Source organism: Amblyomma americanum, chromosome 7, assembly GCF_052857255.1.
Source record: "Amblyomma americanum isolate KBUSLIRL-KWMA chromosome 7, ASM5285725v1, whole genome shotgun sequence".
NCBI classification, from domain to species: domain Eukaryota; kingdom Metazoa; phylum Arthropoda; class Arachnida; order Ixodida; family Ixodidae; genus Amblyomma; species Amblyomma americanum.
The window spans coordinates 142,719,362-142,791,064 of record NC_135503.1 but is presented as its reverse complement, the minus strand read 5'-3'; the positions used below and the strand labels follow the sequence as shown (position 1 = coordinate 142,791,064).

At 46.8% G+C, this 71,703-nt stretch overlaps 2 protein-coding genes and 1 long non-coding RNA gene across 3 annotated transcripts; 2 read left to right on the top strand and 1 right to left on the bottom strand.

The window, feature by feature from the left end:
• Window positions 1–14,891: 14,891 nt before the first annotated feature.
• On the top strand, window positions 14,892–18,082 carry LOC144096648 (uncharacterized). Its single transcript, XR_013306794.1, has 2 exons — window positions 14,892–14,927; window positions 15,372–18,082. It is a non-coding gene; the product is annotated as an uncharacterized LOC144096648 (long non-coding RNA).
• Der-1 (derlin 1) lies at window positions 17,576–53,938 on the bottom strand. The gene is made up of 8 exons (XM_077629476.1): window positions 53,646–53,938; window positions 51,390–51,489; window positions 48,139–48,203; window positions 45,977–46,003; window positions 43,013–43,108; window positions 29,908–29,960; window positions 25,618–25,728; window positions 17,576–18,654 (listed from the first exon to the last, which is right to left on the bottom strand). The coding sequence occupies exons 1-8, from the start codon at window positions 53,796–53,798 to the stop codon at window positions 18,513–18,515; spliced, it is 747 nt and encodes a 248-aa protein (XP_077485602.1). The 5' UTR covers window positions 53,799–53,938; the 3' UTR covers window positions 17,576–18,512.
• A 370-nt stretch (window positions 53,939–54,308) lies between these two features.
• On the top strand, window positions 54,309–59,920 carry mRpL21 (mitochondrial ribosomal protein L21). Its single transcript, XM_077629475.1, has 2 exons — window positions 54,309–54,758; window positions 55,245–59,920. The coding sequence occupies exons 1-2, from the start codon at window positions 54,327–54,329 to the stop codon at window positions 55,509–55,511; spliced, it is 699 nt and encodes a 232-aa protein (XP_077485601.1). The 5' UTR covers window positions 54,309–54,326; the 3' UTR covers window positions 55,512–59,920.
• The last annotated feature ends 11,783 nt before the right edge of the window (window positions 59,921–71,703 follow it).

Sequence of the window (71,703 nt, the reverse complement as noted above, 5' to 3'; positions counted from 1 at the left end):
AAAAAAATTCCACACCAACGCCGCCAACCGGCCTTGATTTGACAATGAAATTTTGTAGAAGCATTTTTTGTTTGCACTGCAGCTAGTTTTTTTCAGCCTGATTGAGCTGAAATCGCACTTCCGGGGAAGAGCTTAAAACTTTTGAATTCAACAGCCTTACTAGGCATAATTTCTACATGTTTTACTCTACACTCTCAACATCCAACAGACTCGGGCTGATAATGAAAATGTTGACTGCGGTACCACGGTTTCTGTTGGAGCGGAGGCCACCCGCACGGCATGGCCAGTGCCGCCTTACAGGGTGTTTACTACAGGGTGCTTACTATACAGGGTGTTTCACCTAAGGTTTTACACAATTTTTAAAAATAGGCTTTTTGAGTTAGAAGAGCGCTTTTTTCAGCATTGCATTGTCAGCGGTGTAGTACGTACATCACGGCGATGGAGAAGGTGTGCGGCACACCCGCGTTTCGTGTTCACCTCGTAGACTGCAGAAACTACGTCTTCCCCGGGAATCTTCAACTAAGAAGTAGCACTTTAAAACGGGAAAGCATAACGGGCGCACAGACACAAAACGTTAGCCTGGAGAACAGTTCGGGCCATCACCCTCGCCCTCAGACAGTACGTTTTGCCCCCCCCCCCCCACCTCCACTCATCATGTCTTCCCTCCCTCGCCCTCACCTCACCATGTCTTTCCCTCCTCACCCTCGTCCTCAAGAATTTTCATGCGCCCATCCTCTCTCACCCTCACCTCACCGAGTGAAATCCTCTTGAAGTGAGGTTGGGGACGCTCTCATGAGGGCACGGCCTCGTGATGATGCCTATCTCTGCGCACGACCGGACTGAGGCGGCGATGGCAGCACACTGCGCCCTTCAGCCGGGCGCTGCCGCTGGTCAGCCGGGGCGGAACAAAGAGGCGTTCGCAATGCGAACCAAATTTCATCACTCCTATAACTACCGCCGACATTCAAAACCCGCATGCTGCCAAAGTTCAGCCATACGAGCGATGGGTTAGCTGTACTCAAAGTGAACAGTGATTGATGTGATTTCGGACTACGGACAAAACGCGCTTAGAGAATTTGAGAACAAGGAGCAGTTTTTCCACCGGTGCGCCTGCTCTTCAAGAAGTGCAAACATCCGATTAATGCGCAGAGCCACATAAAAGTTTATGCGCCTTATTTGCATGTTTCAACGGCCGGAATAAAACGTGAAGATTCAAAGGCTTGCCATGATCTCATCATCATCATCAGCCTGACTACCCCCCCCCCCCCCCCCCAGCTGGGCAGAGGCCTCTCCCATATGTCTCTCCAATTAACCCTGTCCTTTGCCAGCTGCTGCCACCCTATGCCTGCAAACTTTTTAATCTCATCCGCCCACCTAACCTTCTGCCGCCTTCTGCTAAGCTTACTTTCTCTTGGAATCCACTCCGTTACCCTCAAGGAACAGCGGTTATCTTGCCTTCGATTTACATGCCCTGTCCAAGCTCATTTCTTCCTCTTGATTTCGACTAGGATGTCATTAACCTGCGTTTGTTCCCTCACCTACTCTGTCCGTTTCCTGTCTCTTAACGTTACATCTATCATTTTTTCTTTAACCTGACTCGTAGAACACTTCAATGAAATAAATGTTTTATCTCTCTCACCTTCTGTCTTCATCTACACCGTCTTTAATCCACGACCGCAGCTCTCAGCTAATTGCCAGAACGTATAGATGCGTCTTCTTTATGTGATGCTGGGTTAGACGTTTTAGAAACCTTTCTGAAGAAATGTCTTAATGTAGACGTCTTGGAGAAGTTTCTGAAAAACCTTCTCGTTGCCGATGTCTTTTTCGAACTAGCGCAACGTTTCGAACTAGCGCAAGACATGTGAAGCCATTTCGAGCAGTTTTTGGACGTTTCAGACGTTTTGTGTTTCGTGGGGTGCATCAGTGCGTTAAGTGTTTTGATGAAGAGACTAAACTGCGCTGCCGAATATGTCTGAAAGAATAACTCTTCGGAACAGGTCTGCTGTCACTTGCAGTGTCTCCAGTGCTAAAGTATGAACTTGGAATTTGTACGTACGATCCTCTAAGTCACTCCGTGTCGTTTTTAGAACAAATTTTATGCAGCTGTAGCAGTTCTCTCATGTGAAATTCTACTGCCTGCTCCTGGTTACCAAAGGTTTCCTTCGAAATCGCTATGGCCTGTTTGTAGTTGTTTGAAGAAAACTGTAGGCCTTCAACCATAGCAGCTGCTTTCTCTGCGAGTGGCACCATCGAATTGATTTTTCGTGCGTTATTCACATTTGGTATTGTGTGGACCGCGGGCTCATACTGACTCCAAGACCTTTGTCACGGAAGCTTGTCTCCAGCAGATTTCATCTCCAATTTTGGAAGCTATACCCATCAATTTTCCATCTGCATTGCGCTTTTCGTCACGGTTAGGCCTGTTTGTGATAACTTTATATGGCGCTCATCTGATGCCTCAATGTTCGTGGCTAGCTCTGACTGTGTGCCCCAAGAAAAACTGGACAAATGCGGATGGTTAGTAAGTCACCGGTCTTGACTTTTTAGCCGATGTTCTCGGCCGACTAAGCTCGGCCCAGCATCGGGCAACGGTTGACCAACTGCTGTGTCGGCCAGTGCTTGGCGAAAGGCAGCTGACCACTAGCAATAGTTGGCCGCTGACACGTAGGCAAGCAAAAAATGGCCGACAAGGTCACCTCTGGCCACCAACCAGTTGTTATATTTTGAGACATTTGTGCGAAATTAGGGTGCCGCCGCTTGTATAAACGCTACATGTTATATCTTTAGCGTACGTATAGACCGTTTACAGCGCGCAGTTCTTCCGTTTGAGACCAGATGGCGCCACAGACGCGCTCGGAACACGGCGCCATTACGGACCTCGTAAGTCGCCGGAGTGTACGCCTCGATGCAGTAATGGAAATATCGCGGGTGGCTGCCGAAGTGTTCTTTCTGCGAAGATGGGGAAAGGCAGAGGAAATACGTGCTTTATTGTGGATTGCAAGAATTGCGACAGAGAGTTAAAGGTGCAGGATGCGATCGTTTGCGAGCCTCACGGAACCGAACTGCACAAGGAAGTACTGCCCCTGTTCGCGCCCGTTTGCCATGCATCATTTCCGAACGGGCGAACGCGACAAACACGTCCGCCAGTGCTAGATGGCCAATATAGAAAGAAAGGTTACGATCTTGGAAAATCTGCGAGGGTAAGTGCGCAACATTGCTTCATGATCAAAGTGTTCCGCCACCGAAACCGTCACTTCGTGCTTTCAGTTGCTGTGCAGTTGCGCCTACGTGTGTAGTGAGGCCCCATTGCTCGTAAGTTAAGGTGTTCGGCAATTGTAGTAACAGCAGCGCCGGAGGCCAGATCAGGTACGGAAAAGAAGGACGACTTATGCTCCTACATGCCGCTACTGTAGATCGTGCGCTGCACAGCCGTACGAACGGACAACGCTTACCGTCCGTGTATTGTATGCCGTCTTGGTGCTACTCTTGAACTTCGCTCCAAGTAGAGCGCTTTTCGTGGACCAGATTCGGAATACAGCATTTGCGTTACGGCTGCTGGGCTGGATGATTGCCACTTCCTCGCGGTCCATGCGAGACAGCCACTAAAAGTTACCCCCAGGCCAGCGCTCAGAGAGAAGCTGATTACTTACCACCAACGAGACCTCGAGCATTTTCATGTCCGCATATCGAGAGTGGAGCGTACCGCAATTTCATATGTGAGACTGACATAATTATGAACTTCGTGTAGTGTGAATGCGTTGCTGTGCGCGTTATAACAATTATATCGCGGAATCCTTCGAAACGATTGCGCGCCAGATTGTGAAGGCTGCTTGATGAATGGTACTGCTATACATGGTAGTTAACATTTGTGTGTCTATTTATTTTTGTCACCTTTGTGTGCTTAACAAACCAATAGAAAATATTTTCGGTTTCCTAAGCACCGTTAACAGGCTGCAAACAAATGCGTACGATGTGCATGCGAGCGTTTTAGAGCGGTGTCTGCGTGCATGTACAGAATACTACAACGACCTGCGCTGCCGCAGAAGCATTAAACCTTGCCGTTTAAGATAATAACAATAAAAAAAACATTCAGCAAAGCCTTCTGCGGACGCAAAGACAAGTATCAGGAAATCCATGCATCGGCTGGCTATGAAACCGGACACCGTTTTCAAGGCCACAAGAGATCAAATTAGAGTTCTCACGTGTCCTTCGAATCTTTGGCCAAACCATACTGTCTCCTTCCCACTATTTTACAACCGTATCAGCCGAAACACAGCCTGTTGGAACCGAACCATCAGACGCGGCAGCCGTCGCGACGAGGCGCGCTCGGAGCAGTCAGGAGGCGTGCAATGGCGGCGTGCTCACGTGACCAAAGATGGCAGCCCCCATGATACGGCGCTGTAAAGCGTCTATAACAGCCGGCAGAACTTTCTTTAAAGATACGAAAAAAGCACCTTCATAACACACGCCACACGGTCTTGGGGCTGAGAAAATCGTCTCATTACGTTTGCATAACGTTCGCGACAAAGATGGCACAGTGGACCAAAGCTTTCTCTAATAGAATATACCTGCAACGTGGTTCGCTCACTTCAGTTCTCGTTTCTATCCTCACAGAATCACAAGTGAAAAGAATATTGCTTATAATGCTCAACAGCCACTGGTGTCAACAGGAGGGTCTCAGACTTGGTGTATATAAGCTCGCGAAAATTCATTTTGTGGATGTATGCTCAGCATGTTAGTATTGCCTGACGTCTTCTGGCTTGCATAGCGCTTTTATAGCTTGATCTGCGTGTCGCATCTGCTTGTAATTAGACATTGGTTTCGTGACCGCGATACTATTGCTATTCATACTTCCTGTAAATATGTTGGCATTGGGCCAATCAACTAGTCCGTTGTGAATAGCTACAGACGTTTCTTTTTCGTCTAAATTACAGAAAATGCAAATTAGTCTTTCCTATTATTTTTCACATATTTTGTGGCAGATGCCATTCTAGTGTACTCATTACAGTAGGATGCAACTTAAAAAAACAGCAGTTGCTAACATTGGGCTATGGTCCGCGGCGTACTGTATTACTCCGCTGGCCCATCGTAATAGTAAACGAAATCAACTTTTTAACGTTTGACAGTATTAAATAAGCCATGTATCAAAATTCTAGCTCCTAAAATTTTTTGCTTGTGATTAGTTTTTGTTTGGGCAACAAGAAAAATTTTAACAATGGTCTACTTTTTTTGTCGTGGAAGAAATCTGTGAGGCGGTCGTGAATGTGGGCGGAGCTTCACTGCAGACTTAAGTTGTAGCCGACTATAGTAGTACAAAAGGTAATTCATCCTTAGGCCGGCATAGGGTTCAACATGGCCCGTCGTCGGCAAGCAGGAATCGGTTTGTGCAAGGCCAATGTCAATCCCCGACCATGGCCCGAGTTCGTCTGCCGAGCTCGGACTACGGACGGCCTGCTTGGCTGCCGGACAATTAAGGGCCATCGACGGACCACGAAAACTTTTTCCTTTGGGACAGCCTGCATCTTAATGTCATATCATATTCAATGACTCTGGAACTCCCCCAGCAAACAACGTACCTCCCCAGGAGCGCCCAGAAAGGATGGAATGTTCCTGTCCCAGTACAACATTTTTGGAACATTTCCAGGCCGTAGAGGCAGGACATAGAAACACAAGCAAAAGGGAAGTGCTCCCACTAATGTCCTAGAAACGTTTTTTCGAGGGTGTTAAGCAAAAACAAAAACAAAACATAGCATCTTGGTCCCAGAAAGGTAACTGGGAGAACGTTTTTGGGACCAATGCTTTTCAACAAAAAATACGAATTGACTCCTCGCTCCCTTTTCTCTCTCCCTCGCGCCAAAAGCTACGGGGAGAGAAGGTTTTGTGCTTGCACTCGCCGCTTTGACAGATCAGACCGTTTTGTTCGAACAGCCGAAGGAAGCGCAGTCCACCCCGTATCTCTCTGGTGACCGTCGGCTCCATGCTGCAGGCAGGCGGGCGACGGCGGTCTGCCTTTTCATCGCGTCGCCGGGAGCGGCGGTCAACAACGTGCCCCCCTTCAATAGTGTTTCCAACTTCAGCACGGTGCGGCGGTCCCTGCAGGCATCTCCAACTACCAGCAGTCCTCGTTGCGCCGCTGGCTAGCAGAGGCGCAGTAATGGGCCTCCCGTCGCTCGCCCGGCTTCCTCGCTGGACGGAAGCCATCTTGCGCACACGTATTCGCGCAGCCCCTAGCCGCTCGCGCGCAAGCCCCAGCGCGCACCAGCTCTTGCTCTCATCACTGGGCTGTCGTAAACTTCGTAGCTGCGGATTCATGGCAGCTTTCCCGCGCACTTCGGCGTGCCCACATAATTACTTTTGGAACTGGTGCAGCGGCGCGCGGCGCTTCGCAAGTCTTTTTCACAGCTTCACGGCCCTACACCATAATGGCGCTCTTACAGGCGTCGTTCACGGCAGCGGATTTCAAGGCAATAGGCGATTCCTAGCGCGCACTCTGCATCCCTCAGCGCCTCCGACGACTGTGGCGTGTTGTTGGTGGCAGCGTGGCCGTCCACTGCGGTCATTGGCGGGGGAGATCTTCGGAAGCCCATCGGACTCTTGTTGCGAGTGTCCATGGATTAACCTGCTCTACCTACATTGCCGTCCTGTCGGTGTGGTATAGTTTGTGTTGTTCGCGTCGCTGACTCCCAACCCACCCCCACCGGATTACTTGTACCTTGATCACCTTGATCTCTACTCCCACGCCGTATTGTGCCGCACGCGTGGTCTGCTGTACCATGGGTGCGGCAAGCCAGGCCTGGCCGGATGGAAAGGGGGGACGTCTTGAGGTAGGAGCCCGGGCTCCTACCTCAAGACGTCCCCCTTTCCATCCGGCTCCAAGCAGTCTTATCTCCACACTTAGTGACAAGAAAATAAAACGGGGGTGTAACGAGGATGTAACGCGTATGTTTGAGCGTTCGCTGTGCCGGGAGAAGGCGCAGGACAGAAGGCTGCGTTGAACGCATATATATAGTTGCAGCATTTTATTTCGTCCCCGGGTTTCTGTTGGCAACGTCGTCAAGGTATGTGGTTTATGTTCATTTTTTTGTTTTCGCCTCGTAGAATTAATTTTTTTTTCCTGTTTTGATAACACGCTCAAGATTACTCCGAGGCTCGTGCGAGAGGCAAAGCGAGAGGGAGGTTTCACCCTGCAGAATATCCGTAACCTGAAACCGCATATCTGTATCGTACGCCCATATCGTCTTTTCTATTGGCACTCAAGTTGCTCTTCACATGCGTTTGCTTTTGAGTGTGCATATATGCTTTTGTACCCTTTAGAATGTTTGCTTAAGGTGCATCAACTTTCAGCCTGTATTATGTTTTTATTGCTCCATTTTTTTTCAGATTTCTCAGAGCTAGAGAAAATTTTGGCCATTATTATTTGCTGGTGTCGTAGTGCTCCGTATATTGTGTGTTAAATGGTGCATACATATGCGCCTCCTGTTTGTATTCATTTAAATGCAAAGAGCACATCTAATAAACTGAAATTACATCTGTATTGCGCTGTTATTTCCTGTTATATGGGCGGGATCGGGCGACTTTTTGAATTAATATTTCTTTTGTGGTGTAAAATTCTAGCACATTTCATGTTCTTGTGGCGGGAGCAGCGTAGCATGAAACAAGGAGGAAAGAGGCGGGAATCAACGCTGACTAACAACCAGATTTTTTAATCCACGTTCGATCGAATATATACATCTCGCTCGTGCAATAAGGAAAGGACAGAAGCATGACAAACGCATAAGATGTACACATGGTAAAAGATTAGGACAACGCACGCAGATAATCAATTTCGCTGTCACGAAACGCTATCGAAAGTATGCTGACGCATATACGTCGCTCTTTCGCCGGATGTTGGAGGCTTCTTCAATCTCCCTGGTCCGTTGATTAAAATACGACTGGATGACCATTGTGTTGATAAGCTGCGGAGCGAATTCATGCTCTCTGCAATGTTTTGCTAATTCACTGCTGATGGCGCCCTTTAGAGATATTTTGTGCTCTCGAAGCCCTTCATTCAAACAGCGCCCTGTTTGACCAATGTAGGTGCGTCCGCATGACAGAGGTATTTCCTAAACCCCGCTTTTCACACATTTCACATGTTTTTTTTTTTCGGTGCTTTTTCTTGCATTGATTTTTCTTTGCTTGCTGTTGACTTTGGCGCACAGGCTTCTTAATTTGTTGGGTGCTGACATGAGCACTTTTACACCAGCTCTAGCACCTACCTTTTTGAGACTGTGGGAAGTTCCATTAATGTAAGGAATGACCGCGTACGGCTTGCTTTCTTCTGATGTGGTTGTGACATATTTTCTGCCTCTAAGTGCTTGCAGAATCCCTTCCGCGACACTGGATAGCAGTCTCGTCGGGTAAACTGCTGCTTTCAGCCGACTGTTCTGGTCGTCAAAACTTCCTCGAACTTCATGATGACAGGATCTCGTAAATGCGGCTCTCATTGGTACTTTTACTAAGGACTAGAAATAACAAGTGAACTCCCAGAAAACAACGTTATGCGATTTCTTGACTTGACGCTGGCCTTTCTAGGCGTTCACATATGCTGGCGGTACGGACACGAAGCTAGAAGGGACTGCTCCCCTACACATCTACGCAGTCTAATATCATCAAGCGGGGTATAGAAAACAACAATGAGTGCCGCATTGACAAGATCCTGTCATCATGAGGTTCAGTGCAGTTTTGACACCCAGAACCGTCGGCTGAAAGCAGCAGGTTGCCCGACGAGACTGCTATCCAGTGTCGCAGAAGGGATTCTGCAAGCACCTAGAGGCAGAAAATATGTCACAACCACATCAGAATAAAGGAAGCCGTCCGCGGTCATTCCTTGCATTAATGTCATTTCCCACAGTCTCAAAAGGGTAAGAGCAAGAGCTGGTGTAAAAGTGCTCCTGTCAGCACCCAACAATTTAAGGAGCCTGTGCGCCAAAGTGAACAGCGAGCAAAGAAAAAAATCAATTCAAGAAAAAACACCTAAAAACATGTGAAATGTGTGAAAAGCGGGGTTTATAAAATACCTGTCATGCGGACGCACATACATTGGTCAAACAGGGCGCTGTTTGAATAAACGGCTTCAAGAGCACAAAAGATCCCTAAAGGGCGCCATCAGCAGTGAATTAGCAAAACATTGCAGAGAGCATGAATGCGCTTCGCAGCTTATCAACACAATGGTCATCCCGTCGTATTTTGATCAACGGACCAGGTAGATTGAAGAAGCCTTCAACATCCGACCAAAGAGCGACATATGCGTCTGCATACCTTCAATAGCGCTTTGTGACAGAGAAATTGATTATCTGCGTGCGATGTCTTAATATTTCACCACGTATACATTTTATGCGTTTTTCATGCTTCTTTTTTTCCTTCTTATACGAGCGAGATGTATATATCCGACGAACGTGCATTAAAAATCTGGTTGTTATTCAGCGTCGTGTCCCGCATCTGTCTTTGTCTCGTGCTGCGCTGCTCCCGTCACAAGATCATGCACCAACCAGCCCAAGTTTTCACCTTGTTAAAGTACATTTCACGTAAACAGGTAAGTCTGAATAGCCTAGCCAGCAAGCGTTCACGCGAGTTGACAGATGTATTACACCACCTATAACGCAAGCATGTGCCTGAAATTTGGCACATATGTGCGCTTAGACGCCTGAAGTCTGCATGAAAAAGAAGAAATAATTTTATTGAGCCAGAGCCGAGAAATCTAGCATCAACCTTTTGGGGCTGTCCCTGGGACGCACAACTTTTTGGACACGACTAGTTGTGGGGACGTTTTTAGGACGTCTTCGGGAAAAATGAGAACCTCCTGGGGACATTCCAAATGTCCTGATGGGTTATTTCTGGGAGATTTTGAGGAGGTTTTGTGTTGGGTCCACAACAGCTGTTTCTTCTGTTAAAAACTGCTCCACTTGCACATAACCTTTAAGGGTCTCCCGTAATCCAGTTATCTGCGCAAGCGTGACTGTGTCTCTTTATCGGCACGGCTACTGATCTGATCTTACATTGTTCTCACTAGCTGTGTAATGTGTGTAAAAAAAGTGTTAATGTGTAATTTGCGTGCGTAACGCGTTCGGCTTCCGAACTTATAGTCCTTGGCCATGCTGGTTCCGGAACGGTTTGCTGATCGCTTACTGTTCAGCAGCTCTGTTTCCCGTCCGGCATGTACTGTGGTCAGCTGCCGTGTCTCCGCCAGGTTGTTCAGCTGCTCCGCCGCACTCTTCACTGCTGCTTTGACACACTTCTTGCATGTGGCCTGGCTATGTGCATCCTGGTCACCTCCTCAGAAAATGGCCGAGGAAGCTGCCATCGGCCTGGCGACTGCCCACGTTATATTCTTATACATAGCGCTATACTCTTACAGAAACCCAGGTGGTCGAAATTTCCGGACCCCTTCACTACGGCGTTCCTCATAGCCTGAGCGGCTTTGGGACGTTAAGCCCCCACAAACCATAAACCTGATTCAAAAACTTCACTGCTGAATTTCAAATGTGGATGAGTCCATGCTCCAGCTATCTGCATATACCAACCTCGTCAGGTACCAACCCGCCCCGCGGAGCTGCTGTGGGTGCCTACGCTCTTGGAGAACTCCGGCAACAAGGCAGTCAGCAGTACTTTAGCCCGAGGTCCGATACACTGGGCACAGGCGGACCCCGCGTCGGAGTTCTCCCGAGAGCGCATGCACATGCTCAGTGAGCTCACTCAGGCCTACCGAGCCAACAGAGAGCTCCACCACCCACCTCACCGCTACCTTGACAATTACCACTAAACCCTGAGGCGCCGCCTCCAGACACGAATCCTCCCATCTCCTTATATTAGGTCCCGCTATCACCAACCCCTCCTGCACCTTCTGAAACCACCCCACTGCCACATCATATTGCAATGACCGGCGGATCCTCCCCATGGGGCCTGGAGCACCTCGCCACCTGGAAGGACTGGGAGGCCCTGCTACGCTGCGAGGGCCCGGTCTAGCAGAAGACCGCCATGGACTGGACTGCTGACGTCACGAACCACAGAAACATTAACATTTGGATGTAGTGGAGCCGTGCAGGGGCCTGCTTGCTCCGAACTCCTCTGTTTGAATAAAAAGTTTCTACTGCTACTACTACTACTACTATCCTGATCACAGCACCATTTTTTAAGACGAAGAAAGCCGACTGCTTGCACTGTACGCTTTAATGGCGGAAAAAAAAATTGCTCGTGGGCACCTAGATTTCTTCATCTTTTTCTCCTCTGCCTACTCCTCGAAATATTTTACACCACTGTCATGACGATACGATGCTCCAGTTGGCTTTCCTCCTGCCTCTATGGGACGGAATGGCGCAGACATCTGCTCTGGCTGCACAAGGTTGTATACAAGAAGCTTCCTACCCACCTGGTAGAAGTTCGACACCGATCATAAAGCAGAAAAAGAAAATCCTCGCACGATGACTGATTTTCGGCAATGCGTGCTTAAAGCGCATGCGACCTGGGCAAAACATTAAGGGTCTGCACCGCAAAATCTGCTGCGCTTCAATTACACATTACAGAGTATCATAGTTGAGTTGAGTTTAATGGCGCATAAGCGACAAGGCTATGATGCGCCAAGCTCAAGGTATAAGAAATTGTTTTCTGTAGCTTTTTACAAAGGTATAAAAATATGGCGGTGTAGAATGCCTGAAAGGTTATACCCTTCTGCACAGTATTGAGAGCAAAACAAGATATTAAAGGTTTCAAAGGAGGCTGGGTACCCTCATCAGCCGTCCTTGGCTGGGCAAGGACTGGAGGCCGCCAACCAATTAAAATAAAAAACCTCATCCCTTTTCTCTAGAAAGCGAAAGTGGCTAAGGTGCATCAGGCAAAGTACTGGGTCATGTTTTACATATCTTTAAGAACACCAGCTTCTGTTAAAAATCTAAAAATTAAGTGTAGCTAGTTATTTACTTCGCTGTCCCAAGAAGACTGCCAAATTTTCCTTGCCTTACATTGTAGTAATTTCATGAAATCTTTATAGGGCACATGTGCATTCTTTATTAGCTTGCCACAAGCTTGAGCAGCACACAAATCTGCTCTTTCATTGCCCTTTATGTCGACGTGACCTGGTACCTAACAGAGTCTCACGCTTTGTCCTTTTGCCATGGCTGTTGTAATGTTGTGTATAAGGTCGCCAAGCAGCGGAGTTATTGCATTTCTGGAATGAATGGCTGTAAGAACACTTAGCGAGTCTGAGTAAATAATACTGTTGGCGAGATTCTCATTTACTATTTTTTCTATGGCTACACAGATAGCGTAACATTCCGCAGTGAAGATTGAAGCACACTGTGGAAGTGTTACTATTTTATTCCAATTCCCGTGTACCGCGGCATTTCCAACGTAAGCGTGTGTTTGAACCGTCTGTATAAAAAGCAGCGTAATTACTGTATTTTTGTTTAAGCGTGAGGAATTCTTGTATATGTTCTTGCGAAATTTGTTTTTTACGGAAGTCTGTCAGAGTGAGATCGCAGATCTCCGGAAAGTTGTACCATGGCAGAAGTGGACCTCGTCTTCGAGAAATACTTAGCAATATGTCTAGTACGCCAAGGTTCTGACATATGTCTTCGAATCGTAGGAGCAGTGGACGGGTATATAGCTTGCGGTTTATTGTTAAAGAGTACTCTGGATGGGCACTCTGTAGCGATGGGGTAACAAATATGTTTGTGCAGTGAACGAATTTTTAGAATGTACGAGCATGCATGAGCATGGCTCTTCTGTCTGTAAGTGACGGCTCGTTGCTTTCAACATAAAAACTGCTTATAGGTGACGTCCTGTAAGCACCAGTTGAAAGGCGTAAACCTGAATTGTGCACTGGCTCAAGTCGTTTCAAATACGATGGCCTTGCTGAACCATATACTATACTGCCATAGCCTAAGCAGGATCGTACCACAGAGCGGTAGATTTTTAGGAGGCTTGCCCTGTCAGAACCCCAGTGTTTATGTGAAAGGACTTTGAGTATATTCAGTGATCGGGAAGTTTTCTTTTTTAATGCATTAATATGAGGCAGGAGAGCGAGTTTTTTGTCAAATGTTATACCTAAAAATTTGTGCTCATTTTTTACGGGCAACTCGGTGTCTTTCAGATGTAGGGTCGGATCTGCCTGTAATCCTCGTTTTAATGAGAACAGAATTGCGACTGATTTTTGTGGGGAAAACCGGAAACTATTTTTGTCCGCCCATGCTGCTAGTTTATTTATTGTCAGTTGTATTTGTCTTTCACATGTTGATACATTGGAGTATGTACAAGCTATTTGAAAGTCGTCTACATGTACCGAGTGCATAACGGACCTTGGGATTATTTTCGTAATAGAGTTCATTTTCAAAACGAAGAGAGTTGAGCTTAAAATGCCCCCCTGAGGTACTCCGTTTTCCTGAATGAAATTTCTCGAAAGGGTTGTACCCACGCGGACATGAAATGAACGATTAGATAAGAAGTCTTTTAGGCAGCTGAACATTCTTCTTCGGATGCCAAGCTCGGCAAGGTCTTGAAGAGTCCCGAACCGCCAGGCCGTCTCGTATGCCCTTTCTAAATCGAAAAATACAGCGAGACAGTGTTGCTTATGAATGAAAGATTCTCGAACAGTATTTTCAAGACGGACTAGGTGATCTGTTGTGCAGCATCCCTTTTTAAAACCACCCTGATGGGCATAAAGAAGTTCACAGGATTCAAGAAAAAACGTTAATCTTATATTAAGGACACTTTCAAAGGATTTTGAGAGGCAACTAGTCAGGGCTATGGGTCTGTAACTACTAGGGGAGGTTGGGGATTTTTCAGGTTTAAGGAACGGTACAATAATAGCTTTTTTCCAGGCTTCGGGTATTTTCCCTGATACCCATACTTTGTTAAAGAATCTTAAAAGTGCCTCTAAAGCAGGCTTGGAAAGATGGGCAAGCATTTCATAGTGTATTTGGTCGGGTCGTGGAGCAGTTTTCTTACCGGCAGACAGTACAGTGTTGATTTCTTGGAGTGTAATAAGAGTATTATATTTTTCATTAGTACCTCCACTTGTTGGGAGCCTTTGTTTTCCGGCTATATTTCTGTATTTAAGAAATAACTGCGTATAGTTTGCTGAACCGGAAACTACAGCGAAGTGCTCCCCCAGCATGTCTGCCTGTTCCTCTAAACTCGTTTGTGTGCCGGGTGTTCTGAGAAGAGGAATTGTGAAAGGTGAGTAGCGGCCATTTCATTTTCGAACTTGCTCCCACATTTTTTTTTATGTGGCTGAGCTGTTTATAGAAGAGACATAAGTTTGCCATGATGTTTTCTCGGCCTTGCGCCGGATACGCCTCGCATGTGCTCTCGCCTTTTTGAAAAAAATAAGGTTCTCATGAGTTGGGTATCTGCGAAAGTCTCCCCGGGCTTTATTCTGTAGTTTTTTTGCCTCCTTGCATTTCGTGTGTACCAAATTTTGTGGTCCTGACGCACCACTCTTGTGGATTTAGGAATTGGTATACATATGCAGCAGAAAGAATGCATGTTGTGAACATTTCATTTATCTCATCTATGCTATGGTTTTCTAAAATTATATCCTGTAAACTCGCTTTTTCTTGAAACAATGCCCAATCAGCTAAATGTAGTTTCCAACGCTGCGGTTTTGTCGGAATAACTGTTGGCGAGGATGACAGACCTATTATAACAGGGAGATGATCGCTTCCATATGGATTGTCTAAAACATTCCAGTTAAAATCGCTAAAAACAGGCTGTGAACTAAAAGACAAATCTAAAACACTCATTCTTCCTGGTGATGGGGAACAGTATGTGGGTTTACCCGAGTTCAGCAAACAGACATTAGTGGATAGAATAAAATCCTCGATGAGCTGCCCTCTAGCGTCCGTTTTCTCGCTTCCCCCAAAACCAGAATGTGCATTGAAGTCGCCAACTACCAGGTATGGCTCTGGTAGCTGCTTTAAAAGACCCTCTAAGTCAAGGAGTGTTAATTTCAGAGCACACTGTAATCGTTTTATGCGCAAGCAGAGTGGCTGCTACAGCCTCGTCTTGTTTTTAGTTTAAGCTCACTAGCCGGGGCACCGTTTTTCACTATATTTGCCACACCTCCTGACAGCCTGCTCGCCTGTTCTCGGTCGCGGCGGAAAACAGCATAATTCTTAAGAAAATTATTGTTTTGAGGCCCTAAATTTGTCTCTTGTGAACATAACGCAACAGGAGCGTGTGCTCCTAGGATATTTTTACGTCACTGTAGTTATTCATAAGTCCTCTACAGTTGCATTGCATTATGAAAGCCATCGTAATTTTGTTTTCCTATGTAGTTAAAACTAGATTGTTATTTATGGCCCCTTGATTCGGGGCCTGTCTTTTTTTGACCGATCCAGAGAGCTACGCCGACCACCCGACGTGGATGGCACGGCGCTGGACGGCCGTGCAGAGGACACGTGGACGTTAGAGTTGGACCTCGACCTGTGGGAGGAAGTCTTGGGGGCCTTGGGGGCCGCGGACACGGGGGTCTGCGAGGCCTCTTTTTGGGTTGGAGGGGTAGTGTTACCTACTCCACTTGGGGCGCGGATGGCCCCACCACAGGCTCACTGCGAGTGGCCTGGGCAGGTGCCGAAGCCTGTTGTGGTGCGCCGCGCCCACGCACCACATCAGCAGTTTGTTTTTGCTGTGAAGGAGAACGTGCTTGTTTGTGTGCATCGCCTTCTTGCTTCTTTGAACGAAATGTTTTAAGTAGTTTTGAGTGTGATTATTGCTTTTTCTTCCAGGACGGACACGCCCTGAAGTATGCAGCATGGTTTCCCTCACAGTTTGCGCAGCGTGGGGCGCCGTCACAGTCATCAGAAGAGTGATCTTTTGAAGCACATTTTGCGCAAGTTTTACGACCGCGGCAACTCACTGAGCCGTGGCTGAACCTTTGACAGTTAAAGCATCGTCGATGGTTAGGAATGTAGGGTCTCAGATTTATCTTTAGATAACCCAATTCAATTGAGTCTGGGAGAGTACTAAGTGCGAATGTCGAGACTATGTGCTTTGTTGGGATTTCTTTGCCTTCTTTTCTTATTTTTATCCTGTGGACATCAACGACGTTTTGTTCAGCAAGCCCTTCTTTGATTTCTTGTTCAGTGAGGTGAAGAAAATCATTCTCTGAAATTACACCCCGGACTGTATTGAGGGATCGGTGGGCAGATATAGATACAGGGATGTCACCCATGGACACAATTTTGGAAAGTTTTGAGTGTTGGATGCTATCTCGGAGTTCCAGTAAGAGGTCTCCACTGGCCATTTTCGTAACCTTGTAGCCAAAGCCCAAGGCACCCGTCAAACTTTTTTCTACAATGAATGGGGAGATTATTCTAGCAGATTTGTCACTTTTTTCACTATGAATCACATGAAACTTAGGAAAACTATTTCTTTTTTGTCATGAAATTTTGAGTTACCTCAGTCCACCCTCTCATGTGAAGGCGATCAGTTGCTGAGAGGTTCGCCATAGGACAAGCGTGTTTTTCGGCTACGGTGCCAGCCACCCACCATGGAGCCCAACATGGGGACGGGACAGGAACTTGCAAACAAGTCCTACCCACGCCAGCTGTACACCCCTACTATAACCCAATATGACACAACTCGGGGTAGTTGGTCACACAAGGTTAACCCTCGCCACCAGGAAGAAGGAAAAAGTAATTAAGAGAGAAGACAGGAGAGTTGTGAGGAAGAAGATAGGAAAGTGAAAGGTAGAGGGGAGGATAGGAAAAGGCGACTGCCGATTTCCCCTGGTCGGGTCTGGCCGGAGGTGCCGTCTACAGGAAGCTGGGGCCAAAGTGGTGTGTTGCCTCCACCGAGGGGCCTTAAAGGTCCAAACGCTCGGCATCGGCTCAACCACCAGGATCCCCTTTTCCCCGGACAGGACAATGCCACGCACGGCGAGGCGCTGGTGCTTGGGTCCGTGGTGATGCACGGTTCACCATCATCCCCCTGCGAATGCTCAGGAACCCACGGTGTAGCCACTCACCCACGCCTGCAGGCTGCAGACGCCCCCCTGCGGGGCACAGAGTACCATAATCCTCCAGTTTTTTCTTCTTGTCTTCAGACAAATCAGTCTTCTTTACGACTCTCAGCGTGCCTCGTAGCACAAACACCGAAGGGCATCATACAACAACAAAAGAAACAACATTTTAAAAGCGAAAATATCAAGCATTGAGGCAAGAAAAACCATACAACTGAAATAGCAGCCTGTACAACAAGGTTCAGGTGCATGCTGCATTTACCTGAATTTTGCACAAGAGTTGCATTGCTTTTGAAAGTGAAGAAAAGGAAAAATTATCAGATACTATTAACTCTATAGCAATATGATGGGTAGGTTTTTATTTCTGTTACACATGAAAGAGCTTGCATTACATTCAAGTTAATAAAGAAAGCTGCATCTGCAAGACACTCGATATGCATAGTTTTTATTTGAAACAATGCAAACTTGACCAAGCCTAGCAGTTGACAGCAACTCTGTCATGTCTTCCTACCAGAAATGAATTCACATCAAGTAGACTTCATAATGTTAGCATCTGCACTACACAGTTGAGGCACCATCCAATGCCAAGAAATAAAAATCATTTTATTTCAATCCAAATTCCAACAGATGCTTGCTTGCACTCTCAGATCAATTCACGCAAACAAATGAGTAGCTCATTGCCAGGCAAAGAATACACAGGTGCTGCTGCTCGCAGAGGTGCCTATTATCCACTAGGGAAGAAAACTGCACAGTGAAGTCAAATTTAGACAAGAGATTTTCAATGAGCAAACTGCTTGTGGGTTAGTCTGCAAAAAAATATCAAAAGCGAAGTCAGCTCTTGAAAAAACATCATTGCGCAGTTACATTGCTACACATTAAACTTATGCAACACAACCGCTGGTGCCGCTGTACACGGTCCACAGCATAACCTACAAGCACGCTCCACAAAGTTCACTAAAATGCATACCAACTCCGCATAAATGGCTTATGTAGTTACCCCTCTCATTAAAGGTCTGAGAGCTTAAAACAGACCAAAGAACAAGTAAAAAATTTTGCAATGGCACAGGATCTAACCAAGAAAAAAAAGTGTTTTTAACGAAATTATAAAACAAAAGCACCATCTGTCAAATTTAGAGAGTGAGTGTCCACAAGTACAAAACAACACCAACAGTGAAATGAAAAACAGAGCAGGCTGGGTAACACCCTTGCAAATGTCTCTGAAAATATCGGCCAAGGTCCTCACAAAAAGTATGCGCTTCTTTGTCTCATTGCTTTCATCTTGCATTATCCTTTGCTAAAGCTAATTTTCTCACCAGGCGATGCCCAGCACAAAGAAGGAAAGGGGGTAAGGGGAGGGGGACACATGACGACAGGGAAGGAATGATGTGATGCCGTGCACTCGGCTTCTTTCTGTCCAGCGGCCATGCCTGTGCGACCCCTGCGCCCCCTTGGAAAGTGGTGGTGCCTGCTGTTCATGGCGCCAGAAACAAAGTGGCTGGAGGGTGCGGTCATCCAGACCCTAGTTCCCAAGCACACGACCCCTGCCCCAGTTGTGCCACCCGCCGCCAGCGTCATTGTTGCCAGCATCCGCTGGTCTCCTTGGCGCCGGTGCCTGGCCGAAGCCGCTCACACCACCAACGCGATCGGGAAAGTACCGATACCTGCGCAACAACACAGAAGAGGAATGTTTTTCACAGTGGTCGGAATCCACTCTTGGTTTTAAGGAGACAGCCCTAGTGTGGCTGGTCAGCTGCAAGCTCTCGGTACCTCACTGTCTCCGTTAGTTTCTGAACAAATGCACTAAGCAGTACAAAAGAGGAAAAAAAAATCCCATAGGTTCAAAAAGCACCAAACAAGCAGAATGCTGTTGCCACCACAGAAGACGCCAATGCATGCCTGAGATGAGTGCTGCTGCACTTGTCCGTTGCAAAGAGTACCGAAGGTGCACCGGGAGGAACCACCAGGGACATTATGACATAACAACCATGTCGAGAAGGGTGGTGGTAGTGAAGGGCAATGTCATGATAGAGTGCGTGGCCTCACTAGGGGGGTGATGTCCGCACCAGGTACAGAGCTCAAGGGGCTGCAGCTGCTGCACAGGTGGGGAGGGGAGGAAGGGAAAGCAGTGCCTTTCTTCAATAATTCAACTGTTGTCTAAGAGTGCACTTTCAGTTGAAATCCCTTGATGGGGATACCTCGAAGCAGCACGCATTGACCTGGATGAGGCCAAAGACAGGTCAGCATTGGACTTCACCTTTTCACTAGACGAGCAAATATTCTTCAGGATACCTCTACCTGTGGCGCCATGAGTGGGGCAGGGGTTCTAATTTAAAACCTATCAAAAATTACTAGCCATCTAAATATGTTAGTGTGGGCAGAGAAAAATAATGTTGCCCAGCCTGCACCGCCTAAGGCAGAACGGGCTTACTAGCCATCTACAATGAGAATGTCTAGGTTCTCGGGTCTTGCAGTATTATCTATTAAAAGCAAACTGGCGAAAAGAATTGGTGTTGAAGAAACGATGAGCAACTTTGCAGCCCTCATCGTCAGAAAAAAAAAAATGTTATTTTCTTTTTCTTTGCTCCAAACAAACTATGAGTGAGTGAAGTCATTCACCAAGTGCCAAAGAGATGTCTACCTGCATATGAAAACAAAATTTCCGGAAAAAAATTGAACTTACTAATAATACCCTTGACAACACACCAATTCTATTTCACCTTCCATGGTTGCCCTAACAGAGGAGATTTCTTGGCGCTACAGGACTCTTCTTACCACTTCCTCGATTGCATTATGTGTCAGGAGATTGTTGCCCACGCAGTTTGCTACCTATCTGAGCACTCAAGGTCAGAGGATAAGAGCAGTTAGTTGAAGACACCATTAAGCTCAATGAAGCCGTGTTCCCAGATACAGTGGAACCCCAATTATACGACTTTCTCGGGACCGCGAAAAAGCGTCTCAAAATCCGAACGTAAATTATGTCTATAAAAATACTACTTTTTTCGCGCGACGAATTTACGAGGAACTTCAATGTAAACTACTAAAATACTCTGCAGGGCTTGGAAACCGAAATTACCAAAAAAGTAAATGCGATAAGAATTAATGCTGCAGTACAGGTACCAATCATGCTTTATTCAAACAGACCTTTCCGGCACTCCACTGCCGATTCCCGCCAGCCGGCGTGAACTTTAAAAAAAGTCGGTTAGTTTCTTTTGGACTTTATTTGATCCGCGAACTTGCAAAAGCTTTCACTCGAGTTGTGCAACGTCCAAAAGGAGGTCCTGTGTGGCGTCGCATGAACAGATGAAGTTCCGGATGCAGTCTATGTGCCGTAGCACCTCGGCGAACGTGGTAGGCACAGGCACGGCATCTGTGGCGTCGTCGTTATCCTCGTCCGATGTCGCAGTGGTGTCAGCACTAGGTACAGCTTCCGCGATTGCATCATCCAGCGGCACCTCTCCGCAGATTGCAACGTTGTCGTCGGCCTCCACGTACTCGGCGAAGGTCATGGCAAGGTTTAAACCCTCGAAATCGTCGTCGGCAAAGCCTGCATCGGCCTCAAGTGGCATCGAGGTCGTTGCGTCCCCAGCAGAGGAGGCAGTCTCTCGCTTAAAGCCACAGTGCTTGAACAAGTTGGCGATTGTGCTTTGCGACACTGTGTTCCATGAACTGGTAATAAAATGCATGGCGTCGAGCACAATGATCTTTTTTTCCGACTCGCTGCGCTCCATAGCCGCCAGCCGACGCTGCACTAACCGCTTCCGGTACCCTTCCCTCACGCACTTAATGATGCCGGCATCCAGCGGCTGCAGCCGGCTTGTGCAGTTGGGCGGAAAAAAAACAACCTTTACGTTCCTCAGGCTGGACGTATCGGGTGGGTGGCACAGTGCGTTGTCCATGAAAAGCAATATTTTCCTTGCCTTGGAACCCATATTGCAACCCAACTGCTGCAAAAAATTGCTGAAGAGCAAAGACATCATCCATGCCTTTTTGTTAAAGTTGTAGCTGCACGTTAGCATTTTCAAGTTCTTAAAGCACCATGGCTTTGCAAATCTTCTGACAACAAGCACGGGCAGCCTCTCGGAACCGTCCTCGTTAGCACAGAATAGTGCTGTCACCGGCTCTTTACTGCGCTTGCCACCATGACAGCTGTCACCTTTCAATGCAAGGGTTTGCTCAGGCTGCATATGGTAAAAAATACTGCTCTCATCGGCGTTGAAAACGTCGCAGGGCTTGTATACAGCAATCATCTCCGGCAGCGACTTAATCCACTCGTTCACCGTCGAAACGTCCACGGAAGTGCTTTCTCCGCAGGAGTGGCTGTAAACAATCCTGTTTCGTTTTTTAAAGCGATCCAGCCACCCGTTCGATGCCTGAAAGTCGTCGATGCCCAGACGCAATGCCACAAAGTTCGCCTTTTCTTTTATAATGGCGCCGTCCACGTTGACCGCAGAGCTCCGTGCCTGATGCAGCCACCTGATGAGAACTTTTTCTAGCTTCTCATGCTGTCCTTCTTTTGCCGCTTTCCACTTGAGCACGAACTTGTTGGCATTTTGCAATATCACTGCTTTGTTTGCCACGATCCTCTTAAGCGAAGATTCGGGCATCATAATGTCCCGTGCAATGCTGGCTTTCGTGGCACCATGCCGCTTTTCCGCTTCCTCGATAATATGGAGCTTATCACCGAGCGACAGAACTGTCCGCATTCGGGACATCGTGCGTCGCGTTGCTCCACACAACTCAAAACCTTGCTGAACGCTGGTCGCTAGGATTACGGTGAAGATCACGTGCGATGAACCTAGGCCTATCCACGCTACCTTGTCGGCGATCTGCTGCTGGGAAACTGGAAAGAAAGAAACGCTTCTCCAACACGACGAGAGGTGACGCCGCCGAGAAGAGAGAGAGCGAAAGGGAGAAAGTGATTGTGGAGAAGAAAACGCGCTATTTCAGCATACCGGGCGTCACGGAAGGCAGCTGGTGGGGGAGAGAGAAACGAACGATGAGATGAGGCAGGAAAGAAAGCTGCGCCCGCCAGAGCAAACCGGTCGAGCGAGGTCAAGCGCTCCGCATGCGGAGAGACGGCGTGACGAAAGAGATCCGCAACTCCTTTCTTTCGTCCGCCGCTCCGTCCCGCGCTTCGCGAGAGTCGTCGTGTAACGTGGGTACGCCGTAAAATTGCGTCGGATAACCAGGGTTTTTAATGCATTGCTTCTATGGAGACTTCGCCGGGACTGTGTTAATCCGTCGTAAAACCCGGGTCGTCGCAAAACCGGGGACGTATAACCGGGGTTCCACTGTAGCTTGTATTTGCGAGACTTGAAGGTTTGTGCACTGTCGTACTTAAAAGGATCGACATCTGAGCTAGTTGGTAATGCATCACGAAAAAGTTTACCGCCCTCACGACGAGTGACAAGGTAGACAAGACAACACAGGCACTTACTCGCAACTGGTCGTTTATTACAAAAACGCGGAATATAAAGAGAAAGATACAAAATACCAACAACAAAATGAGCATTCACACAGGCGTATAGAATGTAATCAAGCAGATGCATCTAGATATAAAAACTCTCGCTCATGCAAGACTACCATAGGATCAGCCGCACACAATTGCTCCTTCGTGCGGATATGATATGCCTCAGCAATTCCTCTAATCAACTGGTCTGGATGGCGAAACAAGATGGGGGTTTTATCAAGCAAAGGCTGAGCAAAAAGCGAGCAGTATTTGTGCTTGGGTAGCAATGCTGCGCGCAGTGGCATGCGGGACAATAAGAAGCAATGCACTGTGAAGCATGGTAACCACTATGTTACATGTGTAAAAGGGGTGGCGTACCACATTCCTTTCTCTTGTGGTCAGACCTATATATTGGCCAAACGGGCCGTTGCCTAAATGTGCGACTGCAAGAGCACTTTTTGTCCCTAAAAAAAGCCGCCCTTGTCCAATCTTTCTAAGCACTCCTCTAAATGTACAGCCTGCAAGCCTTTGCTTGATAAAACCACCATCTTGTTACGCCATCCAGACCAGTTGACTAGAGGAATTGCTGAGGCATATCATATCCGTAAGAATGAGCAATTGTGTGTGGCTGATCCTATGGTGGTCTTGCATCTAGACGCACCTGCTTGATTACCTCCTATGCGCCTGCGTGGATAGTTGTTTTGTTGTTGGTGTTTTCTATCTTTCTCTTTATATTCTGCGTTTTAGTAATAAACGCCCAGTTGCGAGTAAGCACCTGTGTTGTCTTGTCTACGTTGTCGTTCGTTGTGACTGTCGTACTTGTCATAACGCATTTGCCAACAACTTCACACAGCTATTTGTTTTGCTTGCTCCTGCGATGCCTTTGTTACTGAGGCCAAGCTCCTCCAGTCATCGCCTTCTGTGACATGCATTTTAGTAATAAAACACCTCTGTTATCTCAAAAGGCTGTTATCGTAATCATTCCACATGAAATTTGCACACAGAATTTCTTTATATACAGTTGGGAACCCTAGTTCGAAATTCCTTGCATTTTTTTCTAGCCTACAATTAATTGTGCTTGCCATCCCGTCACTTCTGGTGCTTTAATTGGACTTAACTATGAATGTGTTCATGTCAAAAAGCATTTTGACATAATGGGATAAACGACTAAGTGGACGCACTGGACGTTCTTGAAGAGTTTGTTTTGCATTGTTGAATGATGTTGGCTGGTCATTCTTTAAATTTCATTTAGGTTTCTTCCAGTATGTACCTGAACTGCCTTGAATGGCTGCTTTTTTCTTCTTTCTTCTTTTAAAGGCAATAAATTCAGTTTTCTGTGTGTTCGAGTGGGCCCTGTGCCATTTGCCACTTTAGTTGTCCTGCATCATTCCTGCCTACCAGTACACGTTTTTTCCCATGAGGGAAAGTGATTGCATCACTTGATTATTGCTTCCTTTCCAGTTATCCCTGCAGATATTAATTAAATTTTTCTGAACATCTTGAAACAGTCCTAGGGCAGTTGTAGTTTTAAATGTTTCAAAACTTTTCCTACTCTTATCAGTGCAAACCTTTTAAATGCTAACTCGATATTTTTGGTTCTTTAATATTTATTTGTTGCGGTAATTTTCACAATGTCAATCACCAAATTCATCCATGTCTCCAAATCAGTGTTGTGTTTATCTCTTCATTCGTGCACCTTTGTTCCAAAAGAAAATTTTACGAGGTTTCGCTAGTCTGGCTCATCTACTAATATGAACATGCAAATACATTCACTAAGCGGGTTTTCAATGCATAGTGCCATACTGTGGAAGAGAGGGAAAGGGGGGGGGGGGTGTTGATGCACTGGCCGCCGCAACAGGTGCAGCTGACCCTAGTGACACTGCTGGTCAATCTACAGCATCTCTAAAACATTCTTACTTGGTCCAGCATCGCCACATATGATCCAGACTTAATTCTCACTGATTTAAGCAAGTGCCTCCTTACCGAAACGTAGCATAAAAGAAAACTGGCTGCCAAATGCCTGCGAAATATGGGCTTGAAGAAGCAAGCGGCTAATTAAGCAGAGAAAAAATTTTTTTCAGATTTTCTTTGCACAATGCAACACTCAGTATGTTCATATGATCAGTCCGTCTCAAGGCAGACAGTACACATTAAAACTACTTATAAATCCCGTTCTCACATTAGTACATCACTACTAGACCCTAGAACTTAAGGCATTTGACTATAAGTGCCTAAATTGAGAATATCAGTCCTTTCCTGCCTTTTTGCTGTTTTTTTTAAAGCAACTACAGTATGGCCTTTAAATGCTTTAAATGCTACACTTTTTGCAGATAAATGCCACAAAATGGCTAACTTAATACCTTGGGACAAATAGGCTTTTTTTTTTTTAGGAAACACGTACTGTCTTCTGCTGCAGAATGGTACAAAAATGCATCGCCCTACCTCAGCAGGGGAGGGACAAGCGATTCATGCGTCAGAAGGTGCTGAGCAGACAAGCGACTCAGCAGCAACCAACTCCTGTTTCCACCGACACAGCAAAACCCAATGCCAAATTCGCATTGCAACACATGAACTGCACGTGCACAGTACAGGAGGGAAATATCGCGAGTGCACCAAAAATAACTCCGATCTGCACTCGTGGTGCATGCCCCTGTAACTATCCCCTGGGACACAGCGATTCAGCCTTTTCTCTTCTGCTTTTGAAGCCGGCACCACGGTACTACGTAGGAGAATGGTCTTTCACATGCACTGCTGGATGAATGGCACACAGTCGCTACGCAGAACACAAAACTGAACATTATACAACTTGCCACGGAGGTACAGATGAGATATGCACTAAGAAAAAGCAACTGCATGCTTGCTTGCATCTACCTTTAACCGAGCAAACAGCTTATTCGCTACGATGTTCAGCACAGAGCAGAAAAATGCATGGTCTCATAACCTCCAACCGATGAATGAGCCATGACCTTGAGACGTGTGGTAGTTGCTTTTGTTACTGCGCTGCTGCAGCTGCATCTTTAGCAGGCAGTATATGTAGAAAAGGGAAAGTGTGCAGACGCTCCAGGATAAAGCACTTCAAAGCAGACAAACGTACTCCACTAAGCCATCCCTCCCAGCTCACAAACAATCGTCCGGAACATGAAAAATCAAGCAACGTTTGGGCGAGAGCACTCACAGAATGGAGGGCACCTGGAGGAGGTTGCGGCCACCAAACTCCTGTGGGTACTTGAACATGAGGAAGAAGTAGAGGTGGCCCACCAGGATGCCAATCAGCTCATACAGGCCCCTGTGTGGTGGTAGGAAAGATAGACGGGTAACACTGTGGAAAACTGCACCCTGATACTGTATGCACTCTTATAATTACCACTCCCTCCAACTTAGAGACTCGTAATATATAATACACGCATACACAGGCACATACACAGTCAAACCTGGATATACTGAGTTATTGCTTATATCGAACAGTAGAAACATCCCCTTGAAAATGTCATGCAAGAGTATGGCACTATCGTTCCCCTTCATCAAGCCCCATTCAGTGGAACATTCACCACACTGAACGGCATGTGATGCCTATGCAAGTGGCGTCTCCTAATGATGCCTCCCATATAGCCTGCTTCACTAGCTTAGCTGCTGAAGGCAAAGCGAAAATCACCTCTCTCTTAATTTTAATGCGATATTCCGTTTATGGTGGACCGGTAACAGGATTAGGTCTATAATAATCGGCAGTGGCTTGTTTCAAAGCACCGTCCACTGAGACTTCAATGCGTAGCAGCTAGGCCAAGCGACACCCTGCGAGTGGCACATTACTGCAGGAAGTGTGCTGCTCGCGTGAGTGCGCCATATTCTTGCTTCTAGTTTACAGACAGGCTTGCCTGGTACCACGTGAAGCAGTACGCTTTGTACGTGATGCCCATGCACGGTTTCGTGTCAGTGTTCTTCATGCAGCTCATAAACCTATTTAGCCATCTAACTGCTCTAAGCAGGTATGATAGTTAACAAACTGTGCTCAGGAAGTAGGTACCTCATCCTGGTCTGCAGAGGCATGTAAGGAAATGAAGCAATACCTCAAATCGCACAAAAGCACTCTTTATATGACCACACCACCTACTCATCACACCCCTGGCTTCCTTACCCTACTCTGTTAACAAATTCTCAGTGTCACTCATACTCAACAGCCAGCTGGCTAAGCTTTGCATGCAAAGAATACCGACTTTTTTTGGTTGAAACCCGATTTCGAAAACAGAGTTCGGTGTACTTTTATAGTTTTTTATGTTTAATCTGAAAAGTCCAACTCCCATTTATAACTCATAGCTAGACTAAAGTTGGCCCACCTAGGTCTGGCTGGAAGGCCTCAAACGGTTGCGATGCTGGACAACTTTTTTTGGCATGAGGGGACTAAAGGTCTCGCGCTGGGCAAAACTGTTGAAAAGACCAAAATCTCAAGAAAATACTGTTAAGCAACTGCAACTTTGTGAATCCTGTTACCAATGAACAAACATTTACCACAGCCATACTCACACATCTCAGTGCTACAGTTAGACACACTGCACGAGGGTGGAAAACTAGCAGATTGTGTTCTACACATTATGCTGGCTGAATGTTAACGATGCAAGCATAACTGAATTATCTGAAAGTGATAATGAACAATGCACACCAACACCACCTACAGCAGAGTGGATTTTGCAGTAAGTATGATAAGGGCATTTTACTCAATCTAAAGGCGAAAAAAAAGAAAATGACTCTGATGCAAGGGGCACCTAATACACCCGGAATGACACTATATGTTCAGAGGAGACTACGGAGTTTCCTGAACACTGATATTAACCCTTTGCGGTCCTTATTCGGGTCCCGCCAAACAACACGACTCGGCCGTAGCGGTCCGCTGTCAAGCACCGCCTGACAAGCTTTTCCATAGTTGAATTCCGCGCCTTTTTTTCTGTTTTCCTTTCGCTATGCGGGCTGCACCTTTTGTTTAAAGTAGAGGGCAGCAGACAAGTGCTCTGCAGCTTTGGCATGTGCAAGCGTTCTGTGGTTCTGTTTACACGCTAGTGGCAGCACTGGATGGCCGCATTCTCGCCAAGTGCTTTATACGCCAAAAACTGCCGAGCTTTCAGTGAAAGTGGCGATTTCTGTGAAGAAGACAAGTATGCGCCTCCATCAGATGATGAAGACAGCGATTCTAAAGAACCAAGTGGCAGCAGCAATGATGACGACTGCTCCGGAGACTGTGGCTGTGGTGAGACACGAGCACGAAATGGTGGAGGAAGCTGTTTTTCTGGCTTCTGGAAGTTTCCATTGTAAACAGCTTCATTTTGATGACAATGCAGCAGCTCAGGCAGAGTCTAAAGGAGCAGCAATACCTTAAATACCACCGGAACCTCATTGGTCAGTGATTTGAGGACCTGAACTAAAAAGCGGTGCCCATCTGCATGTTTGGACGGCGATGAAAGGCTCGATGGCAGGCCTCACTTCATTTACATATAAATTCTCCGGCTGAAACAGCACAGACTGCATGGTTGGCAGTGACTGAAAAACCAAAGGGGGGGTAGGAAGCAAACAGTATTTTCCTGCCAAACATGCCGTCAAAATCCTGGACCGCAGCCGAGAGAATGATTTAAGTGGTTCCACATGGTGCCGAAATACTGTTGAGAGGCTTGGGCATGCACGGTAACGTCCAAAATAAACATTCGCTGAAGTGTTTCTGCACGGTTGTCACTTTTTTGCGCAGCGCAGGAAACGGGCAAAATAGGTTTGGACAGGAATGGCCGCAAAGCGGCTATAAGTTTTGGACCACAAAGGGTTAAAGAAAAATTTTGCACAAACACCGTAAAGCCCATGTTGATTTGAGCACACAGTTTTGGCGTGCTGGAAGAACAACGCATGAGCAAGGGGAACGTGCATTGGTGTCACAAGGGTGAAATTGCTTCTAAAAAGGAATAAGAAATGACAAGTTACGCGCCAGTCTGCGTCCAAAAGCAGCACAGAATGGGTTTGATGACCGGCGAGTGCGAGGGCAGGCAGCTGCCATTGCGGCGAGCGAGGAGCAAAGCTCAGAAACTGAAACTACGCAGCCAGTTTTTTTTAGTCTAGCGACAGAAGCCCTCCCATGGTTGTCAAGCCTGCCGCTACGCCCACTTAAGAGGTACATGAGTTACAATGCATCATGCAACAGATGAGACTTTTACATGATCTCTTGCCCTGTTGTGGCACCTTGACTTGCCCTTTCGGGAGCCTCATGCAAAATTCCACAAGTGGGCATTCCCACATATCACAGCTGACCAAAACAAGATGGCGGAGCTCACTCTAGGAGAACTGTGAAAGAGATAAGAGAGCAAATGCCATGGGTGTGGGCATTAAGTGTGTAATACCATATGGAAGGATAAAAAAAACTTTCTCGTGGTTCAAAGCGGGTGGTCAACCATCGTGTTCTCATCACGCTCGCTATATGTGGGAAAGCCCACTTGCGGAATTTTGCGCAAAGTCCACACCTGCAGCGTCCGAATGTGAACCCTAAAAGCGATAAACGACGGAAAAGAAAGCGAACAGGACCTTTGTATTGTTTTCCTGGCACTTTAAACTCAATTGACGGATAATTTGCCCAAACACTGTGGTTTTGCCACGATCAAATTTATGAAAGTTGGCGCAGTGCACGATTGCTGGCAAATACGCATTCGAGAATTTTCTAATGTTTGTAAATTCTCAAACATCAATTTCTCGAATACGAATATGAACTGAATATCAAACTTATTCGATCCATATTCGAAATTTCAAATATTCACATACTCTACAAAATGCACTGCTCGGATGGACTGCATGCACTCCTTCTCTCTTCGACTGTCAGCTGCTTGTACTGCAAGTCCTTGTGCGCATGTACACACTCCTTAGAGCTTTGCTGGGCTGCTAACTTCATGGATTTGACCCTGGCTGCGACCCTTGCATGCACCAATGATGAAGTACAAAGTGCTGGCCAATGAGCTGCACAAGAGGGATGCGCCACCACGTCCTCAGGACATCAAAACCAGCATGACCGAAATTGAGGAAATTTACAATGGCGTGGCAACCCCGTCAGGGCCAAACAGGTCCAGCTGTAACATGAGTTCATCAATAAGCATCAACTGCAGCTCCGATGATTAGAGTGGGAGTGACTCCAAAATACTGTGCAGACTTTAACGTTTCGCAATCGCCTTTGTAGTTTCACTGAAGTATTTTATGTGGTTTGACAGGCTTTGAGTTCGTGAGTTTTATTGTGTTTCTGCTTCTCCCACTTTCCAAAAGTGGCCCTCAACAAGTAGGCACTAATGAATGCAGTCAATGCTTGCAGCTGAGAAGCCGCTGCCAAATAGGATACTAGTCAGACACTTCATGCCAATCATATCGCACTATAGAAGCACAAAAGAGTTTTATGGAAAAGAAAAAATATAAACACAACCGCTTTTGAGAAAAAAGGCATGAGTGCCAGTCTCACCCGCCACTTATGATCATGTTGAATGCGAGCAGGACCCAGGGAAGGTAGATGGCCTGCAAAGGGGCAAGGCAAAAAGAGAGCAAATTCGTCAGTGAATACAAAAAAAAAAAAAGCACTCCCTTCTAAACACCAAATTGGCATCATGCTTTTAATGCTCATGACAGGGTTGTCCTTGGACATGGAATACAGTCTATCAGGCTTCTCTTTCTCTATGCCCAGTGTTATGCAGTAAGCTTGTCGGCAAACATACACCGATATCATTTTTGCACATACTTTTGGCACAAGCAGAGGTATCGATAGGCCTGTTCGATTCGCCTGCACTTCGTGAACAGGTTCTCGCGGTGCTGCACTTCACCATTCGTTTCAAAAAAGTGCAGATGTTGTGCAGGTCTAGATCAGGAAAGTGCAGAAAAACTGTGCACCTCCTCAATGGTCGGTGCCGAAATGGTGCAGCTGTAGCCGCCATGGAAGCAGATGACGGCTTGCGCAACGATGGCTTGCGCTTTGCGATAAACGGCGGATACTCAAATTATTCCACTCGTCGATGATAACAGTGCCTCACACGGGCCCGCAGACTCTCAGGGAACGTGAGTGGCAACCCGAGAAGGCGGCGACGGAGGTGGGGACGGCGGCCCTCACTGGCACCTTGCATCTCTCGACCATCGTGGTCTCGACGGACCCATTAACTGGAGTCTTTCCTTTCTACTAGGAGTGTGCGAATATTCGAAATTTCGAATACGAATCGAATATGTTTCATATTCGTATTCGAGAAATGATATTCGTGAATTTCCGAATATTCGAGAATTCCCGAATACTCGGCAGCGACCGTATACCGCGCCAAATTTCGTAAATCTGATTGTTGCAAAAGTGCATTATATGGGCAAATTATCTGAGTACAGAGTTTAAAGTTCCAGGAAAACAATATAAAGGCCCTGTTCCCTTTCTTCTCCGTCGTTTATCGCGTCGACCGATCGCATTCAGGTGCCGCTAAGCTTGACCTTGTGCGCAGTTCCGCAAGTGGGCTTTCCCACATACCACACGTGCTGTGAACATGGGGGGCGACCCGCTTCTAACAATCCGCCTTTTTCACGACGCGACTGCGCATGCGCCCATCCCCTGGCGGCTGTGTCGCGAAACATATTGGAAGGGTTGCGCGCTACTCGGGACCGGCCGTGCAAGTGTAAACAAACCGGCTTCCTATGCGGGGTGTGTTGCTGCAGCCGTCGGGCGTTCAGTGCGACGCATTTGGCAATGCCTACGACATGTGTTGCATACAGCTGCATTGCCCAATATGTAAAGGGAAGCAAACTCGGATTTTTTGGCTTTCCGAACGCTTCCTGGGACCGCCTTCGACGCGAAGCGTGGATAAAAGCCGTTCGCCGGCTCGACGATCGTGCACGCCGTCATTGGGCACCGTCTAGACTGTGCAGGAATCACTTTGTGACAGGTGCGGACTAGGTACTGTGGTTAAATGCGTGTGCAGTCCATCACGAAATGTTTTATTGATGGGCAGGAAGGCCTCGAATGTCACCGCGGCACCCAGACTTCGTTCCGACGCTTTTTGCTTTCTCAAGCAAGAAGGCCAAATGGGCAAGTGCTGTGAGCCGCTTTCAACGCGCAGTGGAGCGGACAACGAAAAAGAAGCTACGAGAGCATTAACCCATGGTGCTACAATTTTGTCGTTATCTCCTAAGGAAATTTCCTTGTTTATGCCACTACAACTTAGCCAATACCCCCATGTGGGTACGCGCCACGTATTAAGAGGCAGAAGAAGCAGGTGCGTTATGCGTGTGTTCGCATCATATCCATGATGAAAAGCTCTGCGTGGTTTCGTCGGAATGGCTCAATGTGCGCTTCTCGCGTACGTCCTTATGGACGCACATGCTTGTTTAACCTATGCAGCTGTGTGCTGTGGGAAAATAAAGTGAAATGCTAGCAGAGCTGCCATGTTGTGAGTACGCTTGTGCTTTTAATCGCTCGTGTAGCTATTCGAAAGCGCTTGAGGACAACGATTGCTTGTGAAAACTTGGTTTGGTTTGGTTTGGTTTAGTGGGGTTTAACGTTCCAAAACGACTCAGGCTATGAGGGACATCGTAGTGAAGGGCTCCGGAAATTTCGACCACCTGGGGTTACCACCTGGGTGCACTGACATCCCACAGTACACGGGCCTCTAGAATTTCGCCTCCATCGAAATTCTACCGGCGCGACCGGGATCGAACCCGCGTCTTTCGGGCCAGCAGCCGAGCGCCATAACCACTCAGCCACCGCGGCGGGATTGTGAAAACTGTTGTCCCCAGTCGTTTTCTCTGCTACGGCGTGCACGATGTAGTATCCACCTTTCATGGATGGCAGGCATATACAGCGGAAAATGTCATTCTCACTGATCGGGGATATTTCATTGAACATTATGTTCCGAATGTAGCCTTCATCTCTGAAGCGGCGGCCCTTGCTCAGCTGGCGATCGCATCGCATGCCGCATGATCAGAGATACTGAAGAATTTGCTCTTCGGTGGGCTCAGCAGCCTGCCTCGGACTTCGCACACAGCCACCAGTCAATCCTAGAAATCCTCCAGGCACCAGGTGCTGCCCAGGACACACCATCGTTGACAGATTCGTACAAAACGTGCTCCACAGCGGCGCTCACTCCGGCAAGGTTGGGCGCACAGTACCCTTCCAACGAGTTTCCAGCGCTGTACGCGAGGTGGCAGCACAGGAACATGAAAAAGGCGAATTGGAACGCGAAAGTGCGTTAATTTTTTTATCCTTCTGTAAGATGTTATCTAATTAATGCCCACACCCATGGCATTCGTTCTGTCACCTTAACTCTTTGAGCGTGACCACTGCCTTTTTGTTTTGGTCAACTACGCTATGCGGGAAAGCCTACTTGCAGAACTTCGCGTGAGGCTCCCGAAGGGGCGAGTAGAGGCGTCACAACCTGGCAAGCGATCCTGTAAAAATCCCACGTATTGCATGGTGCACTGTAACCCATGCACCTCTTAAGTGGGCGTAACGGCAGGCGTGACAACGTTCGGAGGCCCCCTGTCACTAGGTCAAAAAAGTAACCTGGCCGTATAGTTTGGTTTCTGAGCTTGGCCACTTGCCCGTTGCAATGGCAACTGTCGGCCCGCGCATTCGCCAGTAGTCCAGTCTCTGCACCGTGCTGCTTTCAGACGCTGACTGACACGTTGCTCGCCATTTCTTTTCGTTTCTTTAGAAACAGCCTCGCCATCCCGACGTCAATGCGCGTTCCCATCTCGCTTACGTTCGCGATGTCTTCCAGCCCGCCGAAACTCTGTGCTCGTCACGGGATTACACGTGTTTGCATGATAGAGCCGCCTCATAATCACATCACATCACATCACTTTATTTTCCTTAAAGACCCCTTGCGGGGTGTTACATAAGGGGTGGGTTTTTATGAAGTACAGGTGTTCAATGCAGTCATGAATGTTCCAGGGCAGGTGATGGCAGCGATATCGTGGGGAAGGCCGTTCCAGTCAGCTGCTACTCGGCAAAAAAATGAATTAGAGAAAACAGTGGTACGGGCACGTGGGCGCAAAACTTGAAGAGGGTGACTGATGCGATGGGATCTGCGCGGCGGGGGTGCGCAGATGTAGGGTTCTTGTCTGAGTGGCGAATAAAAAAACTTGTAAAATAAGACGAGACTGGCAGTGCGACGGCGAGCAGAAAGATTAGATAGACCTGATTGCAATTTTAGAGATGATATGCTAACGTCGTATGAATACGAGGAATGAATGAATCTGGTGGCCCTGTTCTGCACAGCTTCGAGGGCGTTTGTTAGATATGCTTGGTGAGGGTTCCAGATGGCCGATGCAAATTCCAGTTTAGTTCTGATGAGTGAAATGTATGCTTGTAGTCTTACATGTTGAGGGGCATCCCGCAGGTGACGTTTCAAGAAGCCAAGTGTTTTATTAGCTGATGATATCAGGTTAATCACATGCAGACGCCAGGATAAATCATTAGAAATGGTGATACCTAAGTATTTGTACGACTACCGCATACTACCGCATTTTTGCTATTTTTTTTTCCGGGGCCGCGGGGCGTTTTGTAAATCGACCTTCAAATAACCTGGGCATTTCTATCGGTTTTTTGAACTCCGAATTAATGAGGTTTTACTAGCCATCATGTTATTTTTGTTTCTAGTACTGTCATGTTATGGATTGCATTTTGCCTGACCACATTACAGGTTGGATACTGTTATGCAGTTCAATTAAGTAGTATACGGTTTTGCGCACGTTTTTTTTTATACGGTGCTCAGGCAGTCTAGTTTTGTTTATTTCAGTTGCAAAGACCATACACTATTTTGAAAAAAATATGAGCAACAATTTTTGCTTGTTTATCTTTTCTGAATTTATTTTTTGTGCTGACCAGATATTGATATGTTATATTAGTACTCGAAGCCAGTTATGTTAACTGAAAAGTAAACACGTGCATGCAGCGCATGATGCCTGTTGTTGCAACAACCGCTTAGCATGCAAGTTGGCGTGCGCACGCCTCAGTCGTGTTCAGTAAAAAAACACACGTGCATTTCGCTTAGCTGCCGCAAGGTTGCATCGAGGCTGATTCATGGCAACACTTGCTGCGATGTGCTGTTTGAAAATTCTTCACGCAGTTCAGGATGTTGGCGGCCGTTGATTTGGGCGCCACGCTGCTGGCTGCAATTTGGTGGCGACACAAAGGCTAGCAGGTGACGGTGATTCTACTTTGGATTCGTACACACATTCTGTGCTCAGTAATGACTCTGAAAGTGACAGTGATGTAATTTTTTTTTGTTCCTCATTCTTTAACATACACCTGTTGGCCACCTACTAGGCAGTATTACTGGTGACTTTGCCACAGGTGAGGTTTCATAGTACATAATTCGTAGTTGCGAAGCATTTATTTATTTATTTGAACCTCAAGGGTCCCTGACGGGACATTACATGAGGAATTGGCGCGAGAACAGCGGTTAACAATGAACGTTACATGGGAATCATGACGATGACATGGCTTCCTCGATGGCAGTCTTGAAATGGGCTGGATCAGGGATTAATGCTAAGTCGGAGGGAAGGTCATTCCAGTCACGAGCTGTGTGGACCAAAAATGATTTCTGAAATGTAGTAGTGCGGGGACGATGCGGGATGACGCTGTTTGGATGGCCTGTGCGGATTGTTCGACGTACTGGTAGAATGAGCTTGCTGTCACGGGGTGAACAATGGAAAAACCTGTGATAAAGGCAGAGAGGTGAAATTCGGCAACGGGAAGCGAGAGAAGGAAGTTTTAGTTGGAACTTCAAGGCGGATATGCTAGAGTATCGAGAGTGGTTTGAAAGAATAAAGCGAGTGGCCCGATTCTGAACAGATTCAAGGGCTGAGGTAAGGTTAGACTGATGGGGGTCAAATATTGCGCAAGCGTATACAAGTTTAGGTCGCACAAATGTTTTATAAGCTAGTAATTTTAAAGAAGAAGGTGTCATGCTCAGGTTACGACAGAGATACCCAATTGCTCGATTAGACGAATTTATTATGTGGTTAATGTGGCAAGACACTGATAAGTCACTTGCGAGGTTAATACCAAGATACTTAAAAGAGTTAGTGGAAATAATGGCAGTATCGTTAACTTTATAAGTAGGCGGAGTATAATTTCGACGGCGGTGAAAAGAAATTTGCACAGTCATTGTAGTATTTAGGGACATTAGCCACATAGTGCACCACTGCTGTATGTTATCCAGGTCATTTTGGAGGATGTGAGCATCATCGGCGTTAGTTATAGGGCGGTAGAGTACGCAATCATCCGTGAAAAGGCGGATGCTAGATGTTACTGTGGAAGGAAAATCGTTAATGTATATTACAAAGAGCAAGGGGCCAAGAACTGTGCCTTGGGGTACTCCTGAAAGAACGTGTGAGTAAGATGATGAGAAGCCTTTAGCGGAAACAAATTGCATGCGGTCAGTTAAAAAGCTTCGAATCCAGTTCAAGACACTAGAATGAATGTTTAACAGAGACATTTTAAGTAAAAGGCGGGAATGGGGTACTTTATCAAAAGCTTTCTCGAAATCTAGAAATATCGCATCAGTTGGGATATTGCGGTCAAGATAGGAATGAATGTCATGCAGGAACAAAGCTAATTGGGTTTCACATAAGTGGTCTTTCCGGAATCCATGTTGGTTTGGATGAAAAAAGTTGACCAATGTTAGAAATGTGGCAACATTAGAGTAAATGACGTGTTCCATGATCTTAGAGCATACACTGGTAAGCGAAATGGGTCGATAATTACCTGGGGATGATCTGTCACCTTTCTTAAAAACTGGAATCACCTTCCCAATTCGCCAGTCATGTGGAACGGAGCCTGTATCAGGCGACGGTTGAAAAATGAGGGAAAGAATAAGACTGCAGACATGTTTAGTATTCTTTAAGACTTTGGAATTAATTCCATCGATACCGCAGGAAGATTAAAATTTTAGCGAGTCGATAATATTAACAATACCATGTGCATTGAAGGTGATGCCATCCATTGGTGGGTGGCATCACCTGCCATCACCTGCCATGCCTTTGGTGAAAGTGAGGTTGCTTGGTGCATTTTGGGTACTGATGAAATGCTTAGTGAATCGACGCTCACCTCTGCTCTGTACTCATCAGTTATTTATTCAATGTAACATACTTCAAAGGACTCAAATGTAGGTCTCCTTGTTGGTCATGTTTAGTTATGGCTAGCATTCCTGGAATCAGTCATTACTTGAAAACTGCTCCATGGTTTGCTTGCCATCAGTTTATGCGTTTTCTTATTTTTACAGCTCACTGGAAGTGGCGAATGAAGCAAAATGGACCGAGCAAACTGAACGGTGTAAAATCAAAAAGTTCAAAAAATTTAGCTTGTCAGTTCGTGTTTTATATGTGCATGAAGCAACTGCCTAAATTCAATGGGGTGTTCAGTGTGCACGCATACCTAATGCTCACTGGCAATAACTGTCATTTCTGGATCCAGAAGATTGAAAGGAGATGTCAGTAAGACATCAAAAGGAAACAAATTATGTTCTGAAGATGTTGACAGGATATCCTCGGCAATGGCAATAACTGTCATTCTGACATCCAGAAGACTGAAAGGAGATGTCAGTAAGACATCAAAAGGAAACTTAAACTATGTTCTGAAGATGTTGACAGGATATCCTCTTGTCACCTTATTGGGTCTCCGTAGGACATTCTGTGGAACTCCATTCTGCGACCAAACATGTGTCCAGAGGATGTCCAGTGGACATCATGTGGCCATTTATGGACATCATATGGATATCGGATATCTTCAGGGCATATAGAGTGAGTATGCAGAGGATACCACATGGTTGTCTGGGAGACGACCAGGCCTGCACTCGACCATTCGTTTGGGAAGTATATAGGCAGCACTTGAACTGCTGGAACTGGCACTGCACGCTCGCGGCACCACCACGGCACCGCTGTGAAACTTTACAGAACTGGTGCAAGGAGTGCAGGCGAACCGAACGAGCCTAGCATGAATAGGCATGTCTAGAAATTCAAGCTATGAAATTACACAGCAAAGCTCTAGAGGCATAACAATGACAGCCAAAAAGATACATCCTTGTGACAAAAACATACAACATGGACAAGGACAGAAGGCAAGGGCACATCGCAAAACCTTCCTTCAATCCTTCGTCTTGCATGCATTTTTTTTTGTGAAGGTGAATAGAAATTAATCACACGCGCGGAACCAAGGGAAAGGCGTTGGTACCGGAATGGCGACATGCCTTCAGGTGCAAAAATGAAATGACCAGTGAAGCACCAACCAGCATCTGAGACTGTGCGAAACTACTCAGCTAGCTGGCCAATGCACTGCAGGGCCACCATCGCCGTGATCTGAAGCAAAACTCAGAAGAGGGAAATGGAACTATGCAGCTATGCAGCTGCGCAATTTTAGGCCGTCTGTGGCCTCCGAACACTGTCACGCCTGCCACTGCCTGATGTAACAGGTGCACAGGCGCTGCTCTCACGTGATGTTAGCATGATCGTTTGCCATTTTGTTCATACAGCAACACGGCCTTTGCTCGGAAGCACGTCCGAACTAACAAATATGGGATCTACAGCGCCCTAATTAATGAGTGTCTAGCACCAAAGGCTTACGTGGGCACTGACCGGACCATGTCAGTAGCCGAAATTATCCAGATTTTCGAATTGACAGCATTTCACCATAGGTCGGCTCCACATAGATGTTGACCCCTCTATTTCAGATGATTGTTTTCGTAAAGAAAAGAAGACACCATAAAAACCCGCCGCATATAAAACAGACCTGCATATATGTAATACAAGGTGTAAATTGGAGATAGTAAAAACTGAAAAAAGGTTTTAACCCATGTATAATGTGATTAAGAAAGGCAGTCACTCGAAGAAGTTCCGGAAGCCGAACACTCTGACTATTTGTATATGCCCGTGCACTGAATACGACGCATGTAGCACGAATGGCAGGTACAGAGGCACCACGCTCGAGCCTACTCGCGTTTTGCGCCATGTGCATAAGCAGACCGCAGTTGTGGCATACACGCCGGTGCGAACGCTTCAGAAGTGTCAGTAGTCAGAGCTATAGCGACTGTCATCGCTGTGTGTGCTGTTGTGTGTGTCAGCGATACCTTTCCATAGAAACATATCTTCGGTACCATCGACCGTGTTAAATATCTCGCATTTCTTGAGATAATGACCAGCGAGCTGATTGGGAGTACTGGCCCATATATCCGCGATCCAACTGCACAGCATGGCTGGACAGGCCCGTGTCCAGCGGCAGTAACTACAGGTCCTCCCTATCTCATTCAGACCATGTAGCAGCGCTCGACGCAGTGTTTCAGCACCTACGATTACTCTCCCTTTAAAAGTAGCCAAATGCTGCTTTTGCGGTTCCGACACCGTACGAGGTGTGATCGTTCTGGGCGTCGCGAGGTCAGGTCAGCGTAGTGAAATGGCGTTGAAATCGAAACTAGCGACCTACGCCGCCACTACATAGCGCCTCCTCTCGCTGCACGCATGACGGTGATCGCACTCGGTAATAAGGAAACCAGAACTGCAGATTTTGGCCGAAAATTGTTCAGATCTGCATATAATAAGAGGTAGAAATTTGACATGCTAAAATCTGGAAAAAAAACCTCGCATTATACGCAGGTTTTTACGGTATGAGTGGCAATGTACAGTAATAATGACAGGCTGCAGAGTGAAGCAATTTGTCATGGTAGGTTCGAAATTACAGTAGCGTATTTACACGATTCTAAGTCGACCCTTTTTTTTTGAAATTTAAAATTCCGAAGTGGGGGGGTCGACTTACAATCGAAACGAAACCTTGAACTGCCAATAAAAGCAAGAAAAACAATCTATCAGGGACGCTACTGCGATGTTAGAAGTTTTTGTTTGCTCTACGGCCCTAAGCGTAGCATTAAGGTATTCCATGAGCTTTTTGGCCAGGATTTTTCATTTTTTATTTTTACTGCACACACCGTTACCCACCGCGATGGTTCAGTGCTACTGAACAGGATACCCGGGTTAGAACCCGACCGCGGCGGCAGCGTTTCGATGGAAGTGAAACGCAAAGGCGCCCGTGTGTTGTGCGATGTCAGTACAGCAGGTTAAAGATCCCCAGGTGGTCGAAATTATTCGGGAGCCCTTCACTACGGCACCTCGCTCTTCCTTTTTTCTTTCACTCCCTCCTTTATCTCTTCCCTTACAACTGGGTTTCCACTGATATTTGAGACAAATACTGCGCCACTTCCTTTCCCCCAAAACCAATTTCATTTCATTTCACTCGCGGGAAGGGCCGCTGTCCCGCTGTTCCAATCGCGGAGTCTGCGCCAGCGCCCGGGAGTGTCGCTAGCTGATGGAAGAGCCGCTATTTCAGTTGGTTGCGCGATACGTAACAGCGGTGCTTCTGGGGAATGCCGATGTTTGCTGGAAGATCCGACGCCCCGACACCGATCACTCTTTGTTTGGTAGTGCTTGGAGTTGGTGCTTTTGACTCGACTGCCGGCCGCATGCTTCGCCATGAGCTCTCCAGGTTCGAAAAGCATTCGGCGCTTATACACTGCAGCGTTCAAGAGGGAGGCCATCATTTACGCCGAAGAAACCAACAGCTGCGCGGTGGGCCGCAAGTTCGAAGCTTCTGAACGGTTGGTGCGGGAGTGGCGGAAGCAGCGAGACAAAATTTTCGATTGCGACTCCGAGCGAAGAGGTTTCTGCGGGCCAAAGTTGGGACGCTTTCTGGAGCTGGAGGTCAAGCTTGCAGCATATGTCACCGAAATACGTGATCGGTCCCTTCCAGTGACATGCGAAATGATCACGCAACAAGCCCGGGTCTTTGCTGTGGAAGCTGGAATACTCCGAACAGACTTCAAAGCCAGCAGGGCTTGGGCTTCGAAATTTATGAAGAGGGCTGGCTTCTCTCTTCGTCGGCATACTAGTGTATGCCAGAAGCTGCCTGCTGCTTATGAGGAGAAAGTTCTCGCCTTCCATAGGCACCACCTCAAGCTCCGCGACTCGCAGCGATACCTGCTCGGCCAAATCGGCAATGTGTACCAGACTCCCGTCTACTTCGACATGACGAGCAACACAACAGTGAGCGTGAGGAATGCTCGCGAGGCTAACCTTCTCACGACAGGAAACGAGAAACTTCGGTTCACTGTTATGCTATCATGTTTGGCAGATGGCACAAAGCTCCGACCGTACATTGTCTTCAAAAGAAAAACTATGCCAAAGGAAATGTTCCCAAAAGGTGTGATTGTGTGAGTGAACGAAAAAGGCTTTATGAAGGACGACTTAGTTATTGATTGGTACCGTCGGGTGTGGCTTTTGAGGCCAGGGGCATCCCTCAAAAGTCGCAATCCAAACCTCCTCATGCTAAACTCATTTCGCGGCCACCTTACCGCGAAAGTGAAGGCAGAGCTCTGCAAAAAAGATACAGATATGCTGGTGATTCCCGGCGGTCTGACGGGGCAGCTGCAGCCGCTAGACGTTGGCATTAACAAGCCCTTCAAGGACTTGCTCCGGCGTGAGTACAACGAGTGGCTGGCGGCCGAAGGGCGGGAACTTAAGCCAACGGGGCGCGTGAAGAGAGCCTCCCTGGCGGCTGTGTGCGGGTGGGCGATTTCTGCTTGGGCGGCAGTTCCACGCGATGTCATGGTGCGGTCACTTAGGAAGTGCGGGCTTTCCATGGAGGACGATGTGCTGTGGGATCGCAGCGGCGACGACGACGACAGCAGTACCACTGAAGATGACTCAAGTGAGGATGAATAGCCCATCTATGCAATAAATTTTCGTTTTTGAAGCGCTCCACCGGTGTTTTTTTTTCGGACATGCGATTTGGGGGGGGGGGTCGACTTACATTCGAGTCGACTTACAATCGTGTATTTTTCAAAAACAGCTATAAAGGCAGCGTGGTCATGGAGGATATCAATGATTCGCTCATGATGAGACATTGCTGACAAGAATCTGCAGATGACTCTCGCGATCGAATCATTAATGAATCAAAGACTGTTTTCAGCACAGCTTTCAAATCCAAGGTACTGCTTTTCAGCCAAGCCAAAAAACTGGTACAGTTCAAAGCCATGCAAACTGCAGCATGCGGCTTGTATACTCAATTAAACACAGAACAGCAGACTGCCACTAAGACGAACTCAGTTACGACAAATTCTCGGATAAGACGAACAATTGAGACCATTTGGTTGGTTCCTCAAAGGATTCGATGCAGAAAAAATATCTGCTTAGGATGAACTGTTTCGCACGCGATTCGGTTAAGACGAACTTTCACAGCGACGATGAGCCCTGGCAACCCCACGCAACGGCACTTGAGGGGCGTATGCGTGACACTGTCGAGCATAGGAAAAATATATAAAACGCTTCCACTCAAGAAAACGCACTTCGACAAGATACCTTCTACACAACTTTGTGGCGTTGTGCGGAAAAGGCAGGGCTCCTTTGCTCCTGCCTGTCCCTACCGCTGAGACGCCAGATCTCGGCATCATGCATGCATTGCCACTGCAGACTGAAAGGCGCATAGGTGCGGAGTAGATCTGATCACTGAATTAGGGCTTAAACAGTTGGGAGCTGAATTTTTAACTGACGCAGCATCACAATAGGCGTTATCACTGCCCAGAGATGGCCACATATTGGAGTCACATGAGCACTGCCTGCGACAGACAAAAAGGCACATGGTCCACCTGCTTGTAGGGTTAGTAGAAGCTACACTCAGGAAGGAGCAAAATATGCGAGATGCACAGCTACCCTGCTACGAAGCTTCAGTGCGCTCGGTGCCTCAAAAGTCGCCAGGAACAAAAAAAAAATCTGTCACTGTGGAAAAGGGAGCGAAAAATAGACAGTGAAAAACCTGGATCATTGCTGCTTTCATGTAGGGAAATGTGGCTTTGTTTTATGACGTTAATGTTATGTCAGCTCACTCCTTGCATAATGCCATATCTGTTCCAATTGCAATTGTCCTCGCACTACGCGGTCATTTTAGTCATTTTTTTTCATGCGACACACATTTGGAGATGCAAAGTGTGCGTACGTGACTTTTTTGAGGCCGCGGTGGCTGAGTGGTTATGGCGCTCGGCTGCTGGTCCGAAAGACGCGGGTTCGATCCCAGCCACGGCGGTCGAATTTCGATGCAGGTGAAATTCTAGAGGCTCGTGCACTGTGTGATGCCAGTGCACGTTAAAGAACCCCAGGTGGTCGAAATTTCCGGGGCCCTTCACTACGGTGTCCCTCATAGCTTGAGTCGCTTTGAGACGTTAAACCCTCATAAACCAAACCAAACATTTTTGAGGCACTTCTTTTAAGATGGACTTCTGGTAAGAAGGAATTTTCTGGTCCCTTCAGGTTATTCTAAAAGGGAGTCTACTGCATTTCAGTTTCAACATGCCCTAAACGAAGGTGGTGCGCAAGGTTACCAAGGTGCATAAAGAAGTGTTGTCAGCCGCTGCCATTGCTAAAATGTTCTCCATTCCCCTGGTGGGACAAAAGGCGCATCCCTGGGTTGATTTCCTCCAACGCTGGAACTAATTGTTGCCGTCAGGCGAGGCACATGGTAAGAGAGGTACGGTAACGACATCTGTGCTACCACACCCACTCACCTTGAACTGCGTGCCGAACCAGAAAGATACGATGACATCCTTGTTGAGTTGACACCAGACGTAGAGGACGCTCAGTACCATCGGGTCCATGAGGAGCTGTACGGAGACAGCAAAGCACAGTCAGGTCTCTCTATACAGACATCTTTATGCACTTTGCCACAAAAAGACTGGCGCTCGGATGGCAAAGTCAGATGAATACAGCGGACTTTCTTCAAGAAGAACTCTATACAGCTCAATTCTATGAGAAGCTTAACAACTAAACACTCATTTGTTTGACTTTTGAGCTTCATGGTGTCAGGCCAGCCAATATAGGAAGACAACAAATAAAAACCCAGTACAAATGATGAATTCACAAATGGCTCTGTGTGCGACACGTATTTAATCATGTTCTGCTTAATAAACAACGTAGTTTTCTAGAGAGGATGACAGTAGCAAGAGATTGTTGCTAAAAAGGCTAAAAACCAGAGAAATTGCACGGTTCACTAGAGGTGTGCTTGAGATTGCAACTTTTCCCTTAAAGGATATTTAATAAACACATCCTAGTGGCCTTTTCCCCCTTATGTTTTTAAGTCCTGGATTATCAACTGAGCTCTTATACTTTTACTCATCCAGATGTTCCAAGTAATTATGTCATGCTTGATTTCTCGATAAGCTCAAAGAGTCAAGCGTTACAAAATCTTCATCAAATACAATGAAGTGCTTTACAAGGCTTCCAGGGCACTACATAAATATGCGAAATGGTCCCCATGCCATCTGGTGAAGCACTCACTATCAGTGCTTAAACTCAGGGGGGTCTCGGGGGGTCCCACCAGTACTCACAAGGGATCTGAGACCCATGCAGGGACTGCATGCATCCGAAGCAAGCAACCAGCTTTTATTCTTCTTGTCAGTGCTAGCCAAACATTTCTTCTGTTTTGGAAATTTCACTGTGACTTTTAGTAAGAATCATATGACATGTTTTCTAAAACCTGAGATGGAGAAAAATAAAAGGCCCACAGCGCTAAACAAAGGCTGCAAAAAAAAAAAAAACCGTGATCTTACACCACAAGTCAGAGCAGAGCTGGCCATTGAGTGCCAAGGCTACGTAATAACAATGGGGAACACAATGCAAAGTCTCCCCACCGCCAGCAACCTCAAAGTGTAAAGAAAAGCTTCCAGCCTCCCAAAATCCAGGGCTTCAAACCGTTTAGAATCATTTTTCTTCCCTGTTTCTTTCCCGCCTCCCAAAGGAGATTAGTAATGTTCCTAGATTGCACTATTTTTTGTTTATTTTCATTCTGTATGTATGCACTTCTTTTGCAAACTATAACCACACCCCTTTGTCTAGAAGGATGTGTAAAAGAGGCTGCCAGCAGCTTTCCCTCCCTCCCTCTTTCTTTATTTCCCTGTCCACGTGAGCTCAAATCAATAGAAACCCCCTTCGAAGGAGCCAGACTGTTGATAGTTCAAGAAGAAACAGTGGAAAGAAGACACGGACGAAAATAAGACCACAACGCAAGTGCTCACGTTGTCATGTTCTTTTCTTCAGTGCTTTTTCTGCACTGTTCCCTCCTGATGTAGAAAGTCACGAGTGTGCTAAAAAGAAGAAAAAGGGGGAGGGGCGCAATTTTCGGACTTGCGTAATGTGGCTTCAGAAATTTTGAAAACCTAGTACCTCTCTCTCGCCACGTCAGTAACGTAAACGTAAGTAGTTCCCTCATTCACAATGACCAACCACTGGTCACATTGCTGGAATGCACAGCTCTACAAACACATGGCAAAATTCTGCTTGTTGAGCCACTTGTACCATGTTCAAGAGTGAACTACTCAAGAGAAAGGTCAGAATCAATACGAAGGTGATCAATTTAGCGCTAGCCTACTCAAAGCGCTTACTGCAGTTCATATATCTGCAAGAAGACCAAACAAAATACAGAGGAATAGCCAACTCCTTGATCCTTGCATCCCCCATCACCAATTGTTTTTTTTTTTCAGAGAACAACGAATCATCACACCAGAAAAAAGTTACCAACTTTGGCCGGCTCACACGAAAGCAATCCCCTTCATAATGGTGCTGGACTGCTAATTACTATAATAAGAGAGAAAGGAGAGCTACCACATATTAACCAATCTGACTGATTTCACAGAAAGCAAGAGAACCTGTCAAAAACATGAAAAGCACACCAACATTACGGCAAGAAAATATCAAACTCAAGGCACCACCAGCATGCCAGCTGTGCCATGCGGCTAGGGAGGTCAGCAACAAGCAAGGCACGAGCAACACCAGAACAGTTTAAGCTGTGAATGAGGGCCCGCCCAGATTTGTAGAGACCACAAGTGTCATCTCAGCAATTTCATCCAAAACCCAAGACATCAGTGTCACCCTACACAGTGATGGAATACAAACAATTGCGATTACGGCAATTACAGTCTATAAAGAAAGTTTCCACCTGAAAATGTGGATATGCTAAACAGGATGTTCTAACTAAAGGCAATCCTAGGCAGCCCCAAAATGTGTAATTTCAAAAAATTCCGTTTTTTTTGTCCTCCCTTGGGGTCAATAAATGACAGTAATTTCAATACCATGGCTTCAAAGAGACGTGAAGGACAAATTCAAGTTGCCCTACACGATTTGGTTACCGCATTCTAATGGCAAAAAGATTACATTCATTGAAAGGGGGTTTTATAATCTAGAATGGGCCCACAATATGACGCAGGCCACAGGTTGTTTTCACAAGCAAACTGAGTAACATCAATCGTTTTTTTTTTAAGCAGTTCTCTGAGGCTAGTCCACATTATCATACAATTTGAGCTAGCAATCGCGGAGCCCATAAGAGTGCCAGCATCATTATCATCAATGCACTAAAAAAAAAATCTGGATTCAGTTGTCCTTGATATTCCTTTAAGCCTCTTGTGCTTCATTTTTCCCAACTTAAAGCCTCAAAATTTAGCTGCAAATTCCCAAAGGTGGTTTTGAACAACACTTACCATGAGGTCTGACAAGAGAGCGACGATCTGGGCTCGAGAGTCAAGGTCTCACAAACAATATGCCAAAGAGAGCTCAACGCAGAGAAGCAAATGGGAGCAATGCTGAAACTGGCAAGCCCTCCAGACAGCAAACTGAAAAGCCAGTGCAAAATAGTGCCCGTCCGTTCTGCTGTAAAGCAAATCAAAGCAAAGGAGGCACACAGAGGTATGCACTGCTGTTTTGTGCCAGCCTGCTTGAAGGAAACATCAATGTACACAACGCAAACAAATACACTTGGGCCTCGAGCAGAAATGCACGAAGGTGACCCGGACAACTCTATGTACAAGTAAGCCCACTATATTGGTGCGAAGCCTTGTAATGTTTGTTTGTGCTCAGAGCTGCTGGCACTTGGCTTTATCGCTTTGTTCGTGATGGGAGATGCAACCAGACTTATCTAGAATGCTTGTAACCTTACACAAACATTTTTGTAGCGATAGCTACATTATGCTAATAATAATAATAATTGGTTTTTGGGGAAAAGGAAATGGCGCAGTATCTGTCTCATATATCCTAGGACACCTGAACTGCGACAAGGGAAAGGATAAAGGAGGGAGTGAAAGAAGAAAGGAAGAAAGAGGTGCCGTAGTGGAGGGCTCCGGAATAATTTCGACCACCTGGGGATCTTTAACGTGCACTGACATCGCACAGCACACGGGCGCCTCAGCGTTTTTCCTCCATAAAAACGCAGCCGCCGCGGTCGGATTCGAACCCGGGAACTCCGGATCAGTACTCGAGCGCCGTAACCACTGAGCCACCGCGGCGGGGGGTCACACACATTATGCTAGCATTCTGAGTTTTCAGCGTAACAGAGCCGAGGCTGGTCACGTGGTGCAGAGCACCTGCTGGCGGCGCGGCGTGGCGGTGAAACAGAGAGGGGGGGAGAGTGAATCGACCTCCAGGAACGAAGATGAAGAAGGAACGCCCAGCAAAACAGAGCGGCGAAAGACTGACTTTGCAATTCGACTGAGCGAGTTCCACTCAGCCAGCAGTAGCTATCGCGTCACTCCAGGTTTAACCAGAGCTAAACCACAGCAATTTTTTGTAGCAGTGCATGCGTGTGCATGTAATTCGAGATTGTTCTAGGTCCTTCAAGCATTTTGTCTCGAAAGCTGGCTGAGAGCAGTGGCGATTCTGTACAATGATCGCCGAGAGCGCTTGTTGCTGTTGCCGCCGCCAACCTGCTCATTTGTTTGTGGGCACACACAAGTCAGTCCAATAAAGAGTACATTTCAAGCCACACGAGTCTGCTCACCTATTGTCTACGGCACTGTCACCACCATGTGGCAATATTTATTAGCACATTATAGTCTATCATGTTATACAATTTGACATGTGTTACTACTGGCAAAATATTTTCGCAAGCCTGAAAGTACACTGCAAAACAAAATACTCTACACCTTATGGCAGCGCTTAAAGCAATGGCAGCTTAAGTGGCTTAGTCAGTGCCATCTAAATTCCCCAGTGTCCAAACACTTTTCACCATACTGACTTCAAACGTAAACAGTATGTTCAGTTACCACAACATTTTGTTCGCCACTGCAGTAAGAATGGGTATGAAAGAACCAAGCAGTAATGAAGCTCTTCTATGCTATTTCCTCTTGCATTAGCATTTCATCAAAGGGTGAGAAATAAACTCCAGGTGAAAAAAAGGCATAGAAAGGCGTAGGCTACACATCTGACATGAATGGCACACCTTGCTCACACCCTAGAAGCCTTGCTGCTCCCTCACAGCTGCTTTAATTTCACACGCTAGTTCCTGAAAACAAATGACCCCTACAATTCCCATAAAGGCTACGGCCTCCAGTGACAATACGACTACATACATCTGCACAAAACCCGTTCTCCACCAAATGAAATATGCTTGTTTCAGAGCACCCCATCCCAAACAAAAGTTGCATGTTAAGACTTTTTTCCCCTAGAAGAGCGACAGGAAGAGCTGTGCTGCACCATTCTACCAACTCCACCTCCAAAAAGTGGGCCCCAATTCCAGACCCACTCAGAGAACTTTTCATTGCCGAAAAAAGCAGCAGTATTAAGTTACAACATACTACGCCACCGGTGGCGGCTTATGCCACAGAAAGTGCCTCTACATCCACTGATGTGACAGGACATGAAAGGATACCACAATGCAGATCCAGTTGAAGAGCAGCATGAAGAGGTAATTGGCCGGGTGCCCATCAAATAGGCCTGCACAGATGGGTTTGATAAAAAGCCAGGGTAATAAAATGCAAAGAACCATCACACCCATAGGGAAAACACACCCAGCTGTGTTTCTACAACATGCTGCTGCTACCATTTCAGTCAAGGATTGGCAGAGGAGAAGAACCCGAAGGGAACAGGAGGCTTGTGTAGCTTTCTCTCTCCCTAGTTCTCTAAAAACAAGGCAACAGCTGTGTAACACTAGCTAGAAAGCACAAGAAACCGCACATACCACAGGAAACACTGTGAGTGTGTGCGGTCTCTTCTATAACCCACACCACCCCAAGCAATTCATTGTATTATAACATCACCACCCTCCATTCGCACCCTCACTCTCCTTTAACTCTGCCCTTCCCCAGTGTGGTGTAGCAGGCCAGGGTGCCCTTACCCACTCCCTTTCATAAAGCACTCTGTATATAGGCGTATTCGCAGTTCGAGCAGGCTTTACACTACAACGAACTGCCCCAGGGGCACTTGAGCAATACACACCGGCAGTTTGAGTAATGCGGACACTGATTCCACCAGCACAACCCTAGTTTAGAGACCAGAGTACCACCATGAAGGAACAGAGAGTATACATGCAAATCAAACTGCTCACTTCCAAGGCCTTACTGACCAAAAAAAAAACAAGTCTCTATTATATGCATCAGTGAAATCGCAATACACATCAACTACAAAGTAGGTAACTGATGCATTTGGCTGTTGCATTTGAACTAATTACAATAAATTCGGCATGCTAGCCAAACAACACTAACGAGTGATGGTACTCTGTCCATTCACCACCATGAGTCAAAAGTCAGCACTGCATGACTACATTCTATATTTATTGGTCTTCGCCCTTCTGTTGTGAAACTAGCTGCAAACCTCGCAGTGTTCATACTAACTAAAGCACTGATGCCATGCGGACAAAACTGCTAAACTCTATTTCACTCTTGCTGTGCAATGCTGTCAAAGCTGCACAAGCAGTGTGCCAGCAAAAGCGTGTCACCCCTACTTCTCGTGGCCTCAGTGAAGGGTGAGACAAAATCATGACAAGATTCAAGATGAAATGCTGGACAGTGCAAATTACAGAGCCTGTACACGACCACAGCATAAGATACCTAAGGTGACAAGACAGCCAGGCATTCAGCTATTGCTCCCTCTAATCCAGCCGGCCTTTTGAGTACTGAACCGCTTCTTGCTTGCAGATGTAACCAGCACAAGTAGGCATGCTGCTTCTAAGCTCTGCTACGTACTAAGTATGAAAATGAGCACAAGGTGCTTATCGCTGTTTTATCACTTTTAATCTAAACGCATAGTGTGCTGCGTTTCCAGAAAAAAGTCGAGTGCAAGCTGGACATGTGCGCTGTTTTGTAGAGTACGCTCCATTGAAAAACAACTGTCATGTTGGCAGATGAACTACGGCAGGTGACAACTGTGGAGGCACTATTGCAGACAGCTAAAGCGCGAATAGAAAGAATACAAACAAAAACACATAACAAGATTTCAGCCCACAGCTGCTGTGCCTTTTGCACGCAATATCCCCGTTCTTCCAATCTCGACAGCATGAGCGTGCCTATTTTCACTGTGCAGTGACACTGCAAGCTTTATTTACGTAATTATTTTACAAGCACTGCCAGCCTTGTTAACAGGCCTTAGGCAGGAGTGGGCATTTAACATAGTAATAAAAGAAAAGCAAACAAGATATCACACACTAAAGAATAAATTGCAAAATAACACAGAAAACTACTTCTGTCAGAATGATTCAGCAGGGAGAGGACGGATATGAAGTCATGGTTTATGGGCAAGTCCGTAGTGGAATGACGAAACCATTGGGCAATCAACAATATCGGTAGGTAATGCTTTCCATTCGGAAACTGCGTGCACGAAAAAAGAATCATTAAATGCTTCGGCCCTGCATGAAAAATCTCTAACTTACGGCTTGATGGGAGACTTTCAAGTTCTACTGCTTCTAGAAGAGATGATGGGGATGTGTGCCAGCTGTACGAGCTAAAAATGAACCTGGCTGATTTTCCTTGCACTTTCTCAAGTTTAGTGACGTTATTTTGTGTATGTGGAACCCAGGCAACCACAGCATACTGTAGAAAGGGTCAGATCAGCGTTTTGAATGCAAAGATTTTAATTTCAGGTGAAACATTTCTTAACGTTCGCCTTAAAAAGTCAAGTCTCTTCATTGCTTTATTGTAAATTTGTGCTACATGCTCGTTCCACCTGAAATCTTGCATAATTATTACACCCAAGTACTTGTAATTGGATATGACAGAGAAACAGTGGTTGTTAATGCTATAAGTAAAGTTTAAGGCTTTTTTTTTTTTGCGTGTAATAGTCATTGCAACAGTCTTTTTAAGATTAATGATCATGTGCCATTTCGAGCACCAAGTTTGTGTCATAGATAGAGAAGTATTTAAAACTGTCTGCGTCTGATCATTTCAATCACATATTTATTGATATACAATGCAGTCATCTGCAAAATGCTTGATTTTGACGTGTATGTCACTCAAGATGTCATTTATAAAGATGAGAACAAAGAGCAGCCTTAATACCGATAATTGTCAAATGCCTAAGTGTACATCTGCGGAGGTCGAAACTTCATTATTTATTTGAATGCATTGTTTCCGTACTGGCAGGTATGCTTGAATCCAGTAAATTAAGGTGTTGTTCTTTAGAATGAATTTTAGTTTTGCCAATAATTTGGAGTGAGAGACACGGTCAAATGCTTTTTCAAAACCGAGAAATATTAAGTCAGCTTGACTTCGCCTATCTAGAGCTGTTCCTCAGTCGTGAACTGTTTCTACAAGCTCAGTGACGGTCAAAAATCCCTTATGAAAGCCATGTTGCCTTGCGTAAATTATTGAGTTTTCATTCAGGAATACTGAGATTTATTTGAAAATGATGTGTTCAAGCAATTTTGTGCATGTGCAGAGTAAAGAAATTGGCTGGTATGATGTGAGAAGGGACAAATTTTCTGTTTAGGTACGGGGATGACTTTTGCGTACTTCCATTCAGTAGGGAGATCCACGCGTGACAGTGATTTTTCGAATATTAATGTTAAACACTTTGTGCACCACTCGGCATTTGGAATTCCATCAGCTCCAGGTGATTTTTTAGGATCAAGATTAAGCAAAAGGGCTAACACAGCAGTTTATGACAGTTTATGGAAAATGAAAGCCTCACCTGTCTCGAGGCGTATGGAGTATGTGTAAAGGAAGTATAGGTTCACCAGGTAGTGGAAACCCATGGGGTAGAAGAACACAGACGTCACTGGCCGCCATATCTGCAGTGACACACCGCACAGTACACCAGCATCAGAGCAACTCCACATACACACGCACACAGACATAATGTGCATAAAGAGCTCTAGTATAAATCTGCATCCCAAACAGCAACACTGGATGTGTTTCAAGGTGCACATGCATAAAAAAAAAAATTTTTACAGTTCGCCCCCCTCTGTGTCCTGTTATTTTACGTGGAATTATACAGCTGTGTGGCATTCTACTAATGCAAAAAATGACATTAGGGTAAGGCATCAGCACAACCACACCACAGCCCCAGTCAGGGCAACTTTACAAACATTGCCCAGCTAACGGTAGCCACTCTCCACTTGCTGAACAATTGAGATGTCACATTTAGATGCTGGTAAACCATTTCAATACTAGACGAGGGTTGCACCAATAATCTCTGATGCCACTACTGCATTACATAAAATACTGCCTTTGGCCATGCTGCTCAGTTTGCTTTGGTTTCCTAATTTTTGACATTCTGAAACCAGTTTACTCAGTATTTAGAGAGCAGGCACTAATGTGATCGCTACAAAAAAAAAAAACAAGCATGCTCAATTATTATTAAATCTTATGTTACTTTTATGTCATGATAAACACTCAAAGAAAACTGCCATATTGTCCACTCTGAACTAAAGGCAATGAGACCTTTGGATAACGCTGCCCAGAAGCACAACTGCTCCTGCAAGACGGAACAAGGTATTTTTGGCAATGAAGGTAATTCGCTTATAAAGGTTATTCTTGATATTAACAATGTTTAGTGCACGATAACTGAATCAAAAGCACGAAACATATATTGCTGTGTAACAGACTGTCCAGGTGCATGAACTTGCATTTCTGTCATTCTGTGTGGTTCATGAGTGTGCAGAATTGCCAAGCTGGCAGACTTCCATCTTGAGCCTGAATTAACAATGCCACTGACAGAACACTACCGCAATAAGAGGCTGTGACGCAGACATTTTATTTGCCATAGAAAGGGTCGGCAAAGCTCAAGCAGCCATTAAAATAATGTCTAAACACAGCAGCTCTGCAAAGGGTGACATCCTATAAGCACTATACACAATCTGTGATTACCTAGATAAGCTGCTGCCTCAGAGTGATTAGACTGATAAATTTAATTGTTTCATCCCTCAGTTCACATGTCAAAATGTGCTCGGATGGCCTTTTTTTCTATTTATAAGTACTGCTGCCCCACAACACCACATTAGTCAAATAACGTGTGAATTATTTGAAGGAAATGACATTACAGATGACAACAATAAATGTTCCCTAATGGTGTCCCATGACGGCTACGTGCACACAGATGGGCAATGAGTGCCGGTTGCTTGTGTTGCTGCATTTAGCTGTCACTTTCCTTCACTTCGTGAGGCGTCATGTGCGCTGTCACCGGCAGCCAAGTAAGAGCTGTCGGGCAGCACTGACGCATCACATGCGTTGTCAGTGCACTTGGTGCCGACCGAGGACGCACGCGGGCGATCGCGACATGCACGGAATGGCGCGACGAATACGTGAACTCAGTGGCCGCAATGTGCCGCGAAGGCAGCAGCACTTCCACACCATCGAAGCTAACCCGAAATTCTCTGCTCGAAAACGAATACGGCCGCCAAAATGTCAACGACCATGGCATTTCATTGTACTACATGTATGGCCAAAAACGTAACGCTTTGCAGCAGAATCGCGCTGGACGCGCTTAGTTAAGCGAAATGGCCGGCAGCGCCAAGACACACAGCTTCCTCAAGGAAGAACTTGCGCGTAGATATTTACGGAAACAGCGTCCTCGCAAGGCGTCTCGTACGATCGCGCGCGCGCTGCATTTCCGGTTGCATTGAACGAGTGGTTCCCGTTTCGCCGTTAGCTTTTACTTTCTCCGCGGCCTCCCATTGAATAAGGTGCGCAAGCCCGCGAAACCTCGCTCGGAAAAACACTGATGTCCCCTGCGAGCAAGTGAACGACTTGTTGCGGGCGCTCCAGCAGATCGCGGAGCAGCAACCACCGAGCGGGCATGACGCGACATATTCGTGCGTCACGGTGACGTACCGTCGCGCGATGCCCCACCGAGCCGGCGAGCACACGAGGCGCACCAAGTGCAGAGGAATACGTGAACGAAACTTGGGCGCTCGGCAGTTGGCACGCTCGCCAGCGGCGGTCTCACCTGAAAGCCTCGGACGAAGTGGTCGTAACTGAGCACTAAATGCTGCGGGTTGACCAGCCGAAAGCGGCCGAGGATGGGGAAGAGCACGGACAGGCCGAACCAGTAGCGCGTAAACACCGGCAGGCTGCGGAACCAGTCAGCGATCTCCGTCATGCTGCTGCCGGCGAGTCGGACACGGCGTCCGCACTGACGAGGCCCCGAGTTCAGAAACCGCTGCTAGAACGACGTGTACTTTCGAGCGCCCGGAGCGCCGCGCGTGCGGCCATTGAAGATGTCGATCTCCTTGGCGTCGTGGCCATACAGTAGAGCCGTAGAGCTGTCAGCCAAGCAGACGCGTTAGGAATAAAATACCCTCGTGAGAGATGCAGCTCAAAATGTCTGCACCCACTGAACAAATCCAAATGCGATAGCGATACTTCAAGAGAATTCGCGCCTTCGCTGGCTACTGAATATAGGGGAGTGGCAAGAAGCACAAAATAAAGCCACCATAGTGCCAAAAATATAAAATATCAGAATTCCAAGTTGGCACTAGACGTACAATTTTTAAACTTGAACAGAGTTTTATTGCAGGATAGTTTGCCAGCTAGAAAATTTTTACACGTTTGATAACGTATTTAAAGCAATAGCAGCCACCAGGTGACGCACGCTACTTTTTCTTCGCAACCCTTGCACGTTCCACTTATGTCTATAACGTATACATGTGCTTATTTCTCTATTAATGCTTTAAGGTTCACAAAAATGGCGCTCTCCAATGGATGCAAAACCTGCATGTCTCTACTGCGGGTATCTCGTTTGTTCTGTGCCCTGACGCCGTCTTCGGCGGCCCGGGGCCTACGCTCGGATGCGATGCGCATGAAGCCCCTGGCGAGCGTAGCTGCAGAACAGGCCCGGCCGCTGCCTGTTCTCGAAGGCAGCGTAGTCTCGTCGGACGAGGCCGAAGAGACGAAGCGCGTGCTGGGACTAGTGAACACGCAAATTGCCGAAAACAGGACGGGCCGTCTCTTCGCGGTCGTCACCATACACGGAAAACAATTCAAAGTCACCCCCGAAGACCTGATACTCGTGCATGCGGACATGCCGGTCGACATAGGGGACTCGCTGCGCCTCGAAAAGGTTACTACCGCTAGCCATGCACTGTTTGGTGTGATGTGGATTCGTGGGTACAGAGGTGCTTAATGCATGCACGAAAGCGGATGACTTCCTCGTGTAAACACAGCTGTACCTGCATGTGCGTGAGTGCACCAGTGTGTGTCTACGCATGCATTTCTGGCATGTTTTGTACGTGGTCTCAGCTAAATTTATGGTTGTGTACTTTACGATTGAGTATATTACATGTATCACACTGCGCAACTGTTTGGTTATGAGAGGATAATTTAATTATTTGCAAAATACTGCAACCCGAAGGCCAAGAAGAGGGGAAATATGTGACGTTAAGACAGATCTGCAACGAAACGCTGGATTGTGCTTCGAAAGCTTGAAGTTCCTTTAATGGCAGTAAATTATTGCCAGCCTGGGTGCGGAAATGCGGCGTCTTGCTGTGTGCACATTGAGAACTCGCTGGTTCTTGACTTTTCGACCATTTTTCCGGCAACTTCCCAGGTGCTGCTGGTTGGCGCTCGAGACTTCACCCTCCTGGGGCGGCCACTGCTGGATCGAGGCCTCGTGCGTGTCGACGCCACTGTCGTGGAGAAGACGCTGTCCCAAACCAAGCGAAACTTCATTTTCATCAAGCGCTCGCGCTACGACAGGCACTTCTTCTACCGGTACCCATACACTATACTGCGCATCAACTCCATCGAGCTGCTCCGTGACATCAACTCACCAGCAGAGGGTCAAGTGGAGTCGCGACAGCGTTCCGCCTACTGAGGAGCATGCGATGATGACCCAAAGCCCATGTGCACTGAGAAGGTAGTGACATTCCCCCTTTCCTTCCTGTGTCCTCCCGAACCCCCTTGCCATTTTTGCTTGTGTGCACACCAGTAAGGGTCATATGTTTTTTTTTTTTTGGTTTTTATAGAAGTGCTTAACTTTGCTGTAGCTTTGCATCTTGATAACGAAAAATTTTTGCTGTAAAACTTCATTCTATCCATTGGGCAATCATTCATGCAGTTGCTTGTGCGATCATCAAAGACTCAATCATATCTCTCATATGTGTTGAAATTTTGATTCTTTACATGGCCACACTGGTTTATTCTTCATCTCACAAGTTGTTTGCAGCACTGTGAAGCCTGCAGCGATCTGAGCAATTCAGAACAGCGTGCACTGCAAAATGTGTTCCTCCATGCCTCCCAACCTTTGACTGGCGGCTCCATCCCTGGTAATTAAAAAGCACCAGTGTCCAGCTGCTGTGCGGAGGGGACTCGGCCAACTTGGCGGATGCCATGTTTACAAATGGCGGCGCACCACTTTGCAGGGGGACTCCGCAGTGCTGTGTTCATGCCGAATTAAACAAATGAATACAACGTTCCCTGTACTTTCAAGACACCACCCTTAACTACCTTTTCAATTAATGCAATAATTCTTTGTAAAATAGAACACTGCTTAAATATTTGAGGGACTATTTGTTGACTTCCTTGGCCCTGATTGGACGAGAGAGCTCCACCTTTCTCAGTCCTGCAAACAACTTGTGAGATGAAGTATAGTCATAGATGCGGAAGAAAAAAAAAACTAGACAATTAATGGCACACCCTTCTTGGCGTGAAACTTGCACTAGAGTCACTGGGTAAGTTTTCAGAGTACTACATTTTTTTTCTCCACCCCATCAGGGTTGGAAGAAACATGGCTTCCATGGCCAAATGTTGCCTAAGCAGCGAACACCAATATTTACAGGGACTTTCTATGGAGCATCAGGTGTCCAAAACTTTCCTCTAGGACCTACATACATGCGCAAGGTGTTGCTTCAATGAGTTATGAAAGCTGTTGTTTCCCGCTTCTCTGAACATCTGTTCACAATATATCTGAAGTTCGCTGTGCCAACTAGGCAAAAGTTTATCACTTATCATAATGATCTTAATGATAAGGACCATGGATGCAATTTTAGTGCAGGGAATGTCAGTCAGGGGCAGCCATGAAGCTTCCAAATGCTGTAGCATAGAGGGGAGTGGAGGATCGCCGTACTCTGAAAGTTTTTCCAGTCACTCTAGCTTGCGTGCAGTGCCGTCTGAAGCGCAACACCAACAGACGGAGCCCAGAATGTGACAAAATTTATGCAAATTAAAGAAGAAACAGATGTACTGCACATAAAGGCACATTTCTTTCTATGGGCTTCTTTCTTTGTTGTATCTGATTTTACGTGATATGCATTTGAAGGTGCGATTAAAAAATTAGTCTGAGAAGTCTTACTGGCTCAGTGGTGCACGTATTTCTTGCAACACAAAGCTTTGCTGATTGTTAGCTTTTGCCTGCTGAAAAAGATGGCAGTGCTTGCCACCTGTTCAGTGTACACTCTTTATTGACAGCGTTCTCCAAGAAGGCATCTCCAACAGGATGTGTCGTAGGAAACCTTCACAATCACGCTGCACCAATTGTTGCCTGACATAGCATTAATGCTGCTGCCTGCTAAACTTCTGTCTTGAGTTTGGTTTGAGAATTATAGTTTCAGAAGTCGACGAGCTTAAAGGGGTCAGCGTGTGAAGCTTGCAGTCTTGTGCTCGCATTTGAAATGATGACTTAATTGGAAAATAAAGCCATGACTGCATTCAGGCTTCTCTGCATTGCGCAGTGTTGCATAGGGGGGCACATAATAACATGACATTGAGGAGGCATTACATTTCTATAGCTGGAATGCTTGTGGAAAAGAAGAAATAAGACATCATTAAAAGGAAATTCCGCTACATGGCAGCATTTGAGGAAGCATGGAAATGGGTAGGTGAAGGCACTGGAAGTGTGAAATGCCCCTCAACATGACGTCACCATGCTTCACCAAAGTTAAAAGTTGTGAAGAGGAGCTGTCAGGCACATTGTCACAGTCAGTGGTTACATTACTTTTCCAAATGTAGCGCAAAAAAAAAAAAGCTTGGAATGCTTCACCTGCCAGCTTCATACATTCGAATTACCGAGTCTGACCTGCTTCTCAAAAAAGGACTTTAGTGTCCCTTTAATAGCAGGTTCGGGACTGGCACATGCTTTTTTCCTACAAAATTGAAGTTGGGTGATATTACGGCTAGGCTAGAAAAAAAAAAAGGAAAACTGATCAGCAGAAGTGGTGCTGCCATCTGTCTCAAGGAACATGAAAGTAGCACCTGGAAAGGCTCTGCAGTCCATTTGTCTACTGGTGGATTTTGCTGCCATTGCTTCTTTTTATGACATTTGTCTCCTTTGCATCAGCATGGTATACTCCACCTTATTTTATATTAAAAAAAGTTCGGAAAGCAATTGCTGCTACCTTAGTTTGGAAATGAAAACATACCCTAGTCACCTGTTTCCACCTCTCTGCAAAATTGCAGTATAACAAGCCGGCATTAAGCAGACACTGGCATGTATACCTGTCTTGCTGAATGATGGAGCATTCATTATAGGTATGGCATGTAGCAGTTGTGGTCACACAAGATATGCTGTGTTGCAGAGAAGGCAACCATGGGATTTGTGGGAAAGTGGTGCAAGCAAATAATTCTGTAGATGCAGTCTATTCTTACGTAGAGCTGTTCATGACTGGATGCAATCATTCGGCAGCTTAGACCTATTACCGTAAACATGTGGAAAAATTACATGATACAAAATTTACCAGTTGCTTACCTTGGTGACAATGCTAGTTTCACTGACAGCTGTGAAATACTGATGCCAGCTAGTGTTTTTTTACTCTGGCTAGAGGTGTGGGGGCAGTGGTGTAGGTCAGGCATACGTGATGCTCGGTCGCACGCAGTGGCTCATCCATCCTCATAACGTAGGTGTTCAGCATGACAGGCTTAGCAAGCAACGGTGTGGGCACACAGTGTTGACACTGCTGAAGCAGCCGAGTTCAGTAAAGCAGTCATGGTGTATGGCGGCTTTGGCAGCACATTGCCATGTCGATAGTTTGTTGCTACCATTGAACACGACACGCCAGACCCATTTTGTGTCTCTTCCTCCTCCTCACTATGCTTTATGTTATGGCAACAAGGTTGTGTAAACAGGAAATGTGGCCTTACCAACTGTTACTGTAAATGTACAGGGTGTCCCTCCGATATGAACGGGAAGAAAGTTTGGGCATTTAGTTAATGACTACTCCATAATTACATAATTATGTTTGCCAAGCACACTGTCTCCTGTTTCCTGACTACTTAGTTTTCCTCTTTGCTTGTAATGTCCGAAAGTCATTTTCAGCTTTAGTGGAAATATAACCTAACCATTTGTTTTTTGTGCTAACTGGTGTCATATTGGAGGGACCTGTACATGGTTTTCAAAACCACCGGAACCTCATCAAGTGTTGCTTCTAAGTTGCACAAATGCTTGTGATTGATTACCGAATGGTTGGCTTCAAATCCACAGCTCAGGTGAGGCAGCCAAAAACGACCATGTATGTCATGTCCTCCAGGAAATCTATGTAGGTGTTGCACAGAAAGCATTGTGCAATTCATGAAATATGGAATGTGCTTGGCATGTGTTTCTTTCCAGGTACTCGTGTGTGCCTGAAAGATTTTCCGTAGGTGTAGATGATGTAAATATGCATTGTGTGTCATAAAGAAGTGTGCTGTACTATTCATTTTTGTTTCTTTCTGGTTTGTCTCTTGTTTGTGTGTTTTTAATCCTCTGACCTAGAGAACTTGTGAATGAGTAGTTCATTGCCCTCGGTAAATGCTGCAGGTTCAAGTTGCATGGTAGGTAGATGATGGAATGCGGTTTTGAGACCAAAGTGCTCTGATGCATTATGCAAACTTTAACAGGCTCACTGTGCATCTTTATTACCATTACAGTATCTTGTGATGAAAATCGGAATAGGTCAGTTTCGATGGTTATGAGGTGTTCTACCTCATATGAGCTAAGGGGTCGTAAATGTTCAAATGAGGTGAACAGGATATCCCCTGTCCGCCTCATTTCGAGGCTGCAGCAAGAAATCTGAGAATTTCTTATTTATAATTATGTAGCCGTGTAGTTTGCTCTTGCCATCGCACCTGTAAGTGATGGCAGGAGAGCGACTAATAAAAGGTGTCTGCTACAGCTGACAAAGCCGCGAACATTCATTTTTAAGCCTTTTCGAAGTTGCAGCCGTCGGAAAATATTTGGACTGAATCATGTGGCTTCCTACTGCTGTTCATGTGATTTTTTTACAGCCAGGTAATAAAAAAATTAGAGAAGCACTTGTTCTTTTGCAAATAAATTTTTTCTTTCAGTTGCCACTGTGTTGTGCTATCCATGCGCCAACCACATTGGTGATGCATGCCAGCATCTGCTGGCAGCAGGGCTATGGTTAGGTAGAAGAATTATTCTTCAAATATTGCGGTTTTAATGCGGCCTAGGTTAAAGCTATAATTCAGGTAACAGCTTCCTCTGGCTGTGCAGTGGAAGCTATAGATCGAGCGCGCGCCGCCAGCTTACCATCCTGTCTGTCTCGTGGGTGCGTGTGCACGAAGCGCTTGTGGAAGCTGGCATATCTGCACTCGTAGCTTCCACTGCATAGCCGCGGAAAGTTGTCCCCAGAGAAGTTCTGAGCAACGTTCTAAAGCATGGATAGCATGTGGTCATGGCCCTCGACCTCAAGAGGGCCTTCGACAACGCTATAGCCACGAAACCATAATATCGGGTCTGAACAGCCTGAATTGCAGAAGTAACACTGACGACTACGTCAGGGTCTTCGACAGGATCACGACTGTAGGGATGGGGGACTTGAGGGCGTACAAGATCACGGTGCCCAACAAGGGTATGACTCAAGGATCCGTAATCTCGCCCCCTCTCTTCAAAATAGCTGTGGTCCATTTGGCGATTTTGAACGCCATAGATGGCATTCGGCACAGAACGCATGCCGGTGACAATGATTTGGATGATTGAGGGCTCACTGGGTCTCAAGGAGAGGGTGCAAGCGGCCGCTGACAGTGTCGACTTCAGCAAGTGCAAGGGAGCTGTCTTGTTCGCCCGAAAAGTCTGAACTAATCAAAGTGCGCAGGCCGAGATGTAATGGTAAAGGTGACATGTGCTCGGTTTTGAAGTTTGGAAAACAATTACCTTTTGCTTCAGGATCTTGTCCTACTTTGCTTGAGAGCGCGTGAGGATGGGAGGTGGTGTCAGCGACATAACCGCATTCCTTGAGGGGCGCTGAAAGGGGTTCTGAATAAAGATGCAGTACTCCTGGGATGCTGATAAACTGTGCTTCACGAATAGCTATCTGTAGTCAAATTTCGAATTCCAGCGTCATCGAGCTTTTCCCTCTCTCGTTACTTTTTAACTCTCAAAGGTCGGCGGTTAATTAATAGCGTCACGAAGGGAAGCCGCGTCCAGGTACGGCTGGCATGGCAAGAGATCATCAAAATAACCCTGCTGAAACTGAATTGTATGCTGCAGAGTTGCCCGCGCACCTCTGATGTACGCGCATAGGAAGACGTGACGAAAAACGGACGGGCTTTCAGAGTTTCGGTTTCGCTTTCTTGAGCTTCTCACCAGACCTCGGCAACGGCCGCGCATCAGCGAGCCAACCGAACATAGCTGCGCACTGTTTAGGACGCTGATTGGCCCATCAGCACGTTTCTGTGGCTTCCATCAGAGTGCATTTTTTGTTTTTGTTTTTTTAACTGAAAAACGTGTGTGTTATAGACGAGCCAAATTACACGATATTTGGCTCAGGTGCTCATGGCGCTAGAGTGTATATTTATTGAGCGAGTTCATGTAAGGTGTTTCACAACCCCTATAAAACACTAATCATTGCTGTTGGGGCAATGTCCCTACCCTTTCCCCTTCCCCCTAGCTCCATCCCAACCTCTTTCATCCGTCCAAAGCTGCACCAGCTACACTCTGAGCCGATTCCAAACATCGAGCTTAATAAAATATGGCCGGGTTGGAGACGATGGCCCCATTTGTTCATTCTTTGTTCATTAGGATTGGACTACATTGCCTGTGTGCCGCAAAATTTACTCGGGGCTTGGTACTGCAGCCGGTAGCGGGAATGAACCGCAAGTGTCTTTTCGGGCACTTAATTCAACCACTGAAGGTGATGGTGATGAGGCCAGCACGTTTACACATTTCTGCCCAAAAATTGAATGATCGTAATTAGGCAGCTGGACAAAAAGTGGTAGTGTTTGGCCTCCAGAGGAAAGCAAAGAAAAGGAAATAATGATGTTTTGCAGGCCTGACTACTTGATGTAGTAGCGTGTTGGCAGAGGCTCTCCTACTTCCCTTTCGTGCCTAGCTTGAATTGGCTGCAATTCCCAGAAAATTGCAGCAGCCGCGTTTCCATGGAGGCAAAACATAAAGGCGCCCGTGTGCTGTGCGATGTCAATGCATGTTAAAGATCCCCAAGTTGTTGATATTCCGTAGAGCCCTCCACTACGGCACCTCTTTTCTCCTTTCTTCCCTCAGCCCCTCTTTATCCCTTCCCTTACGGCATGGTTCAGGTGTCCGCGGATACAGTGAGACAGATACTGCGCCATTTCCTCCCCCCCCCACCCCCCCAAGGAAAACAATTTTTTTTCTTGAGTACAGACCTTATCCATGTTATATAGCGCAGCACGAATGCAGGCAACCATTGCACGCAACAAGATAGCGGTCGCATGGTGTCGCTGCCACACGAGCGATCGATAGGTTGATATCTGTTGTCCGGCGAATCCTATAATTACCCCACTCTTCCGAAAATCCGTTATATAATGACCCCGTCAGCGCCCTTCGGCACGCCTATTTGAGAAGCGGTGTGGGCTCGCCTCCCTCTATACAGCTCATTGTTCGAGCTTTTAGTTTCCTGGTGTTGTGCCTGGTGGGGCTACAGAGTTGCCACACAGGAACCACCTGCCGCCTGTGTTATTTGAAAGGGAATAGATTCCAGCAGTCTCGGCATTCGTCTTGTGTCACTCGTCTTAAGAGAAGTCTCGCAGAAGATTCCGATAGAAAGGCTTTAGCAGAGAAAGGGCAGCACCCAGCATAGGTCGTCGTTACTGCGGCAAGGAAGGGTCAGTGTGACAATAGTACTTTAGCAGCTCGTACACGGGGAAACTGCCTGTCGCCTCCTAGCTGAAAATCGAGCTCATTTACTGCCGCTGCTTCCTGTGAGACTGTACTCTATAATGAACCAACAGAAGCGTTTTCCTGGACATGCGTTCTTACAGCTAAATGAAAAGGGGTGCTCTCATTAGTCTGTACCCTTCTCGTCCATGTTTGTATTATTTTGCGCAGTACCTTTACTCAATGGTGCTCTCATCACCTTGCGCGTGTGTAGCTTACATCTTTCTGTTACTCTCAAAAGGTTCCCAACCAGCTCTGATCCTTGCGCCAACAAAGCATGCTGTCAAGGTAGCAACAATCATTATCCACACAGTGGCATGGCCTTTGTCTCGTTTAACAGGCTTGGCCTTCGGGTGTGCAGAAAAATTGTCAGTTCTCTAGGCGACTATATTAGGCTTAATTGATAAACCGGCACTGAATAATCGCGCAATGAGGGGGGCTCTTCACTTTTTTGTCTCCTCCGCATTGGAAGCTGGTTCTGCTAAACAGGGAGAAGCAAAAATGCCAGGTGGGTAAATTCCAGATCAAAATGCCTTTTCTGCGGCCAACTTAGAGTCTTGCTTTTGGTCAATGTTCATACAATGAGCTTATAGGTTATCAGACTGGGTGCAATGCAGCGTGCGTACCTCATTACTGCTTTAAGGTGTTTAGGGTGGGGCGAGGTGGCACGTCGTTCGTACAGCAGCAGCTGACTTGTATGACAACCATATGGGGCTCCTGGTTGGACAGATTTATAATATGCATCTGACCAATAAACACCGATTCTGCGTCGAGTGGAAAAAATGAAATCTGGGTGGGGTATACATTTTTATAAAACGGGAATCTCTTGATGCGCCGAAAGCACAGGATTCTGCCTATTTTACGCGCCTGGAAGTTTATGTTCCTCGCATAAACTCTTTGACGCATTCCAAGGTTCAACGGTGCATAAAAAGAAACTAGCTGAATTTGAACGTGTTAGTACGTGCGTAGAAAGGCATCAAGTCATGATGAATTCTGGTTGATGTTTCTGGATTAAAACTACAATGATTGGATGAGAGCGTGACTAAGGAATTGATTATGCAGTACGAAAATTTTAATCATTCGATGCAACGACGTATGAATAGCATTGTTAGTTTTGGGCAAAAAAAGTGCCGATGATAGTGGGAAATAGTGGTCATAACGGAGAAAAATAAAACACAGCTTTTTTTTTTTTACTGGCTCCAACCTACTAATCTGCGATTGTGTATATGGATTCCAAACTACGGAATCATAATTTAAAGCTGAACGTATTAGTGACTTATACATTAATAGCTTTTTGTCTAGAGGGGAGTCAATTAATTTTCGCCGTAAAAAGCCCTTTTTAACTTCTTTATTACATATGAAATTGATGTGATTAGTCCACGGCGAGTGATGCGTGAAAATGACACCAAGATATTTATACTCGCACATACTGGTATGGCCATGAAATGAGTAACTAAAAATCGAAGATTTATTAGAGAATGGCATCATGGCGGTTTTATCAAAGTTAATGCTCATCTGCCGTGTATTACACCAAGTACAATACCTAGCAAACTATTATAGGCAAAAATTTGCATGGTCATTAGAGCGATTAATCACTTCGTATAAAATGCAGTCATCGGCATAAAGGCGAATGTTAGAAGAAATGTTGTTAGGTAAATTGTTTATATGTATTAAAAAAAGTAATGGCCCAAGAACGGAGCTTCGAGGAACCCTTGATGTGGCATTAATTGAAGCAGAGTCAGTAGAGCTGTAGAAGACGAGCAGGGAGCGATGTGATAGGGTGCTGGAAATCCAGTTAACTAGTTGAGAATTATCTATAGTAAAGCATTAAGTTTAACAAGAAGTTTAAAATGCAGTACGGTGTCTACTACCTTCGAGTAGTCAATAATAATGGCATCAACCTGTTTACCATGATCAATTAAGGGAACTCTCATGGTTATGTGAACGCGCACTGAAACAAGATGTGTATGCGACTGTTCGTTTGCATTCCTGACCAGCTTTACAAATTGCACTTGCGACATTCGCTCTGACTGGGAGCTATAGCTCATAGAACGTGATCGCAATCAAACAACGAGGTATTTTTGCTTGCATTTGCAGCCAATTGTGAACCTGAAGGATAGGCTTATGCTGCAATGGAGGAACAACAGATCGAGAAAGGACACAGAAGAAGGAGTAATGCAGGTTTAACGAACGCTACTTTGCGAATAAGTTCATTGAAACCTTGGAATGTGGATTGCATTCGCCGTTCTGCATTTTACTTACTACTATAAGGCATGATTAGAGGAACTACTTTCCATCATCGTGCGAAACGGTATAGTGCGTGGCACAGAGGGCAAAACACTTGTCCAGAGCGTCCGAGCTGCGTGTTCCACTCTACAGCTGCCAAAGCCACGGCGGCTAGTAAAGCAAGAAAAGAGGATGATATCCCACGAGTGTAGCATCCTATGCTCAAATCCAGCCCGTTTGGAAAGGTGTTATCGCCTGTTGACGCGTGTAAAGTCCGGTACGTGTCCAGAGCCCACAGCTGAGGTGTCCTGGACAAGAGTTTTGTATTCTGTACCTAAAAAATACCTGCCATATTAGCGTGGCCGACAGAATAACGCAGCTCGCACTTCACTATGGTGGGTTTTCTGCAGTGGCCGTTTGGTTTGCTAGTTTACAGCCACCTGAAATTCAGTTGGGTTTTCGAAGACGCCAATTTCTTGTTTATTTGCTTTGTGAGATAGTAGAGATTTTAAGCCTTAACCTCATATGAAAGCCCTGGAATTCAGGGCCTCGGGAACGAGGAACTCGGCTGAAACGAAAATAATTTGAGAAGTCAACTCACATCCTCGCAGAGTGCTTGTGTTTGGAGAAAATGGTCGTGCTTCTAATATCAAATTTACCTCGTATTGCTCCGGCATCCACAGCTACAGTGTGCTTGTTGACGCACCTGTTCATTATTTATACAGGTGTCCTTCATTGGCTTCCCAAGCAACCCTGCTTTGAGAAAGAAGTGGATTGTTGCAATACGCAGAGATGTGCGGAAAGACTTCACAATAAAGAACCATACCAAATTGTGGTCCAAGCACTTCACAGATGATGAATTCTACTCGAGGTATGCGTCAGAGATGAAACAACTGAAGAAACATGCTGTGCCAAGTTTATTTAGCTTTCCAACAAAAGCCACCAAGAAGCAGAGAAAGCCACCAAGAAAGCGCCATACTGTCAACAACCCACTTAGATGAGCAAGCAGGGCAGGATGTGCCAGCTCCTGTATTGCAGTGGGATAAAGCATCACAGAATTGACCTTGATGAAACACTTGAACCAATATGGCGTCCAGAGCACTGGCACACTTAGGGCTTCTAATAGCGAAGAGTGCAGCTGCAGCACAGGTCGACTGTCTGCAGCCTTGACTGCCTTGGCGAAAGAAAAGCCGAGGTGTATGAAAGGAAGACAAAAGAGCTTGAGCTACAACTCTCTTCAGTGCAGGGAGAGGTCAGGTAAACAAAAGAAGAAATTTTTAAGTGTTGAAGTGCAGCAGCGGCAGATCAAAGAACAAGGAAAAGAAGTGAAGCTTGTCAAACGAACATTGTTCCGAGTGAGTAGGGAGCTTGAGCTGGCCAAAGAAAAATCGCAACAGTTAGAGAAAAAAAAGTGGAACAGTTTTCCGTCCAACTGTTCATGCACAATGACAATGAAAGCACTTCTACACAGGCTTGCCATCATAGGCTATGTTTGAAACTCATAATCATAATTCTTTACTGATGTTTGAAAAGTGCCTGTAAATGTTATGAATTTGAGTGTGTTTATATGCTTGTATTTTGTATTTTTCTCACCCTGCTACGATCTATAAATCGCAGTATCTATAAATATAAAATAATACATACATAAAACTATTTTGGAATTTTTAAACCCTGGTGATAATGGAGAGAACAATAGGACGTGGTCTGCGCAGCAGTCACGGCCTGCACAGCAATTAACACCATCAAGAATGGGCAGGCCTTGAGCCTCACAGTGGAAAATTAATTTTTTTCAGAGCGAGAGCTCTCCTCCTTGGGGTACAACTTCCGATTTCGATGTGGATGAGAAATGACCATTAATGCCTCACAAGGTCAAACTGAACTTAACTGCGTGGTGGTATATGGCCCAAGCTATTTTAGTACGACCACGTGATTATATTGTCACGTAGTGGTGACGGCAGTCGAAGCAGCGATGAAGACGGACGAAAGGGTCTTCTAAAAGAACTGTTTATTGGGCTGACTTGCACCCAAAATGGACTGAATCACTCGGCGGCGGCGAAGCGACAAGCGTGCTCAGCGGTCGTCGAACAGAATGCCCGCCGCTGTCGGCCGTGCTCAATTTAAAGCTGATAGCGAACATTCGAGATAAAGGGCGCAAAGTTACTAGAACATTCCGGAACAACGTAGAATCAGCTTTGCCTGGCTGCGATCAATCGAGATAAATCTAGTCGCGTCTTGCGTCGCAAACAAAGCGATAAGGTGGTGTCGCGGCAGATTTGAAAAACGAACAAACACTGCAAATATTCGCGGCATTACTCCCCTCTCAAAGAAGCATCGACCCGATGCATTAAAACAAATAATGCGACTAGTAAGGAAAAAAACGGATCTTGCGAAAATACAGCATGGAAATGCAGCGGCCTTTAGCGCGCATAATACGGCTTCAGACGGACTACATGGACAACTTCTGGTCGTACGCGGCGTCGCTGGGATGCAGTCATTGCGTCAGGGATGACTTCATAATCCAGTTCACCCAGCCGACGAAGAACCTTGTACGGGCCGAAATAGCGGCGCAAAAGCTTTTCACTCAATCCACGGCGGCGAATGGGCGTCCACACCCAGACTTGGTCTCCTGGCTTGTATTCCGCGTTGCGTCTTCGTAAGTTGTAGCGTCTGGCGTCGGACCGCTGCTGATCTTTGATCCGTAATCGGGCAAGCCTTCGAGCTTCTTCTGCGCGTTGAAGGTAGGCGGCAACGTCGACGTTCTCTTCTTCTGTAACGTTGGGCAGCATGGCGTCTAGCGTGGTCGTGGCATCCCTGCCATGGACGAGCCTAAAAGGCGTCATCTGGGTGGTCTCCTGCACTGCGGTGTTGTAGGCGAAGACGACGTAAGGCAGGATGACATCCCAGGTTTTATGTTCGGCATCGACATACATAGCGAGCATATCGGCGATGGTTTTGTTCAGGCGCTCGGTCAGTCCGTTGGTCTGCGGATGGTATGCAGTTGTCCTCCGGTGGCTGGTTTGGCTGTAGCGCAGGATGGCTTGCGTGAGTTCCGCCGTAAATGCTGTTCCTCTGTCCGTGATGAGCACATCGGGGGCGCCGTGTCGAAGAAGAATGCACTCCACGAAAAATTTGGCCACTTCTGCTGCTGTTCCGTTCGGTAGGGCTTTCGCCTCGGCGTAGCGGGTCAGGTAGTCGGTCGCTATGATGATCCACTTATTTCCAGATGTTGACGTTGGAAAAGGGCCAAGCAAGTCCATGCCAATCTGCTGAAAGGGGCTTGCGGGAGGTTCAATGGGGTTCAGAAATCCTGCTGGTCGTGTGGGAGGAGTCTTTCGTCGCTGACAATCTCGGCATGTTTTCACATAGTGTGCGACATCGGCAGACAGTCGGGGCCAGTAATACTTGTCTTGAATGCGGCGGAGGGTGCGAGTAAACCCGAGATGTCCAGCTGTCGGCTCGTCGTGTGAAGCCTGTAGAACTTCTTCGCGGAGACAAGTAGGTACAATAAGGAGGTAGGCTGTTTTGTTCGCTGTAAAGTTCTTCTTCACAAGGACCTCATTCTGCACACAGAAAGAAGACAGTCCTCGCTTGAATGAAGCGGGGGGTGAAGAAACCTTGCCTTCCAGGTACTCGATGAGGCCTTTTAGGTTGGGGTCCGAGCGTTGCTGCTGAGCAAAAGAGCTTGCGCTGATGGGTCCCAGGAAGGCGTCCTCATCGTCGTCCAGCGGCGGTGCATCTACAGGGGCTCGTGAGAGGCAATCGGCGTCAGTGTGCTTGCGTCCGGACTTGTAAACGACGGGGACGTCAAACTCCTGGAGACGCAGACTCCATCGAGCGAGTCGGCCAGAGGGATCCTTCAAATTGGCAAGCCAGCAGAGCGCGTGGTGGTCGCTGACCACCTTGAACGGCCGTCCGTAGAGGTAGGGGCGGAATTTCGACGTAGCCCAGATGATGGCAAGGCACTCCTTCTCAGTGGTCGAATAGTTAGCCTCGGCCTTGGAAAGGGAACGGCTAGCGTATGCGATGACCTTCTCCAGCCCGTCACTTTTTTGAACGAGAACGGCGCCTAGTCCCACGCTGCATGCGTCGGTATGAACTTCAGTATCGGCGTTTTCATCAAAATGCGCAAGGATCGGTGGGGACTGTAAACGACGCTGAAGTTCCTTGAAGGCTTCTGCTTGCGGCGCTTCCCATATAAACGGCACGTCTGCCTTCGTCAGTTGGGTCAGGGGCTCGGCGATGCGCGAAAAGTTTTTCACAAATCGTCGGTAATATGCGCATAGTCCGAGAAATCTGCGCACTGCTTTCTTATCGGCCGGCGGTTGAAACTGTTCAATAGCAGCTGTTTTCTGCGGGTCTGGGCGTACTCCTTCCTTGCTAACGATGTGGCCTAGAAACAGCAGCTCTTCGTAGGCAAAGTGGCATTTCTCTGCTTTCAAGGTTAGGCCAGACGACTTGATTGCGTCTAGTACTGTTCGAAGTCCTTTGAGGTGCTCTTCAAAGTTCGAGGCGAAGACAACGACGTCATCTAAATATACCAGACAAATTTTCCACTTCAGGCCTGCCAGCACTGTATCCATTACTCTCTGAAACGTCGCTGGTGCGGAACAGAGACCAAATGGCATCACCTTGAACTCAAACAGCCCATCCGGAGTTATGAATGCTGTCTTCTCGCGATCTCTTTCGTCGACCTCAATTTGCCAGTAGCCGCTCTTGAGGTCCATCGATGAGAAATATTTGGCGTTGCAGAGGCGGTCCAGTGTGTCGTCGATGCGGGGGAGGGGGTAGACGTCCTTCTTTGTTATGTTGTTCAAGCGGCGGTAATCCACGCAGAATAGAAGTGCGCCGTCTTTCTTTCTCACTAGAACAACCGGTGCCGCCCATGGGCTGTTTGAAGGCTGGATGACGTCGTCGCGAAGCATTTCTTCGACTTGGTCCCGGATGGCTTGTCGTTCTCGCGGAGACACACGGTAGGGGCTTTGACGGAGAGGTCGGACGTGTTGATCCGTTATAATGCGATGCTTGGCAATTGGCGTCTGTCGCACCTTCGGCGATGTCGAAAAGCACTCACTGTAGTTTTGAAGCAGATTGCGGATCTGGTCTTGTCTGTTCCGGTGCAGGGCTGGGTTGATGTCGAAAGTGGGCGAGTTCTCTTGGTCAGGCGGATCTTCTGCGGAGGGGTCGGAGAGGGCGAAGGAATCTCGTACGTCAGATATTTCGTCGTAGAAAGCAATCGTCGTTCCTCTGTTAATATGCCGGTATTCTTCGCTGAAGTTAGTCAGCAGTACTTCGGCCTGGCCATTGCGGAAATGTTCGATGCCTCTTGCGATGCTGATTCCTCGGTCTAGTAGCAACTGCATGTTCCCCTCGATGATGGCTTCATTGTTTATGGCTTTCGTGGCGCTTACGGTCACGATAACGCTTGAACGGGGTGGGACGCTCACTTCTTCCTCCAGGACACTTAGGGCAACGTGATTTTCCCGAGTTTTCATCGAAGCGATGGCTTCGTCCGTCGAAAGCGTGATCAGCTTGGATCGCAGGTCGATGATCGCCTGATGCTCATTAAGGAAATCCATACCCAAGATCACTTCGCGGGAGCATTGCGGTAGCACAACAAAGGTCGTAGGATAGGTATGTCCTTTGACAGTCACTCGCGCTGTGCATCGTCCTGATGGCGTAATGAGGTGGCCCCCAGCGGTGCGAATTTGTGGGCCGTCCCAAGCCGTTGTGACTTTTCTGAGCTGCGCAGCGAATGTTCCATTCATCACCGAGTAATCGGCTCCTGTGTCGACTAGAGCGGTAACTTTCCGGCCGTCGATAGTCACTTCTAGGTCGGAGGTCCCGGCTCTTGCATTGCATGTCGCTCTCGGCGTCGAGTCACGGCTTCGTCGCGTATGCGAGTCACGGGTTGGGCGTGTGGTCGAAGCTCCTCTGGGTGGCGGCGTCGATTTCAAGGTAGCTTGCGTCGTGGTCGAGGTTCTCATTGTGTGCGGCGTCGGTGCAGCGAGTGTCGGTTCTTCATGCGGCGTCGCGGGTGCAGCGTCTTCATGGGGCGTGGTCGGTGGAGGATCTTCGGCGTTTAGCTCGTGAGCAACCTCACCTCCAGAGGTTGCTGCCTTTAGTTTCCCCTACGGGGGCTGGGCGACCTTCCTCGTACCGCGGCTGCGTAGCTGCGGCGTGGCGACGCAAAGCGCGAGGTTGACGGCGATGGTGAGCGCGAAAAGCGGTTCGGCGTGTACTCTTCTCGACGCAGGTACTCGTCGATTTCGTGCGGACGTTGTCCGAAGCGTGGTCGTGGGGCGTTAATGGCAAATCCTCGAAGACCGGTTCGTCGGTACGGGCAGTGACGAAGAATATGGCCGGCCTCACCGCAATGGAAGCACAACGGCCGGTTGTCGGAAGTCCTCCAGGCGTCGCATTTCCTGGGGCTTGAGCGTCGGTCATAGGCTGGGCGGGCGGGGGCTGGTAGGCGGCGTTGTGGAACGATTGGCTCATCTCGGGGAGGACGTGGGGGTTTTCGCTGGGGCTGAGCAGTACTTACTGCAGCGGCCTAGGTCATGGCCTGGGGTTCTGTGGCCGTCGGGGTGCCAAGTGCCTGTTGCACTTCTTCCCGTACCACATCCATCAGAGTCGCTGCTTGTGGCTGTGGGGAAGATGGCAGTAATCGGCGTAGCTCCTCTCGGACGATTTCGCGGATAACTTCCCGCAAGCT

Excerpts from the sequence above, each read along its gene's own strand:
- Der-1 (XM_077629476.1), bottom strand. The coding sequence starts at position 53,798 with ATGACGGAGATCGCTGACTGGTTCCGCAGCCTGCCGGTGTTTACGCGC. Across the intron at positions 48,204-51,389 it reads CTCCATACGCCTCGAGACAG|GCCTATTTGATGGGCACCCG; the intron begins GTGAGGCTTTCA and ends CCATCTGTGCAG. Across the intron at positions 43,109-45,976 it reads CTCTCTTGTCAGACCTCATG|CTCCTCATGGACCCGATGGT; the intron begins GTAAGTGTTGTT and ends GTCTCCGTACAG.
- mRpL21 (XM_077629475.1), top strand. The coding sequence starts at position 54,327 with ATGTCTATAACGTATACATGTGCTTATTTCTCTATTAATGCTTTAAGG. Across the intron at positions 54,759-55,244 it reads ACTCGCTGCGCCTCGAAAAG|GTGCTGCTGGTTGGCGCTCG; the intron begins GTTACTACCGCT and ends GCAACTTCCCAG.